Source organism: Salminus brasiliensis, chromosome 4 (genome assembly GCF_030463535.1).
Source record: "Salminus brasiliensis chromosome 4, fSalBra1.hap2, whole genome shotgun sequence".
Lineage (NCBI taxonomy): Eukaryota > Metazoa > Chordata > Actinopteri > Characiformes > Bryconidae > Salminus > Salminus brasiliensis.
In genome coordinates, this window is record NC_132881.1 from 10916330 (window position 1) to 10988418 (window position 72089).

General features: G+C 39.8%; 9 non-coding genes across 9 annotated transcripts; all 9 read right to left on the bottom strand.

The window, feature by feature from the left end:
* Positions 1–36409: 36409 nt before the first annotated feature.
* Positions 36410–36499, bottom strand: trnar-ucu (transfer RNA arginine (anticodon UCU)). Its single transcript is given in 2 exon segments — positions 36410–36445; positions 36463–36499. It is a non-coding gene; the product is annotated as a tRNA-Arg (tRNA).
* Positions 36500–36735: 236 nt separating this feature from the next.
* On the bottom strand, positions 36736–36810 carry trnas-acu (transfer RNA serine (anticodon ACU)). The gene has a single exon. It is a non-coding gene; the product is annotated as a tRNA-Ser (tRNA).
* A 522-nt stretch (positions 36811–37332) lies between these two features.
* Positions 37333–37422, bottom strand: trnar-ucu (transfer RNA arginine (anticodon UCU)). The gene is given in 2 exon segments: positions 37333–37368; positions 37386–37422. It is a non-coding gene; the product is annotated as a tRNA-Arg (tRNA).
* An 833-nt stretch (positions 37423–38255) lies between these two features.
* On the bottom strand, positions 38256–38345 carry trnar-ucu (transfer RNA arginine (anticodon UCU)). The gene is given in 2 exon segments: positions 38256–38291; positions 38309–38345. It is a non-coding gene; the product is annotated as a tRNA-Arg (tRNA).
* An 833-nt stretch (positions 38346–39178) lies between these two features.
* On the bottom strand, positions 39179–39268 carry trnar-ucu (transfer RNA arginine (anticodon UCU)). The gene is given in 2 exon segments: positions 39179–39214; positions 39232–39268. It is a non-coding gene; the product is annotated as a tRNA-Arg (tRNA).
* An 833-nt stretch (positions 39269–40101) lies between these two features.
* trnar-ucu (transfer RNA arginine (anticodon UCU)) lies at positions 40102–40191 on the bottom strand. The gene is given in 2 exon segments: positions 40102–40137; positions 40155–40191. It is a non-coding gene; the product is annotated as a tRNA-Arg (tRNA).
* Positions 40192–41024: 833 nt separating this feature from the next.
* On the bottom strand, positions 41025–41114 carry trnar-ucu (transfer RNA arginine (anticodon UCU)). The gene is given in 2 exon segments: positions 41025–41060; positions 41078–41114. It is a non-coding gene; the product is annotated as a tRNA-Arg (tRNA).
* An 833-nt stretch (positions 41115–41947) lies between these two features.
* Positions 41948–42037, bottom strand: trnar-ucu (transfer RNA arginine (anticodon UCU)). The gene is given in 2 exon segments: positions 41948–41983; positions 42001–42037. It is a non-coding gene; the product is annotated as a tRNA-Arg (tRNA).
* An 832-nt stretch (positions 42038–42869) lies between these two features.
* On the bottom strand, positions 42870–42959 carry trnar-ucu (transfer RNA arginine (anticodon UCU)). The gene is given in 2 exon segments: positions 42870–42905; positions 42923–42959. It is a non-coding gene; the product is annotated as a tRNA-Arg (tRNA).
* Positions 42960–72089: the final 29130 nt, after the last annotated feature.

Here is a 72089-nt window from a genome sequence, read left to right on the forward strand (position 1 = left end):
ACAACTCAGACTGCAAAGCCACTTCCAGCTCCACCAACATCATTAAGTTTGCTGACGACACAGTTGTGGTGGGCCTGATCTCAGGAAATAACGAGAAGGCCTACCTGGAAGAGATTAGAACCCTGGAGAACTGGTGCCAGGATAATAATCTCCAGCTAAATGCCAGCAAAACGAAGGAGCTGATTGTGGACTTTAGCAGGAAACAGCAGAGGAGCTACCAACCTGTCCACATCAGTGGAACGGCGGTGGATAGGGTAGGAAGCTTCAAATACCTTGGAGTGACCATCTCTCAGGACCTGTCATTGAGTTGCCACATCAACACCATAACGAAGAAGGCTCGTCAGCGCCTATACCACCTGAGACGACTGAGGGACTTCAGACTGCCCTTCAAGGTACTACGATCCTTCTACTCCTGCACCATCGAGAGCATCCTCACGGGGAACATCACAGTCTGGTTTGGGAACAGCACCAAGCAGGACAGGCAAGCGCTACAACGAGTGAGACGTTCAGCAGAGCGAATCACTAGGATGGAGTTTCCTGACCTGCAGTCCATCTACAAGAAGCGGTGTTGGACCAAGGCCAAGAAGATTGTGAAGGACCCCAGTCATCCTAACAATGGATTATTTTCTCTGTTGCCCTCGGGGAAACGCTTAATAACCCTGAAGGCTAACACAGAAAGAATGAGGAGGAGCTTCTTTCCACAAGCCATCCGTGCCTTGAATGGGGACAGGGACTAGGACACTAAATTAAAGTATCTACATGCACAAACTGGACCCTCACTCACTACAATACACAACCATGGCTCACGGAAAACACACTACTGACAATAACAAAAATATTTATTTTTCACTCACACATACACTCACATACAGATAAATATGTACATATGTAGACTATGTATGACTATGTATGTGACATAAATTTTGATTTGATTTGATTTGACATGTATTGACTTTCTTTTTTTTGTCTTACAGGTTTTTCAGACCTCATGAACCAAGGCTCTGTGCATCTGCAACTGTGTGTGACTTGCTACTCTCTGTCTGCAAATGTGTAACAGGTTGGTGATCATTCAGTTTCTATACATGTATTGACTTTCTTTTTTTGTCTTAAAGGTCTTTCAGACCTCATGAATCAAGGGTCTGGTCATCTGCAACTATGTGTGACTCGCTACTATCTGTCTGCAAGTGTGTAACAGGTAGGTGATCATTCAGTTTCTATACATGTATTGACTTTCTTTTTTTGTTTTACAGGTTTTTCGGACCACATGAACCAAGGGTCTGTGCATCTGCAACTGTGTGTGACTCGCTACTATCTGTCTGCAAGTGTGTAACAGGTAGGTGATTATTCAGTTTCTATACATGTTTTGACTTTCTCTTTTTGTCTTACAGGTTTTTCGGACCGCATGAACCAAGGGTCTTTCCATTGCCACTGTGTGTGTGGCTCGCTATCAATCTGTCTGCAAGTATGTAACAGGTTGGTGATCATTCAGTTTCTATACATGTATTGACTTTCTCTTTTTGTCTTACAGGTTTTTCGGACCGCATGAACCAAGGGTCTTTCCATTGCCACTGTGTGTGTGGCTCGCTATCAATCTGTCTGCAAGTATGTAACAGGTAGGTGATCATTCAGTTTGTGTACATATATTGCCTTTTTGATTTGACTTTCTTTTTTTCTCTTGAAGGTTTTTCGGACCACATGAACCAAGGGTCTGTGCATCTGCAACTATGTGTGACCTCTGTACTATCTGTCCGCAAGTGTGTAACAGGTAGGTGATCATTCAGTTTGTATACATATATTGCCTTTTTGTTTTGACTTTCTTTTTTTGTCTTAAAGGTCTTTTGGACCACATGAACCAAGGGTCTGTGCATCTGCAACTTTGTGTGACTCGCTACTATCTGTCTTCAAGTGTGTAACAGGTAGGTGATTATTCAGTTTCTATTCATGTGAACAACAAGTGGTGCGACAGTGCTAATGTTGTGACCCTCGTACACTCCTGCACACCAAACCTGGAGCTGCTCGCCCTAAAGTTTCGTCCCTTCTATCTTCCTCGGGAGTTCACCTCGGTCATCGTCTGTACAGTGTACATTCCACCCGATGTACAGAAGGACACCGCGCTGTGTGAGCTTCATGACACACTCACACAGCTCCAAACCCACCATAAGGACGCTGCACTCACTGTTGTTTGGGATTTCAACAACGCCAACCTCAAAAGTGTGGCAGCGAACTTTCACCAACACATCACCTGCCCCACCCGGGGCCACCGGACTTTAGATCACTGCTACACAACTCACAAAGACAGCTTCAAAGCGCAGTCAGTACCACCGTTTGGAAAGTCAGACCACGCCGCCATCTTTCTCCTACCAAAATATAAACAAAGGCTGAAGCAAGAGCTTCCGGTGGTGAGAGAGGTCGAGCGCTGGACGGACCAATCAGTGGCCGCGCTGCAGGACGCTCTTGATGACGCGGACTGGGACATGTTCCGGCGCAGCTCCGATGACGTCAACATGTTTACGGAAGCGGTCGTGGGTTTTATCGGGAAAGTAGCGGACGACATAGTCCAGAAATCTACAATCAAAACATTTCCCAATCAGAAGCCCTGGGTGGATAAAAGCATCCGGGAGGCTCTGAATGCCCGCACTGCTGCCTACAACACGGGACTGATCAGCGGAGATATGCAGGAATACAAGTCTGCGTCATATGGAGTAAGGAAGGCGGTAAAGGAGGCGAAGCAGCGCTACGGGAGAAAACTAGAGTCCCAGTTTCAGCAAAATGACTCTAGGAGCCTGTGGCAGGGACTGAGAACAATAACTGACTATAGGAGCCCACCCTGTGGACTGGGAAGTGCAGACTTATCTCTGGCGAACGAGCTAAACACCTTTTATGCTCGCTTTGATGCTGCAGCCGGCAACGTTAACTACAGTAACACTGGCACAGCTGATATAGTGGAGCACGTCAGAGAACAAAGAGCCTTCACCATCACAGAGAGAGATGTACGGCGGGTGTTCAGGAGAGTGAATACCAGGAAGGCTGCGGGACCCAATGGCATCTGTGGTCGAGTCCTAAAAGCCTGTGCAGATCAGCTAGCCCCGGTATTCACGGACATCTTCAATCTCTCACTGACGCAGGGGATTGTTCCATCGTGCTTCAAACAGTCCATCATCGTTCCTGTCCCGAAGAAACCACAGCCAGCCTGCCTCAACGACTACCGCCCAGTCGCCCTCACATCAGTCGTGATGAAGTGCTTCGAGAAGCTGGTGAGAGACTTCATCACATCTAGGCTGCCCGACACTCTGGACCCATTTCAGTTTGCATACCGTCCAAACCATTCCACAGATGATGCCATCGCTCACCTTCTCGACACATCTGGATGCTGGGAGGGGTAATTATGTTAAAATGCTGTTTGTGGACTACAGTTCAGCATTTAACACTATTATTCCCTCAAGACTCACCACAAAGCTGGAAGATCTAGGTCTCCACCCATCCATCTGTGACTGGATCTCCAACTTCCTGACTAACAGACCACAAGCTGTTCGGGTAGGCAAGCATGTCTCACCCACCCTCACCCTCAGTACCGGAGCCCCTCAGGGCTGTGTCCTTAGCCCTCTGCTGTACTCGCTGTACAACTCAGACTGCAAAGCCACTTCCAGCTCCACCAACATCATTAAGTTTGCTGACGACACAGTTGTGGTGGGCCTGATCTCAGGAAATAACGAGAAGGCCTACCTGGAAGAGATTAGAATCCTGGAGAACTGGTGCCAGGATAATAATCTCCAGCTAAATGCCAGCAAAACAAAGGAGCTGATTGTGGACTTTAGCAGGAAACAGCAGAGGAGCTACCAACCTGTCCACATCAGTGGAACGGCGGTGGATAGGGTAGGAAGCTTCAAATACCTTGGAGTGACCATCTCTCAGGACCTGTCATTGAGTTGCCACATCAACACCATAACGAAGAAGGCTCGTCAGCGCCTATACCACCTGAGACGACTGAGGGACTTCAGACTGCCCTTCAAGGTACTACGATCCTTCTACTCCTGCACCATCGAGAGCATCCTCACGGGGAACATCACAGTCTGGTTTGGGAACAGCACCAAGCAGGACAGGCAAGCGCTACGACGAGTGAGACGTTCAGCAGAGCGAATCACCAGGATGGAGTTTCCTGACCTGCAGTCCACCTACAAGAAGCGGTGTTGGACCAAGGCCAAGAAGATTGTGAAGGACCCCAGTCATCCCAACAATGGATTATTTTCTCTGTTGCCCTCGGGGAAACGCTTAAGAACCCTGAAGGCTAACACAGAGAGAATTAGGAGGAGCTTCTTTCTACAAGCCATCTGTGCCTTGAATGGGGACAGCGACTAGGGCACTAAATTAAAGTATCTACATACACAAACTGGACCCTCACTCACTACAATACACAACCATGGCTCACGGAAAACACACTACGGACAATAACGAAAATATTTATTTTTAACTCACACATACACTCACATACAGATAAATATGTACATATATATATATATATATATATATTATACAAACACACACACAGTATTTCATCTGTGTATATATATTTGTATATTTGTATTTGTTTTGCTTATATTTCTATATTTCTAGATTTTTATATTTACATGTATTGACTTTCTTTTTTTGTCTTACAGGTTTTTCGGACAGCATGAACCCCTCCCTCCCTGATGGTGGATCTATCCTTCAAGGGTCTGTGCATCTGCAACTGTGTGTGACTCGCTACTATCTGTCTGCAAGTGTATAACAGGTAGGTGATCATTCAGTTTCTATACATGTATTGACTTTCTTTTTTTTGTCTAACAGGTTTTTCGGACCACATGAACCAAGGGTCTGTGCATCTGCAACTGTGTGTGTCTCGCTTCTATCTGTCTGCAAGTGTGTTACAGGTAAGTGATCATTCACTTTCTATACATGTATTGCCTTTTTGTTGTCTTACAGGCTATCAGGGCCAATGGCTCCCCCCTTCCTGATAGTCCATACAGCCAACAAGGGTCTTTCCATTGGCACTGTGTGTGTGGCTCGCTATCAATCTGTCTGCAAGTGTGTAACAGGTAGGTGATCATTCAGTTTCTATACATGTATTGACTTTCTTTTTTTGTCTTAAAGGTTTTACGGACCGCATGAACCAAGGGTCTGTGCATCTGCAACTATGTGTGACTCGCTACTATCTGTCGGCAAGTGTGTAACAGGTAGGTGATCATTCAGTTTCTATACATGTTTTGACTTACTTTTTTTGTCTTACAGGTTTTTCGGACCACATGAACCAAGGGTCTGTGCATCTGCAACTGTGTGTTTTGCTTCTATCTGTCTGCAAGTGTGTTATAGGTAAGTGATCATTCACTTTCTATACATGTATTGCTTTTTCGTTGTCTTACAGGCTATCAGGGCCAATGGCTTCCCCCTTCCTGATAGTGCATACAGCCAACAAGGGTCTTTCCATTGGCACTGTGTGTGTGACTCGCTACTATCTATCTGCAAGTGTGTTATAGGTAGGTCATTATTCAGTTTCTGTGCATGTATTGACTTTCTTTTTTGTGTTACAGGTTCTTAAGAAGTCCATCAACCTCTTCTTCTCCCTGAAGGTGTATTCTTCTAAGAAATATATTTTAATCTGCAACTGTGTGTGACTCGCTACTCTCTGTCTGCAAGTGTGTTACAGGTAAGTGATCATTCAGTTTCTATACATGTATTGACTTTCTTATTTTGTCTTAAAGGTCTCTCGGACCACATGAACCAAGGGTCTGTGCATCTGCAACTGTGTGTGTCTCGCTTCTATCTGTCTGCAAGTGTGTTACAGGTAAGTGATCATTCACTTTCTATACATGTATTGCCTTTTTGTTGTCTTACAGGCTATCAGGGCCAATGGCTCCCCCCTTCCTGATAGTCCATACAGCCAACAAGGGTCTTTCCATTGGCACTGTGTGTGTGGCTCGCTATCAATCTGTCTGCAAGTGTGTAACAGGTAGGTGATCATTCAGTTTCTATACATGTATTGACTTTCTTTTTTTGTCTTAAAGGTTTTTCGGACCGCATGAACCAAGGGTCTGTGCATCTGCAACTATGTGTGACTCGCTACTATCTGTCGGCAAGTGTGTAACAGGTAGGTGATCATTCAGTTTCTATACATGTTTTGACTTTCTTTTTTTGTCTTACAGGTTTTTCGGACCACATGAACCAAGGGTCTGTGCATCTGCAACTGTGTGTTTTGCTTCTATCTGTCTGCAAGTGTGTTATAGGTAAGTGATCATTCACTTTCTATACATGTATTGCTTTTTCGTTGTCTTACAGGCTATCAGGGCCAATGGCTCCCCCCTTCCTGATAGTGCATACAGCCAACAAGGGTCTTTCCATTGGCACTGTGTGTGTGACTCGCTACTATCTATCTGCAAGTGTGTTATAGGTAGGTCATTATTCAGTTTCTATGCATGTATTGACTTTCTTTTTTGTGTTACAGGTTCTTAAGAAGTCCATCAACCTCTTCTTCTCCCTGAAGGTGTATCCTTCTAAGAAATATATTTTAATCTGCAACTGTGTGTGACTCGCTACTATCTGTCTGCAAGTGTGTTACAGGTAAGTGATGATTCAGTTTCTATACATGTATTGACTTTCTTTTTTTGGCTTACAGGTTTTTCGGACCTCATGAACCAAGGGTCTGTGCATCTGCAACTGTGTGTGACTCGCTACTATCTATCTGCAAGTGTGTTATAGGTAGGTGATTATTCAGTTTCTATGCATGTATTGACTTTCTTGTTTGTGTTACAGGTTCTTAAGAAGTCCATCAACCTCTTCTTCTCCCTAAAGGTGTAGCCTTCTAAGAAATATATTTTAATTGCAACTGTGTGTGACTCGCTACTATCTTTCTGCAAGTGTGTAACAGGTAGGTGATCATTCAGTTTGTATACATATATTGCCTTTTTGTTTTGACTTTCTTTTTTCGTCTTAAAGGTCTTTCGGACCACATTAACCAAGGGTCTGTGCATCTGCAACTGTGTGTGACTCGCTACTATCTCTCTGCAAGTGTGTAACAGGTAGGTGATCATTCAGTTTCTATACATGTATTGACTTTCTTTTTTTGTCTTACAGGTTTTTTGGACCACATGAACCAAGGGTCAATGCATCTGCAACAATGTGTGACACGCTACTATCTGTCTGCATGTGTGTAACAGGTAGGTGATCATTCAGTTTCTATACATGTATTGACTTTCTTTTTTTGTCTTAAAGGTCTTTCGGACCACATGAACCAAGGGTCAATGCATCTGCAACTGTGTGTGACTCGCTACTATCTGTCTGCAAATGTGTAACAGGTAGGTGATCATTCAGTTTCTATACATGTATTGACTTTCTTTTTTTGTCTTGAAGGTCTTTCGGACCACATGAACCAAGGTTCTTTCCATTGCCACTGTGTGTGTGGCTCGCTATCAATCTGTCTGCAAGTGTGTAACAGGTAGGTGATCATTCAGTTTCTATACATGTTTTGACTTTCTCTTTTTGTCTTACAGGTTTTTCGGACCACATGAACCAAGGGTCTGTGCATCTGCAATTGTGTGTGACTCGCTACTATCTGTCTGCAAGTGTGTAACAGGTAGGTGATCATTCAGTTTCTATACATGTATTGACTTTCTTTTTTTTTCTTACAGGTTTTTTGGACCGCATGAACCAAGGGTCTTTCCATTGCCACTGTGTGTGTGGCTCGCTATCAATCTGTCTGCAAGTGTGTAACAGGTAGGTGATCATTCAGTTCGTATACATATATTGCCTTTTTGTTTTGACTTTCTTTTTTTCTCTCAAAGGTCTTTCGGACCACATGATCCAAGGGTCTGTGCATCTGCAACTGTGTGTGACCTCGCTACTATCTGTGTGCAAGTGTGTAACAGGTTGGTGATCATTCAGTTTCTATACATGTATTGACTTTCTTTTTTGTCTTACAGGTTCTTAAGAAGTCCATCAACCTCTTCTTCTCCCTGAAGGTGTATCCTTCTAACAAATATATTTTCATCTGCAACTGTGTGTGGTTCGCTGTCCACCATTCTGCAACTCTGTAACAGGTAAGTGATCATTCAGTTTCTATACATGTATTGCCTTTTTGTTGTCTTACAGGCTTTCAGGACCCAATTCTCCCCCCTTCCTGATGGTGGATCTTTCCTTCAAGTCAACTGTATGTGGCTCGCTATCTATCTGTCTGCAAGTGTGTAAGAGGTAGGTGATCATTCAGTTTCTATACATGTATTTTCTTTTTTTGTCTTACAGGTTCATGACTCCATGAGCCCCTCCCTCCCTGACCGTAGTTCCATCCACCACAGTCTGTCCATCTGTAGCTGTCTTGCTCGCTGTCTATTGTTCTGCAACTGTGTTAAAGGTAAGTGATCTTTCAGTTTCAAGACCTGTATTGACTTTATTTGTTGTCTTACAGGTTCTGAGGATGTCATTATCCCCTCCCTCCCTGATGTTGGATCTGTCCATCAAGGCTCCATGTATCTACATCTGTGTATGGCTCACTGTCTATCTGTCTGCAAGTGTGTAACGGGTTGGTGATCATTCAGTTTCTATACATTAATTGACTTTTCTTTTTTTTTTTGTCCTACAGGTTCTGATGGTGGATCTGGTGGACAAGGGTCTGTCCATGTGCAACTGTGTGTGTGACTCGCTATCTATCTTTCTGCAAGTGTGAAAGGTTAGTGACCATTCCATTTCAAAAGTTGTTGGCTTTCCTTTTGTTTTTCCTTAGGTTTTCAGGACCCTTTCCTGATGGTAGATGTGGCCAACAAGGGTCTGTCCATCTGATTCTTCTTTTTGTGCTTCTTGATTCAGACTGTTGTCAGTCCACCCACTGCTCCTGACTGCTCCACTGGTAGAGAGACCTCACTGGTTCTGTGGTGGACCCTCTGCTCAGAACTCCATTAGTACATCTCCATCCCTACAGCCTGCAGCTAGGCCGAGAAATTAAGCAGCGCTTTTGGGGGGAGTGCCTCTGTCCTGCTCGGAGTATGGAGGTCCAGATCGCAGAGGTCTTCAGCTCACCAACTGGGACAAGCTTCGCCCCTCACTTTGAACTGGACACAAGCAGAGAGCCACTGCCTAAGCAGCCCAAGAGGAAAAGGAGGAGGCGAAGACACTGAGATCAGGAAAAGCAGCAAACATCCTTTTTACTATTTTAACTACTTTTCTTCTTCTTCTTCTTCTTCTTTTTCTCCTTTTTATTATTATTATTATTATTATTATTATTATTATTATTGTTACTAAAATGCATTTTTTTTTCTCTCATAACTGATGTACTGTCATGAACTTTGGCACAGAAATGTGCAATTGTAAAATATAAGCTTAATAATAGAATTGTAAATTTTACATGAGGGTTCACACCCTAATCTATAAACCTATTCTAAAGAAAAGTTCACTGAACCAAACTGGATTTAACTTCAACAATGTACGGATACAGAACATGCTTACCATTTGCACTATGATTATTTGCACAGCTGTACAGATGTTAAGTTTCTGTAGATATTTATATCATATCTGTACATAATAGTTTGTATATAGAGGTCTACTTGGGCTACATATTGATACATATTGAGTATTCATACCTGTACAAGTACAGATTTCTGATTACAGATTTTTTTTTTTTACAGTTTTGTTACTTTTTTTTAACTTATTATTTATTCGATTTATTGTTTTGTGTATTTTTCTCTTTTAGTATAATACTTGTTAATGGTCATGTCAATGTCATAATTGTGTTGCTCTCACCAAGTAAAATTGTAACATAATAATAAAGAGGTGGAATAAAGAGATTCTGAGATTTGGGACTTACTGTGTAAAGTGGTCTGTTTTCATCTATTTCCAGAGGTAAAAAGTAACATTCCCACTTCTTTCATTACAGTAGTTTTAATAAAGTATGAGGACATCACATATTTGGGCCTAGGTCATCTTCATTCATCTTTAATCAATTTCAAATGCATTAATAAAAGGCTATTAATCATCAGCTGACAACGATGCTGCCCAAAACTAAAAATCTCTACTTTTCCAAACTGCGCATTACATCTTCATCTAAAATGGTTTAAACTGGTTTATGCTGGTCTGGTTTGCTGGTGTTTTTCTAGAAGGGCAGTTTCTCAAAGGTTTATAGTCTTTGTGATGCTCTTATACTGTAACACCTGCTGGTGCGAGGTGCGTTCCACTGATGTGTCTGTGTGCATTTTTCACCACTTAAATAGTAAATAAGCCTGTTAAAGAATTGATTGTCCATAAAATACTCTTATGAATTATTCACACAGGATTATGAATTCTTTCTAGAAACCAATCAGTGCATTCTAATACACCAAATACAATAATAATTAATAAATACAATAAATGAAAGTCTAAATGAATTAAATTGACAATCACTTGTTAGTGTTACCTTTATGGGAATAGAAGGGAAGTGGTATTTTGAGGAACCAATATTCTGTAGACAACAGTAAACAATTATTTAAATATACTTTTGGTATTATATTATAAATGGATTATTCTAATATATATTTTCATTATGTAATATAACATAATTATAATATTATTTTTCATAAGCACAGTCTATACTTACCTGACATATCGAGAGTCTCTACACCCAACTGAATGACAGGTGGAAGAAGCGCTTGTAGCGATTATTATGTCAGTAACAGCTTCCTTGTATAAAGACTCTAGGTGTAAGTAGGTGAGACGGGCCACCTTTATCCCCCCCCCCTTGATTAATTGCCCATCTTCACACAGCTGTCATACTTATATGCCAGATTAACATTTATGGAAATATATTTATTGATCATTACTGAGATGTTTTTCTTTGAATAAAGTTTCCTTTTATCTTAATATAAATGTATCATTATTAATCAAATGTTAAACTAGCATGTTAAACTGATGTAATACTGTTGTTGCTACTCTGGCATTTCAAACTGATACTAACAGGTAAAGCTAGTGTGACCCATACTAAGGGTATTACAGTAGGAGAAGAGCAAGTACACCTTTCTAATTGTTTGCTCCAATTATCATTTGGTTCATTGCCAGGGACATGTGCAGGTAGCAGGAGGAGAGCTCTCCTTAAAGTTTAGCACAGCTTGGAATTCTTCATTCGGACGGTTTGGAGGATGTGGAGGAGTGAACTGCTGTACAGGTCAGGGAGTCCGGTATGCAGCATTGAAGCCAGATGCAGGTATTTGCTGTGTGTTGGTTTTAGTAGTTGATGCTGTAACGGAGTCACAGTATCTGCTGCTGTTCAGCTTGTGTGAAAGCAGGTGTCTGTTGGTTCTAGTGTGCGGCAGCTTGGACTGCAGTTTTAGTGAGGCTTTGAGGGCTGGGTCTGGGTTAGTGAGCAGAGAGCAGAGCTCTAAGGCAGATGCACTAAACCTTTGGTTACAGGTGTGTAAATGTATGTAATTGACTGGGGGTTTTGGTGGAAGCTGCAGAGCATTAATGTAGTGTGTTTCCCCTTACAGGAGTCGAATCCCCTGCTAGTTTAAATGAATCACTGCTCTTTCCTTCCCCTTTACATGCTTTTATAAATAAGAGTCTTAATCTCATTGTTTTATTGAGTGCCAATATTTTAGACCAGTGTTATCTTTAGATTAGTTGTTTCAATGTACAACAATTAGTAAATGAAAAGTAGTAACTCCTTTTTTTCTTTACTGTAACATCGTACATCGAAGTGAGTAACAAGCTTTGGGTCATTGTGGAATGTATAATTCACATGTATTTATAATTTGGTGGTTTTGTTGTGAAGTTTGTAGTGTTCACTTATTTATTGAATTAATTAATTTATTTTATTTTATTTGCGCTCTTTAAGTTCTTGTATCTCATTGTGTTTGTTTCATGGTTGTGCTCCTGACTTCCTATATATCCAGTTAAATGGATAATTGGTACTTGAGGTTGTAATACGACACTGTCTTATTTTTACTCATTTTTATGTGCAATAATTTTACACTAGTTATCGTGGACTTGCTATCCGCTATCGAGCTAACCTTGTGTAAGATCATCAGATAATTGGGATCCAAATAAAATAATAAAGCAATAAAAAAAAAAACAACTACCACTAGATAAAACACACTGTGAAAGGGGGGGGGGGGTCAACTCGGCTGGCTACGCAGTAGCATGCTAGCTAATACAATCCAAGAGAACTTGTAGTGACGAGAAATATCAGAGACCCCCCTACTGAGGACATTATATGACCTATACTATTAGACATTATTCTAAATGGATGAACCACTTGATTATGCCTTCCGTTTTGTTCGGACCCTAGAGGGCGCTCAACCACAAGTCCAAAATGAATGGGTCCATACAGAGCTTTTGTGCAAAAGTAATAATGATTTTGATATAGATAACTGCTCACATTCTCCACACAATACATCATAAAACAACTCAACACACATTTTAATCAATTATAAGACATCATTTAAGACGTCAGTGAGTCTGACCAGCCAATAAGCAGTTCAGTTCACCAGTCAATCAGCACTCAGCAGCCAGAATGGAAGCGGTTTCTGCTCTACATCTGTTTCCTGTAGGGCAGGACGTGTGTGCTGTTACATTTTTTTCTCATTAATTTATGTAAGGATTTCTTCTGCTTTAGTAATTAAAGATTAAAGATGATTCCTGCCTGAAAGACCAGAAAAACATTCAAACATTTTTAACCACTGAAACCACTGAAGTCTTATAATTGTTGATTAAAAGTGTGTTGAGTTGTTTTCCTCTGTTCTGTGTTACAGTGAGAGCTGTTATCTGTATAAAAATGATGAATCATTTATAAATGACAATTTTGGGTCTCTGGTAATTCTTGTTCCTCCAGCAGCAGCAGAGTCACTGGGTCAAACGAAACGAGCCTCGTCATTTCTTTTATAATTGATACAGTCAGTTACAGATTCTGGCCGCTAGACGGAGACAAAGCGCCAATTACACGGGTGTTACTCCAGTAAGGGCAGACATATGTTTGTCGTAGCATCTCTGTTTCTGGTAAACGTGTTATTTATAACTGTATATTCAGTGCCAGCATTTAATAATTTATCTGGCGCCCTGGTGGTGTCCAGCACTTTTCTGATACAATCAACAAAAAAATCCAATTTAATTAAATTAAATTAAATTTAATTATATTTAATTTAAAAACATCTGTTAAAAGCCACCACTGTTAATACATTTAAATTCATGTAAAATCATTGATTGAATAATTCAATATCAGTATAATTTAAAAATGTTAAAAATGATAAACGCTGTGAGGGGAAAATACAGCGCTGATGTAATGTGGTTAAGTGACCAGCAGATGGCAAATATCCAGTTTAATATCAGACTGAGTTAAACCTGTGTTAAAAGACCAGCAGCTGGAAAGCTCCAGTAGGAATCCTGATTTAATGATCATATAAATGATCAGGACAGATGAAGAGGTTCGTTAAGCAGGGTGACCAGACGCCCTCTTTTTACCGGACATGTTTTTGGGATGTGAAAAATGTGTGCGCATTTATTTCACATCTGTGTCTCTTTCTACAGTCACTACTCAGTCTGTGTGCGGATTTATACACTGGAGTTTAATATTAGAGAACAACACACAATTTCCTAAAGGTCAAGGTCAGGAGTGAGCAGTATTTTAAACATACTTCATGAGTTGCATATATTCTAATGCACAGAATAAAAAAAGTAAATGAGGTATTTGAAAAAGAACACTGATCAAAATTAGAGAACACTCTCAGACACCTGCAAATTGTTGGTGTTAATCTGGCACGTGGTGCTAATTTCTTTAATTATCTGACAAACCCTATTTAACTGGCAACATAACTTTCCTGTTTTCACTGACTTTGCAAAATGGAAAGCCGTTCCAAAGTGACTGAAACCCTCCGTCAGCAGGTTGTCAAGATGAAGGCCAAAAGGGTGACCCTATCAGCCATAGCAAGAGAAGTTGGTCGTATCCCAAGTCTGTGATTTCTAGAATACTGCATCTTTACAACACCACAAACTCATTCAAGTCCCCCAAGAAGGCTGGTCGTCCACGAAAGACAAATGCAAGAGAGGACAGGATAATGCGGAGAATCTCCATGGGCAATCGGTTCAACACTGCAGCTGGAATTGCTCACCAGTTCAACGTTTTCAAGCATTTGGACTGAAATCCCACTCTGCAGTGACCAAACCTCTCATTAGCAGAAAGAATCAAAAGGCTAGATTAACCTTTGCTGAGGAGCATGTTATGAAAGCAAGTTTCATTTATTTGGGTCTGATAGGAAACATTATGTTCGTCGACAAGCTGGGGAAAGACTGAACCCAAAGTGTGTAAAGAAGTCAGTAAAAGGTGGAGGAGGAAATGTCATGGGTTGGGGAATGTTTTCAGCAGCAGGAGTTGGGCCTCTCATACAGCAGAGTGAATGCAAGTGTGTATCAGAACCTTCTTCAACAACACGTGGTTCCTTCCTTGCATTTGTCACTCAGTCAGCCAGCAATTTTCATGCATGACAATGCCCCCTGTCACACAGCAAAACGGGTAAAGCAGTTCCTTGAAACTGAAAACATTGAAACAATGAAATGGCCAGCTCAGAATCCTGATCTAAACCCAATAGAAAACATCTGGAAAATCCTTGGTGATAAAGTTATGGCCAAGAAACCAAACTGTGGAAGAAACTGCATGAAGAGTGGACCAAAATCACACCAGAGCAGTGTGAGAGACTAGTGATGTCCTGTGGCCGCAGATGTGCTGAAGTCATATGAAGCACATGCCTGTACACTTCCTACTGACTGGTCACTGTTGTAACCTTCAGGAAATTTAGTTGTAATCTTTCTCTGTGCTACAGTCATTGCTGTTCTCTAATTTTGATTATTGTGTTTTTTGTGAAATAAAGATTTGTTGTTGAATACTTTGGTTATTTTGTTAAACGCTGTTTTGTTAAACACTCACAAGGATTTGAAATCCTTCAAATGTTGACCAATGAAGATTGCATTATTTCTGCAAAAATCAAGTGTTCATACATTGTTCTCTAATTTTGATTTCCAGTGTACAGCTTTAAACATGCCTGTTGAAGCCCCGCCTTCTCACCGACACGATTAGTCTACATGTACAGGGGTCTACAGCAACCATTGGTCAAACTGCTTCTCACCACAGTAGATTGGCCACAGCCTAAAACACAAATGTAAATAAACACAAATGAGCTTGTCTGTATCTGAGTTTTTTATTTTATTTAGGTGGTAAAAGTAAAACTTTGTTTTTAATTATTTTACTTGACACTCAAGTTGGACTGAAAGGAGATGATTTGGCCCTGTAAGCAGAGTAAGGCTATTTATTAATTTTGTTAAATGAGTAAATGTACGTGCTTTAATGTTCATAAACAAACTTGCTTGAGATATTAAACATTACATATTAATGTCCTTCTCTTACTAAAATGACACTCAGTGGAGTAATAGTCATACTGTTCAGTAATGACAAACACTTCAATTAAAATAAAACCTTTATTCATTTTTAAGCTTCTCAGGCTGCAGCAGATTAGGGCTATTTTTACAATCGAATAATCTGACAATTATTGAAATAAATAACTGATTTAGCTTGAGGTAGTTTAAGGTATTTGCTAAGTAACAATTAAGTTCATAAAAAATTTATAACTTAGTCAGAAATTCACTGTGTTAATGAATTACGCTGCTAATATAAAAGTTATATAATATAAAAGATTAATAAAACTCCAATACCTTTTCTCTTTTAAATTTTAAACCCAAGGATTAGTAATGTAGCAGCAATAAAATATAACAAAAATAGATCAGTTTTCCTTTAATCAGTTTTCATATACATTTTTGGATGAACAACAAAATAAAAGTGGAAGTGGGAATTAATATAAGACAGTAATTTTCTCAGTCAAAAAGTATTTTATGTTGCAGATTCGTTTGTATTAGTCACTTTTATTTTGTGGGGTCTGGCCAGAGCCACAAAGTAGTCGAGAGACTTTAGCTCGTTACCGGAGAGCGGGACTTAATCTGTAAGCAGCAACCTGATTGGTTGTTTTTGTTGAAGGGCGGGACATAAAGTAGCTGAAAGCATTGTTTAGAAGGGGTGTCCACAAATATTTGGACTTAGACACTGCTTAATTTACCAGCCTAGGACTGGAGGACTGGAGAGTGATCCATATTGAGGCCATGGAACAGCAGGGAGGCTCTCCACCAATGAAGCTCCTCTCTAGAACTGAATCAGGAGCAGTGGGTGTTCTGAAGGCAGTCTGAATCAAGAAGCACAACAAGAAAATTCAGAACCTAATTTCTGAACATCTTCAGTTGAGTCATGTATGATTGTTCCTGATCTGTTTCTTCAACTAGTTGTTTTTGGACCTAAATCTACATCTACAGAGGAGCTTCCATCTACTACCTCTGCTCTGAAGGAGGAGTATATTAAATGAGGGAGGATCATAGATGAAGGGTTTCTAGGTTGAGCTGGTGTGTGGTTTACCTGCTGAGGAGTACTGATAGACGTGGAGATGCAGACTAGGGCTGCAACTAACGATTATTTTAATAATCAATTAATCTGTCGAAAAAAAATACATTTCCATGTCTTTATTTAAAAATAGAACATTGAATAACAGAGCAAATAAGTGTGTACAATAATTCAATAATAATAGATTACATTATTAAATAAATTAAATAAATTAAAAATAAAATAAATTAAATAATAAAGAAAAATAAGTGCATTGCTGATGCAAACACTGCACTGTATTGGAGTGAGGAGTGAGACAGGATAAATTGCCTTTAGTTTGTATATTTTTTTTTTAAACTCAGACTTAAAACTTAACCTTAATCATTATTTACCACCATTGTGTTCAAGTTACATGTTTTTATAAAGCACATTTAAACACTGCTTAAGCGAATTACACAGATAATAAAAGTAACACACACACACACTTACACACTCTATCATTGTCATTGTCCCGTTAAGCAAAAAACAGCATGTGCCGTGTTACACCGGTTCACATAGTGTGAGTGCACCGTTATGTTTCCTCACTTCAAAACAGAACTAACTGGGGTTATTGTAGTGACTGTGCTCCCACATTGGTGAGGATTTAAGCTGAACTTCTGTTCTGCGTCATTCATGTTTAATTTTTTGGAATATTTTTACTTCTTGATGTTAAATTTATTTTAAAGATTACGCCTCCGCTCTGACTCGCTTTGCTCATCTCCCTCTTATTTATAATTTTTTTCCAGAGTAGACAAAGCGCCACAGGTAACGTAAGCGGAGATGAGCTGATATGACAAGGCGAGTAACACATACATCGTGCGACACAACAAATCCATAATGAAATTCGTTGCCAACACTTTTAATAATCGATTATTATCAATTTTATAGATTCAGTGTAGCAGCTCTAATGCAGACATTTCCTCCAAGTCAGCCGTTTTGTAGATACTAGTGTCCTTCTGAAGCCGTACTGGTCTTCAGAGGAATGATTCCTTGAATTCTGAAACTAAAATACGAATGTTTAATTATTATTATTAATTATTTTGCACAGTTTAAAATATTACTATTTTTTACATATAAATGTACCATTTCTGTACAAGATGTTAAGGTTGTATAGAGGCCAAACCTTAATCCACTGCATTCAACCGATACTCACTTCGTAATCAATGCTAAACGAGTCTGCTTTCACTAAAGCTTTCTCTTCTTTTAAGCATATCATGAGTTTTAACTCTTTAAACAGTTTAAGAACTAGAGCTCAAGCTGTACGCACCTCTCCTCTGCCGTGCTGCAGAAGACTGGTGTTCTGCCGATTTCTACCCATCCAAATGTGACCTGTGCAAGCGCGGACCCACAACCCACCAACAAATGCTTTCATGTGTTTTTTTTTTATGATAAATCTGTTTTTCTTACGTGCAAAATACAATCTCAGCAGACATGTAGAAAGTACTAGAGACCCAGACTTGAGTAAAAGTACAAGTTCTCTATCAAAAAAGTGACTTGAGTAGAAGTGTCTTTAAGCTCCAGACTTAAGTGGAAGTACTTAAGTATTGCATGTAGTTACTTAAGTACTGAAAGTAAAAGTACAGTATTGTGTTCTGTAGTTCTTACAGAAAGCAGTCAAAAGTCTGAGTATCAGTGTTTCTATTATTTCAAATGCTCAGACTTAAGTACTGTCACAGTTCCTCTGGCTGTAGTAGAAGGACAGAACTGTAGAAGACCAAGTTCATGAACATGAACCATTCGGCCACATACGAGTATTTGAAGGTGGGGAAGGTGGTGTTTCTTCTAGTGGTTCTTCCATCTCGGAATAAACTACAGAGCTCTAGCGTTAGTGTCCTCACAGCAGCTGCAGCACATAAACATCTAACGGAGTAAAAGTATTAAACTCATCCAAAATATGTAGTGAAGTAAAAGTGGAAGTAGGAGATAAAATAATCCTCCAGTAGATACAGATACAGTATTTTAGTACTTAAGTACAGTACTGAAGTAGTTCTACTTCATTACTATATATCTCTGAATCTGAGGATTTACTTGGGTGTTAATATATATAAATATATAAAAATGATTTCTTATTACCATTATTAGCTTATATTTACACTGACATGGTGATTTACACTCTCCTGCTGGGAGCGTTCTCTCATATAATGATTTTAGTCTATCATCATTTCCTATTTACTGGTGTATTTAGGCAGCTTTATCTGTAAATATACACTATGGTAACATTGACAGAAAACGTGATCCATGCACAAACCGTTCCTGGTTAGTGCGAGAAACATGAGTGATGACATCAACTAATTTTTTTTATTTAACTAAATTTAAAACTAATCTTAGTTGTTGCACCCAGACCTTGCAGAATAGTGTAAAATAGTGTGTATTTATGTGTATAGATTCTGGATTTGAATTTGTGTATCATATACTATATAATAAAAGTCACTTGACTTGATTTAGGTAAGCAGCCACTGAATCTGGATCATGATAATATTGTTAATGGTGATAATTCTGCAGATGATGCAGATCATTTGTCAGCCTGATAATGTCTCTGTCTGTCTGTCTGTCAGTCAGTACACACAGTGGCGGGGAAGGTGCAGGGACCCTGTCAACAGATCAGTGAAATGTGAGTACACACACACACACAGACTAGCTTTCATCGAGCGTACCATCATCACCATCTCAGTGTATGTTCAACAGGGTAAAGTTAGTTAAAGGTTTTGGATAGTAATTAGGTTTATGAGTAGTGTTATGCTTTATTTTATAGGTGTTTGAGGTGTAGGATAAGTGAGACTCATGCACTACATGGACAGATGTATTGGGACACCTGCTCATTCATTCTTGATGCTGTTTTATTGGATTGACTGTCTCTAGTGTCTAGGGAAGGCTGGAGACAGCTTACTAGATTTTGGAGCATTGCTGTGAGGATTTGATTGCATTCAGCAAGAAGAGCATTGGTAAGGTCAGGATGTTAAATAATCACCACCCCAACTTATTCCAAAAATATTGGATGAAACACCATTAATCACTCCAGAGAATGTGTTTGAGCTGTGGCGCAGTGGAACATTCCACAGTTCCACTGTGCCACAGCTCAATACTGGGGGGCTTTATACCCCTCTGCCCCACGACTGGCATTAGGCAGCATGGTGCCAATAGGTGAATGCTCCAGAGAGTCCTATTCTGTTGGCACTACTTCTCTACAAAGACTAAAGTGTGTGCATTTGCATATATGTGCAATGGGTGCAATTTAAAGTAGCTGAATGCATTTATTAGAAGGGGTGTCCACAAACATTTGGGCATATAGTGTGGGTTAAGTGAAAGGGTTTGCAAGTAGTTTTAGACAACCCAAATTTTACAAATATTTTTACAGTAAAATGTTACAATATCTGCAGTTTATTGAACAATTCTTCATGCAGCTCATGATTAAACATGAGAGAAAAAGTACATTTATTTACAAGAGAAGTGATCATTAAAGTGCAGTGGTTGAATGCAGCACCACAGTCTTCACCTCTTCTTCTTGTCCTGCTCAGGCATCCACTTGCGTGTTCCAGAGGGTGACCTGAAGACCTAAGTGATGCGGACCTAAATTTCCACACTTAATTAGTGTTGGACAGCGGACCTCCTCTTACAGACACTGCTAGATTTTTTTGGCCCAGCTGCAGACTGTAGGACTGGAGATGTCCTACCACATTCTGGTAGTCCCTCACACTGAGGTCATGGACCAGCCCGTCCGGGGGGCAGCCCGTCTCTGTGACTGAATCAGGAGCAGTAGGTGGTCGGCAGGCAGTCTGAATCAAGAAGCACAACAAGAAGATTCAGAACCTGATTATTGAACATCTTCAGTTGAGTCATGTATGATTTTTCCTGATCTGTTTCTTAAACTGGTTGCTTTTGGAAGTAAATCTACATCTACCTCTGAAGGAAGAGTCTGTTCATGAGGTCAGTATGGTCCAGCCTGGAGCTCAGCACCTGTATTGGAAACTAGGTACACCAGCACAACCTAGAAACCCTTCATCAATTCTCATTGATTTAATAGACTCCTCCTTCAGAGCAGAGGTAGTAAAGCTCCTCTGTAGATGTAGATTTAGGTCCTAAAACAACCTGTTTTTGTTGGATGTCTTTAGTGTCCAGGGAAAAAAGACTCTCTACTAGATTTTGAAGCATTCAGCCACAAGAGCATTAGTGAGGTCAGGATGTTGGATGATGAACACCCCACAGTTCCACAGTTTGCACATATGTGTCAAAAGTGTGTGCAACATAAAGTAGATGAATGCATTTCTAAGAAGGGGTCTCCACAAACATTTGGACATAAAGTGTAAGTTGACTGAAACGCTTGGTTTTAGGGGCAGCGGTGTCTCAGCGGTTAGAGCGTCTGGCTATCGATAACAGGGTTGTGGGTTCAATGTTGGGCCCTTGAGCAAGGCCCTTTAACCTCTCTGCTCCCTGGGTCGCTGGAGTTGGCTGCCCACCGCTCGGGGTGTGTGTGTACTCCCTGCCCCTAGATCACTAGTGTGTGTGTGTTCACTACCACAGATCGGTTAAATGCGGAGGACACATTTCGCTGTGCAGTGACAAATACATGCACCTTTACCTTTTTCTTTTTTGGTAGGTCTGAAAGTAGGTTAGTTTTAAACAACTGAAAAGGAGAAATTTGAAAAAGATCTTTTTACAATAAAATTTAACAATATCTGCATTTCATTGTACAATTCTTCATGCAGCTCATGATTAAACATCTGTTCTGAGAGAAAAAGTACATTTATTTACAAGAGAAGTGATCATTAAAGTGCAGTGGTTGAATGTTCTTCACCTCATCTACAGAGGAGCTTTACTACCTCTGATCTGAAGGAGGAGTCTATTAAATGAGGGAGGATCATGGTTGAAGGGGTTCTAGGTTGTGCTGGTGTGTGATTTACCTGCTGAGGAGTACTTACAGACTTGGAGATGCAGCTGTAAGTGTGGACCAGCCTGGAGCTGAACACCTGTATTGAGATCTCTGGAGCTTTGGCCTTAGAAAGTCTACTTTTTAGCTGCAAGTACTTCAGCCGTCTAGTAGGTACTAGTTTCCTCCTGAGGCCGTACTGACCTGCAGAGGAACGATTCCTCAAATCCTGAAACTAAAATATGTATATTTAATAATTACACACAGTAACAATAATTAGTCTAATTTAATAAAAATACACCTCAGAAGATAAATGTACCATTTCCGTAGGAAATAAATCTTGCTGTTGTTAAAACAACCCTTGAGGAGCAGATCTGTGATACTCATCACACTGGTTCCTACAACAGCTTGCACTGCTAATGACAGAAAGAACAGAAAAACCAGAGGAAGCTGAAGGTGTGGAAGGCGATGCCAAGGCCCAGCTCATTTGTGTGACTACTTGATTTCAGATCCCCTGAGGTGGTGTACTGAAGCTAAATTACACACATTCAGTCACTGTCCAATTACTTGTGACCCTGATTGTATTTAAATCAGCCCAACATTTTAAGCTCTAATGTTTATCTAATGTTGGTCTTGTCCATGGTTAGGTTTGGAGTCTGACTGTTTGAGGCTGTGGACAGGTGTCTTTTATACAGATAACAAGGTCAAACAGGTGGCATTAATACAGGTAACAGGTGGAGGACAGAATAGCTTCCTAAAGAAGAAGTTACAGGCCTGTGAGAGCCAGAAATCTTGCTTGTTTGTGGGTGACCAAATACTTATTTTCCAACATAATTTACAAATAAATTCTTTAAAAATTCTACCATCTGATTTCCTGGATTTGTTTTCCTCATTGTCCTCCCTTGTCTTTCATAGTTTCACACACCTCTTATTGTTCTAAGTAGGAGAACTTGCACAATCAGTGGCTGACTAAATACTTTTTTTTGTCTCACTATAAATGATTATTAAATACAACAAATGAAAATCAAAATAAATGAACTAAAATAAAGAATGACGTTCACCTGTTAATGTTATTGTCATGGCGTGTACGGCCAGACCTGAAGGGATGAACACTCGCAGAAATGGAAATCGAAGCAAGATACTTTATTAACCAAATACAAAACAATGGGATCCAAAAAGCAAAGTGCAGCAACATGGGCAAAACCATGAACAGAACCAAAACGCAACAAGTCAGATGGCAAACAAAACAAACCTGGGACTGGGAGGAGCAGGGAGCTAAACGAGAGTGAAACGAGGGGGAAAACTAAAGGGGTATAAACACAAAGCCACAAACCTCGCTTGGGCAGAGAGGGGAGATACTAAGGACAGAGCCGAGCTCTGTGTACAAACAAAGGTAGCGGGGGAACCAGCTGCCAGACCAGAAAGCAAGGCCGACCTAACCTGAACCTGTAGAGTACTGCCTAGAACTTGGTTCACCATGGAACCTGAGCAGGAAGCGAACGTACCTGGCTTGCCTCCGAGTCGGACAGAGAATCTCTCCTAAACATGGGCCGCAAAACTAGAGCTGACCTGAACACGGCGGTAACGTGTGAGGAATCCCAGAGCGTCACAGGGATTCCAGTAGAGTCAATTCACGGCAGTGAACAAAGGGAACTACGCTCCTTTAGTACTCCCAGTCCCAGGTGAAACACATGAACAATGAATCAACACAAATGAACAGAAACGAACAGGAAGTCCTTATTATTATTACTATTATTATTTAATATCTTTTAATTATAATAATATTATTTTTGAACATCAAGTGAACAGTTTAAACTCACCTGGCATATCGAGAATCTCTACACCCAACTGAATGACGTGTGGAAGAAACGCCATCTAGCGATCATTATATGTCAGTAACAGCTTCCTTGTATAAATATAAAGTGGTATGAGGAGTTTAATTGAACCCTACGCCACTGTTTCCTTAAACTAGAAGCTGAGTGAATATTTACTGCTGGAAGGTCTAATTTACACTGGAGAGTGATATCATTTTTCTTTATGCTTTAAAAATTAAATTCTTTAGAAATTTTTATTCAGTTTTTATTACACACTGTGCTGTAATGGCTCCCGCAAGCTTAAGACTCTCCACAGGGGGTGCCATTAGTGCACAACTAGCTCTGTTTGAGTCGATTCTGCGCATGCGTGGACCAATTATTTTTACAGTTTTCATGTGTTTTTCATGATAATTCTGTTTTTCTCGTTGCTTCATGCAATCTCTGCTTACCGTTAATATTTGCTAGAGTGAAAAAGTGTAAACTGTGATTAAAAAAATAAAAGTAATAAAAAACGATTTCTTATCACCTCTGTTACCTCATAATTATTACTCTCATATAGTCACTAACACTATATCTCTCATATACGTCTGCTGGGAGCATTCTCTGATATGATGCTTTTAGCCTGTAGAAATATCCCACCTACTGGTTCATTTAGGCACATTTACCTTCATAAAGAAACACATGGCTGCACAACTCGACCGGACCGCCATCGTCTGCATAGCAATTATCAAACAGGTACAAACTACATCCTCTCCTTATTAGAAGTACTTGAGCAGCTTTGGTGTAGAGATGGTTATTGAGAAGCTTTTCAGAGTATTAACACAGTTCAGTGCTGTTGAAGCATTTGACTCCTGACTCCATGCTGCCATCTAGCGTCTAGTTTCATTTCCTACAATGACTGTTTCTGTCCTTTAATACAACGTAAATGTCAATTTGATATTTTCTAAATTAAATTAATATACCACTGATATAATTCTCATTCTTATTAACAACCGATAAAGATAATAAAATAAACTTTATTTTACCTAAAAATGTCTCTCTCTTTTTTCTTTTTTTACACACTTTCACACACTCTGGAAAGTGGGCGTCAGAGTGACTGCATTCAACCCATATTCACTTCCTAATCAATGCTAAACGAGTCTGTGTGTGTCTGTTGGGATTGTTGGGCCCTCATCTGTTTAGACGCATGCTATCCTAATTGCTGCTGCCCTAACATTGCATTTAAACCACTCCCATTTGTTCAGAGGTGAAATTTCCAGTAGTGAAATATCTTCAATTAAGTAAAAGGTTACTATTAAATTTCCAAATTGAATTCAAAGGTGATTTACATTTGTTCCCAAGAGAGGAACAAGGTAACTGAACAGTGATCAGTTAAAGGAGATGCTGAAATTTCACAGCTTAAAATACTATCCGTCACATTGTGAGGGATTAACCAGTAGTGTAGCCTTGAACACTGACCTTTATTGGAAGCATTAAACCAGGTGTACTGTCTGGCATTGGGGTTTCCTGTCCTCCAACAGTCTGTCAGATTAGTATTGGAGACTAAGTTATTGAAAATATAATCAAAAAGATGATGCTGCCCTCTAGAGGGAAGACGGTCAACTGAGCCATCTGGAACTACATTAAAGTCTTCTCCTATAACAACCTGATCTGTTGAGTATTTTACCTTCCATTACTTTATCTTCCTACAAAGGTCTGCTTCAAATATTTGGTTAATCACAATACTGTTAATCGCATATACACAAACTAAAATGAATTTTGCTCCATCAGTATTCACAACTACCAATGACTAATAACATCTGTATCACATACATGGTCCAATAAATCTACACTATGGTAGCATGCTTTGACAAGTAAGTGAAACTCACCAGAACATGTGATCCATGTACAAACGGTCCGAGTTAGCACAAGAAATATGCGTGGTGACGTCAACAACTAATCGTCTATTAAATACTAATGAACTAATTGGGTCGTCGATTTTTGTAGACTAAGTTGATTAGCTGTTGCACCCCTTATCCTGTAATATAACCTTATTTTCTACTACAGACTCACTCACTATAAGAGCTTATATGTAAATATGTTTATTTGGAACAGATCGTGCATAATAGTGTAAAATAGTGTATATGTTTATATATTCTGTATTTGAATGTGAATATTGTATACTTGGTCACTATAAAAGATTTTTAAATATAAATATAAAAGACTATAAAAGATTTTAGGGAAGCACTCATTTGTTAGCCTGATAATGTCTCTGTCTGTCTGTCTCTCAGTAAAGGCTGAAGAGGCCATGGACCAGCACAGAGGTCCCTCCACCAGTGGAGCTTGTCTCGGACTGAGTCAGAAATAGTGGGTGGACTAACGTAAGTCTAAATCAAGTGTGATTCAGAACCTGATTTCTGAACATCTTCAGTTGAGTCATGTATGAATGCTGCTGATCTGTTTCTTAAACTGGTTGTTTTTGGAACTAAATCTACATCCACAGAGGAGCTTTACTACCTCTGATCTAAAGGAGAAGTGTATTCAATGAGGGAGGAGCATAGTAATGAGGCCGCCCTGACCTGCAGACAAACGATTTCTCAAACCCTGAAACTAAAATATGAATATTTAATCATTATGTACATTTAAAAATATTTATCTAAATTTCATAAAAATATACCTCAGAAGATAAATGTACCATTTCTGTAGGAGATGTTCCCAAATAAATCTTGCCGTTGGTAAAACAACCATTGAGGAGCAGATTGTGGTACTCATCATCCATAAGGAGCTGAAGGTCTGGACAGCGATGCCAAGGTTCCTATTTTCCTGTTATTTAAACAATTATTTTTTAAACCAGATATGAACCAATTATGGTTACCTGGTGGATTTGATTGCATTCTGCGACAACAGCTTTAGTGAGGTCAGTATATTGGTTGATCACCCCACCTAATCATCCCCAACTCTCCAACCCATCTCTAAAATTTTGTATGGAGCACCATCCATCATTTCAGAAAACACAGTTCCACTGCTCCACAGCTCAATCTAACCTACAGGGGCTAGACAAGCTGTGTGTGTGTGCATTTGCACATCTGTGTCAGCAATGGGTGCAACATAAAGTAGCTGAAAGCATTGTTTAGAAAGGTTGTCCACAAATATTTGGACTTATTGTGTAAGTTAAGTGAAACGCTTGGTAGGTTTGAAAGTAGGTTACTCTCAGACAACCCTGAAAAAACTGCAGTGGTTGAATGTTCTTCACCTCAGGCATCAGCTCTCCACTGGTGTCCAGTTCAATATGGAGGGTGAAGCTTGTTCCGGTGGCCTCAGTGATACAGACCAGAACTTCCACACTCTGTTGGACAGCGGATCTCCTCCCATAGACACTGCTTGATTTACCAGCCTAGGACCAGAGGACCGGAAAGTGATCCATACTGAGGCCATGGAACAGCAGGGATGTCTCTCCACCAATGAAGCTCGTCTCTGGGACTGAATCAGGAGCAGTGGGTGTTCTGAAGGCAGTCTGAATCAAGAAGCACAACAAGAAGATTCAGAACCTGATTTCTGAACATCTTCAGTTGAGTCATGTACAGGTGCTGGTCATAAAATTAGAATATTTTGAAAAAGATGATTTATTTCAATTCCATTCAAAAAGGTAAACTTGTATATTATATTAATTCATTACACACAGACTGATATATTTCAAGTGTTTATTTATTTTAATTTTGATGGTTATAACTGACAACTAATGAAACCCCAAATTCAATATTTATATTATATCTATCAATATATATATATAATATTGCCGTTAAGTAAATTCTACTCAGCTAATTTTATTATTAAAGCAACATTTGTGTTACATACAATTAATAAAAACATTAAAAAACTCGATTTGATTTTAAACTACATATATTCTTATTTTATTATGTGTTGGTAACTTTTAATTATTTAGTAAATATTAATGAACCCCAGTCCCACTTTTTACAGTGCATTGCTTCTTAGTAAGTCCGCTTCATGTCCACATCAGAAACAACTGAGTTTCCATTTAGTCTAGAAGGACAAGGCTTTACTCTATGAGGACAAATCTCTGTCATAAGCCTAGACTGATGATTCCCAACTCCACTCATTGAAGCAACCCTCCCTGCTTACTTTCCAGCTCTCTTTGCTTTAGCACAGCTGATCCAACTCATCAATGGTTTGAGGAGCAGCTGATCAGTCTGATCAGTTCTGCTAATGGAGAGAGAATGGATTTCTGATCACTGAACGGATGAGCTCAGTTAACTCATTACTGCCAGTGTACAACCTATAGAACAAAGCCCTTATTTAATGAACAGGGACATGTCCAGGACTTCTCAGTAATGCTCCTCTATAGTTTCTATAATTAATAAAAAGAATTCATTATTCACAGGACCCACAGCATACCTGCATCACAAGTACATGTTCAAATCTATACATGCACCACAGTTTAGCCTCACCAAAACAGATACAGGCTCACATCAGACATCCTGATGAAATTTGAGATCTGGATCTTCTGAGTGTGGCAGACCAAGCTAAGCTGCAGTTGTTCTACAGGATATTATCAGAGTTATTCACTGACATATTTCTCAGGGCAGTCCAAAATGCCTATGAGAGCCGGCTTCTCCTCATTCATGGCTGCTGCTTTGTTCACCTTCAGCAGTTTTTAGGACCAGACCATTAAGTAGTCTGATAAAAGAGCGGAAAAGGTCTGTGCTGATGACTCTTTTTAACCGTGTCCTAATCTGAGGAGACAAGGACAGACATTAAATAATAGCTACATACAGCACACTTGAATAGAATATATACAGTAAATCTGACATTTACATTTACATCTGACTTGTGTGACTGGTTAGCTGTCTCTCAGTGACCAGAGCTGACCATCTCTCTCCTTTTGGGTTCCTTTGTATGTTGTACAAATTCCACATGAGATTAAGATAAGCGAGTGCAGATCATTTAATTCCTGCAGTATTTTCAAGCCTGTCAAGCAGAATGGCATGATCTACGGTGTCAAAGGCAGCACTAAGGTCAAGCAGCACAAGAATAGTAGTGCAGCCTCTATCAAATGAAACGAGGAGGTCATTTGTGGCTCTTAGTAACGCTGTTTCAGTGCTGTGGTTGGGTCTAAATCCAGACTAAAAGACCTTGTAAATGCTACTGTTGTGCACAGCAGCAGAAACACTGCTTTTTCTAGGACCTTTTTCTAGGCCAGTACTGATTGTATAACCCTAGGCAGAACCTGTTTAAACAACTGTGTTGGAACAGGATCTAGTACACATGAGGATAACTTTAATAGGCTATTCAGAGTATTCAGAGTGTGCATTAAAGCTGGTGCACCATTCATCAACATTCACTGCAGTGGTCAGGGACTGACTATGAATTTTTAATGTTTTCAATTTTATCCTGCTAATGTCAGCAGGAATGGCTGAGTTAGTTTGTCTGTGACTGCTGGTGAGTTTATTCACAGTATTAAAAAGGAATCTGGGGATATTTTTGTTATTGTCTATTAGTGATGCGATTTATGAGGATTTGGCTTTAATTAAAGCTTTTTTGTATTCCGCATGACTATGATGCATTCAAGCCGTAGAGAGTACGCATATGGTCATTACACCAAGGCGCTAGCTTTCTCTCCCTAATTTGTTTGATCTTAATTGACGCAACATTGTCAAGATTAGAGCGGAGCACAGACAGCAGATCATCTGGTTCATGCTCAAGTTCTATATGATGAGATGGGCTGGAGATGGTTAAATCTGGAAGGTTATTAATGAATACACTAGCTGTAGACATTGTTATGGTACGTTTGCTCATAAAGCGAGGCATCAGGTGGATATCCTGGTTTAAGATTACAAACATGATTAGGTAATGGTCAGAAATGGAGTCAGGCTGAGAAATGCTTACTACATGTTCTGTTTCAATATGCAGGGTCAGAACTAGGTCTAGTGTATGGTTGGACCTATATCTAGGAGTTGGACCTATAACATTTTGAATGAATCCCAAAGCATCTAAGATTGATTTAAACCTAATTCTAAGGGGGTCCTAAGGACTCTTTTCAAAGTGAATACTGAAATCTCAAACAATAAAAGCCTTATCAGTTGTGGTGGAAATCTGTCAGAGAGTGATGAAGCAGACAAGGGAATATGCATTGAGTAGCAAGTTTAATGAATCTGCACGCAGCTCGTGACCACGATACAGACTGCCTCAATGGTATTCAACATACATACTTATAGGAATATCCCCCACCCACCCTCACATGTTGCATACGCATCCTGAAGTCATGACTTACGACACCTGGCACCTCCTAAGAAGGAGTGTATGTAATTAACACTAGTGGTGTGTGACCTCTGGCACACTTTTCTGCCTATTGTTGATAGATTTAAGACACTGTGCCCCTGAGTGTGAGGGTGAGTAAGGGGACAACATGATTAACTGCTCTGTTTCAGCTAATGCTTACCCATATATTTCTTATCTGGCCTCGGCTGGCGCCAGACATAGTATCAGAATGTACTGTACAACTGTGCAGTAGATTATATAGAACAGAACATGATTTACGAATACGAAATATTAAAGGGATACAAGATTAAATGGATACATTATGAATCAGCATGATTACAATATTTTTCATGACACAGTAGAGACAGCTACTTCTGAAAAGAAGTCAGCAATTTCACTAACAAGATCTGTATAAGGTCCAGGAGGACGATAGACTGTAATAAGCAGGAAAGAGAGCTGCTTTTTAGAAGCCGGAGAAAAGCCTGCCACTTTAAGAATAAGCACTTCAAACGATTTAGCTTCATAACCTGAGTTTAGGATTATGCCTAGAACTGAATCATAGATTGTGGCAACGCCGCCACCACGACCACACCTGAGTGGATAACTGCAGTAGTTAAAGCCTGGGGGAGTTGATTCATTCACAGCAATAATTCATTAGGTTTAACCCACGGTTCACAGAGACACAGTGAACTGAGGAGGTTTACAGTTAGAATTTCATTGACAATGACGGCTTTACGTGTTAGAGACCGTACGTTTAACAGCCCAAACTTAACGCAGGAGTTGCTAGTACTCGGACATCACGAAGCGCTGTTGATTCTGATTGGGTTGTTAAAATTGATTTTTGAACGTCTATGATTATCTGCAAGACTAAGCACACACCAAAGCTCTGCATACTGTTAGTCATAGTCTGACGCCAATAAAAAAGGGTTGATTTACTCATTGTAGCAGTTACTGATTAAAGATTACCCAAGGAAAATGCACTGCTGGGATTCAAACCCAGGTAAGGTAAGGTGAAAGGTAATCTATATCAATACAATATAGCTTCAGACAAATTCAAAAACATTCTCTTGCATACAAACTTCACACAGACAGAAAAAACAACTTCCCTGAATAGGAACCTCTGCATTTTCCAGAAACAAAAAACATCACATGTACATATACATGTACAGAGTAGGAGACCTGGTCACACAGAATGTACACACAAAAGCTTAGCATCTTTTGTTTACCCTTCAGGCTCCGTTTTAACATCTTTTAATGGATCAGCAAACATCATTCTGATTCAGAAAAGGCTAAAATCCAACATTTCAAACTGCTTCATCTCACTTTTCACAAATACATGCAGAATCTTCTGCAGCACAAATATGTTCCAATACCCCAACATCAAACAGAATATTTCTGAAAGTTTGAAATTGCTATTAATTAGGTAAAAAGACTGGAGAAAATCTTGCAAATAAAAGTACAAAAAGGTAGTAGACAGAGCTATAAAGAAGAGGAAACACTCTCGACTCTGGTGGGATTCGAACCCACAACCTTTGAATTGCTCCAGCTATGCAGCTAGAAGGCCAATGCGCTATCCATTGCACCCCAGAGCCCAGGTGAAGAAACTGGTTCCTTGGCCAACCTTCCTATAAAATAACAGTAGTGCTGCTAATATTTGAGGCAAATAATGAATTTACTATGCATATGTAAATCCCAGTGGTCTGATGATTATCTGCAGGTCTAAGCAAACACCAATGCTCTGCATACTGTTAGTCATAGTCTGACGTCAATAAAAAAAGGGTTGATTTACTCATTGTAGCAGTTACTGATTAAAGATTACCCAAGGAAAAAGCACTGCTGGGATTCAAACGCAGAACCTCCTGTTTACTAGACAGGCGCTATAACCAACTAAGCCACGGCGCCCTACCTGACAGGTCTTCTATATCAATACAATATAGCTTCAGGCAAACTCAAAAACATTCTCTTGCATACAAACCTCACACAGACAGCAAAAACAACTTCCCTGATTAGGAACCTCTGCATTTTCCAGAAACAAATAACATCAACTCTGAAGGCTTGTCTCAATTGCTTAAACCTATCATATACATGTACAGAGTACTAGACCTTGTCACGCAGAATGTACACACAAAACTTAGCATCTTTTGTTTACCCTTCAGGCTCCGTTTTAACATCTTTTAATGGATCAGCAAACATCATTCTGATTCAGAAAAGGCTAAAATCCAACATTTCAAACTGCTTCATCTCACTTTTCACAAATACATGCAGAATCTTCTGCAGCACAAATATGTTGCAATACCCCAACATCAAACAGAATATTTCTGAAAGTTTGAAATTGCTATTAATTAGGTAAAAAGACTGGAGAAAATCTTGCAAATAAAAGTACAAAAAGGTAGTAGACAGAGCTATAAAGAAGAGTAAACACTCTCGACTCTGGTGGGATTCGAACCCACAAGCTTTGAATTGCTCCAGCTATGCAGCTAGAAGGCCAATGCGCTATCCATTGCACCCCAGAGCCCAGGTGAAGAAACTGGTTCCTTGGCCAACCTTCCTATAAAATAACAGTAGTGCTGCTAATATTTGAGGCAAATAATGAATTTACTATGCATATGTAAATCCCAGTGGTCTGATGATTATCTGCAGGTCTAAGCAAACACCAATGCTCTGCATACTGTTAGTCATAGTCTGACGTCAATAAAAAAAGGGTTGATTTACTCATTGTAGCAGTTACTGATTAAAGATTACCCAAGGAAAAAGCACTGCTGGGATTCAAACGCAGAACCTCCTGTTTACTAGACAGGCGCTATAACCAACTAAGCCACGGCGCCCTACCTGACAGGTCTTCTATATCAATACAATATAGCTTCAGGCAAACTCAAAAACATTCTCTTGCATACAAACCTCACACAGACAGCAAAAACAACTTCCCTGATTAGGAACCTCTGCATTTTCCAGAAACAAATAACATCAACTCTGAAGGCTTATCTCAATTGCTTAAACCTATCATATACATGTACAGAGTACTAGACCTTGTCACGCAGAATGTACACACAAAACTTAGCATCTTTTGTTTACCCTTCAGGCTCCGTTTTAACATCTTTTAATGGATCAGCAAACATCATTCTGATTCAGAAAAGGCTAAAATCCAACATTTCAAACTGCTTCATCTCACTTTTCACAAATACATGCAGAATCTTCTGCAGCACAAATATGTTCCAATACCCCAACATCAAACAGAATATTTCTGAAAGTTTGAAATTGCTATTAATTAGGTAAAAAGACTGGAGAAAATCTTGCAAATAAAAGTACAAAAAGGTAGTAGACAGAGCTATAAAGAAGAGTAAACACTCTCGACTCTGGTGGGATTCGAACCCACAAGCTTTGAATTGCTCCAGCTATGCAGCTAGAAGGCCAATGCGCTATCCATTGCACCCCAGAGCCCAGGTGAAGAAACTGGTTCCTTGGCCAACCTTCCTATAAAATAACAGTAGTGCTGCTAATATTTGAGGCAAATAATGAATTTACTATGCATATGTAAATCCCAGTGGTCTGATGATTATCTGCAGGTCTAAGCAAACACCAATGCTCTGCATACTGTTAGTCATAGTCTGACGTCAATAAAAAAAGGGTTGATTTACTCATTGTAGCAGTTACTGATTAAAGATTACCCAAGGAAAAAGCACTGCTGGGATTCAAACGCAGAACCTCCTGTTTACTAGACAGGCGCTATAACCAACTAAGCCACGGCGCCCTACCTGACAGGTCTTCTATATCAATACAATATAGCTTCAGGCAAACTCAAAAACATTCTCTTGCATACAAACCTCACACAGACAGCAAAAACAACTTCCCTGATTAGGAACCTCTGCATTTTCCAGAAACAAATAACATCAACTCTGAAGGCTTGTCTCAATTGCTTAAACCTATCATATACATGTACAGAGTACTAGACCTTGTCACGCAGAATGTACACACAAAACTTAGCATCTTTTGTTTACCCTTCAGGCTCCGTTTTAACATCTTTTAATGGATCAGCAAACATCATTCTGATTCAGAAAAGGCTAAAATCCAACATTTCAAACTGCTTCATCTCACTTTTCACAAATACATGCAGAATCTTCTGCAGCACAAATATGTTGCAATACCCCAACATCAAACAGAATATTTCTGAAAGTTTGAAATTGCTATTAATTAGGTAAAAAGACTGGAGAAAATCTTGCAAATAAAAGTACAAAAAGGTAGTAGACAGAGCTATAAAGAAGAGTTAACACTCTCGACTCTGGTGGGATTCGAACCCACAACCTTTGAATTGCTCCAGCTATGTAGCTAGAAGTCCAATGCACTATCCATTGCACCACAGAGCACAGGTGAAGAAGTTGGTACCTTGGCCAACCTTCCTATAAAATAACAGTAGTGCTGCTAATATTTGAGGCAAATAATGAATTTACTTTGCATATGTAAATCCCAGTGGTCTGATGATTATCTGCAAGTCTAAGCACACACCAAAGCTCTGCATACTGTTAGTCATAGTCTGACGCCAATAAAAAAAGAGTTGATTTACTCATTGTAGCAGTTACTGATTAAAGATTACCCAAGGAAAAGGCACCGTTGGGATTCAAACCCAGGACCTCCCGTTTACTAGACAGGCGCGAAAACCAACTAAGCCACGGGGCCCTACCTGACTGGTCTTCTATATCAATACAATATAGCTTCAGGCAAACTCAAAAACATTCTCTTGCATACAAACTTCACACAGACAGCAAAAACAACTTCCCTGATTAGGAACGTCTGCATTTTCCAGAAACAAATAACATCAACTCTGAAAGCTTGTCTCAATTGCTTAAACCTAACATATACATGTACAGAGTACTAGACCTTGTCACGCAGAATGTACACACAAAACTTAGCATCTTTTGTTTACCCTTCAGGTTCCGTTTAAACATCTTTTAATGGATCAGCAAACATCATTCTGATTCAGAGAAGGCTAAAATCCTACATTTCAAACTGCTTCATCTCACTTTTCACAAATACATGCAGAATATTCTGCAGCACAAATATGTTCTAATACCCCAACATCAAACAGAATATTTCTGAAAGTTTGAAATTGCTATTAATTAGGTAAAAAGACTAGAGAAAATCTTGCAAATAAAAGTACAAAAAGGTTGTAGGCAGGGCTATAAAGAAGAGGAAACACTCTAGACTCTGGTGGGACTCAAACCCACAACCGTTGCATTGCTTCAACTATGCATCTAAAAGGCCAATGCGCTATCCATTGCGCCACAGAGGCCAAGTGAAGAAACTGGTTCCTTGGCCAACCTTCCTATAAAATAACAGTAGTGCTGCTAATATTTGAGGCAAATAATAAATTTACTATGCATATGTAAATCCCAGTGGTCTGATGATTATCTGCAAGTCTAAGCACACACCAAAGCTCTGCATACTGTTAGTCATAGTCTGACTCCAATAAAAAAAGGGTTGATTTACTCATTGTAGCAGTTACTGAATAAAGATTACCCAAGGAAAAGGCACCGCTGGGATTTGAACCCAGGATCTCCTCTTTACTAGACAGGCGCTATAACCAACTAAGCCACGGCACCCTACTCGACAGGTTTTCTATATCAATACAATATAGCTTCAGGCAAACTCAAAAACATTCTCTTGCATACAAACTTCACACAGACAGCAAAAACAACTTCCCTGATTAGGAACCTCTGCATTTTCCAGAAACAAATAACATCAACTCTGAAAGCTTGTCTCAATTGCTTAAACCTATCATATACATGTACAGAGTACTAGACCTTGTCACGCAGAATGTACACACAAAACTTAGCATCTTTTGTTTACCCTTCAGGTTCATTTTAAACATCTTTTAATGGATCAGCAAACATCATTCTGATTCAGAAAAGGCTAAAATCCTACATTTCAAACTGCTTCATCTCACTTTTCACAAATACATGCAGAATCTTCTGCAGCACAAATATGTTCCAAGACCCCAACATCAAACAGAATATTTCTGAAAGTTTGAAATTGCTATTAATTAGGTAAAAAAGACTAGAGAAAATCTTGCAAATAAAAGTACAAAAAGGTAGTAGACAGAGCTATAAAGAAGAGGAAACACTCCCGACTCTGGTGAGGCTCGAACACACAACCTTTGAATTGCTCCAGCTATTTATCTAGAAGTCCAATGCGCTATCCATTGCGCCACAGAGCCCAGGTGAAGAAACTGGTTCCTTGGCCAACCTTCCTATAAAATAACAGTAGTGCTGCTAATATTTGAGGCAAATAATAAATTTACTATGCATATGTAAATCCCAGTGGTCTGATGATTATCTGCAAGTCTAAGCACACACCAAAGCTCTGCATACTGTTAGTCATAGTCTGACGCCAATAAAAAAAGGGTTGATTTACTCATTGTAGCAGTTACTGGTTAAAGATTACCCAAGGAAAAGGCACAGCTGGGATGCGAACCCAGGATCTCCTAATTACTAGACAGGCGCTATAACCAACTAAGCCACGGCACCCTACCTGACTGGTTTGCTATATCAACACAATATAGCTTCAGGCAAACTCAAAAACATTCTCTTGCATACAAACTTCACACAGACAGCAAAAACAACTTCCCTGATTAGGAACCTCTGCATTTTCCAGAAACAAATAACATCAACTCTGAAAGCTTGTCTCAATTGCTTAAACCTATCATATACATGTACAGAGTACTAGACCTTGTCACGCAGAATGTACACACAAAACTTAGCATCTTTTGTTTACCCTTCAGGTTCCGTTTAAACATCTTTTAATGGATCAGTAAACATCATTCTGATTCAGAAAAGGCTAAAATCCTACATTTCAAACTGCTTCATCTCACTTTTCAAAAATACATGCAGAATCTTCTGCAGCACAAATATGTTCCAATACCCCAACATCAAACAGAATATTTCTGAAAGTTTGAAATTGCTATTAATTAGGTAAAAAGACTAGAGAAAACCTTGCAAATAAAAGTACAAAAAGGTAGTAGACAGAGCTATAAAGAAGAGGAAACACTCTCGACTCTGGTGGGACTCGAACCCACAACCTTTGAATTGCTCCAGCTATTTATCTAGAAGTCCAATGCGCTATCCATTGCGCCACAGAGCCCAGGTGAAGAAACTGGTTCCTTGGCCAACCTTCCTATAAAATAACAGTAGTGCTGCTAATATTTGAGGCAAATAATAAATTTACTAGGCATATGTAAATCCCAGTGGTCTGATGATTATCTGCAAGTCTAAGCACACACCAAAGCTCTGCATACTGTTAGTCATAGTCTGACGCCAATAAAAAAAGGGTTGATTTACTCATTGTAGCAGTTACTGATTAAAGATTACCCAAGGAAGAGGCACCGCTGGGATTCGAACCCAGGATCTCCTGTTTAGTAGACAGGCGCTATAACCAACTAAGCCACAGCGTCCTACCTGACTAGTCTTCTATATCAATACAATATAGCTTCAGGCAAACTCAAAAACATTCTCTTGCATACAAACTTCACACAGACAGCAAAAACAACTTCCCTGATTAGGAACCTCTGCATTTTCCAGAAACAAATAACATCAACTCTGAAAGCTTGTCTCAATTGCTTAAACCTATCATATACATGTACAGAGTACTAGACCTTGTCACGCAGAATGTACACACAAAACTTAGCATCTTTTGTTTACCCTTCAGGTTCCGTTTAAACATCTTTTAATGGATCAGTAAACATCATTCTGATTCAGAAAAGGCTAAAATCCTACATTTCAAACTGCTTCATCTCACTTTTCAAAAATACATGCAGAATCTTCTGCAGCACAAATATGTTCCAATACCCCAACATCAAACAGAATATTTCTGAAAGTTTGAAATTGCTATTAATTAGGTAAAAAGACTAGAGAAAATCTTGCAAATAAAAGTACAAAAAGGTAGTAGACAGAGCTATAAAGAAGAGGAAACACTCTCGACTCTGGTGGGACTCGAACCCACAACCTTTGAATTGCTCCAGCTATTTATCTAGAAGTCCAATGCGCTATCCATTGCGCCACAGAGCCCAGGTGAAGAAACTGGTTCCTTGGCCAACCTTCCTATAAAATAACAGTACTGCTGCTAATATTTGAGGCAAATAATAAATTTACTATGCATATGTAAATCACAGTGGTCTGATGATTATCTGCAAGTCTAAGCACACACCAAAGCTCTGCATACTGTTAGTCATAGTCTGACGCCAATAAAAAAAGGGTTGATTTACTCATTGTAGCAGTTACTGATTAAAGATTACCCAAGGAAAAGGCACAGCTGGGATGCGAACCCAGGATCTCCTGTTTACTAGACAGGCGCTATAACCAACTAAGCCACGGCGCCCTACCTTACTAGTTTTCTATATCAATACAATGTAGCTTCAGGCAAACTCAAAAACATTCTCTTGCATACAAACTTCACACAGACAGCAAAAACAACTTCCCTGATTAGGAACCTCTGCATTTTCCAGAAACAAATAACATCAACTCTGAAAGCTTGTCTCAATTGCTTAAACCTATCATATACATGTACAGAGTACTAGACCTTGTCACGCAGAATGTACACACAAAACTTAGCATCTTTTGTTTACCCTTCAGGTTCCGTTTAAACATCTTTTAATGGATCAGTAAACATCATTCTGATTCAGAAAAGGCTAAAATCCTACATTTCAAACTGCTTCATCTCACTTTTCAAAAATACATGCAGAATCTTCTGCAGCACAAATATGTTCCAATACCCCAACATCAAACAGAATATTTCTGAAAGTTTGAAATTGCTATTAATTAGGTAAAAAGACTAGAGAAAATCTTGCAAATAAAAGTACAAAAAGGTAGTAGACAGAGCTATAAAGAAGAGGAAACACTCTCGACTCTGGTGGGATTCGAACCCACAACCTTTGAATTGCTCCAGCTATTTATCTAGAAGTCCAATGCGCTATCCATTGCGCCACAGAGCCCAGACGAAGAAACTGGTTCCTTGGCCAACCTTCCTATAAAATAACAGTAGTGCTGCTAATATTTGAGGCAAATAATAAATTTACTATGCATATGTAAATCCCAGTGGTCTGATGATTATCTGCAAGTCTAAGCACACACCAAAGCTCTGCATACTGTTAGTCATAGTCTGACGCCAATAAAAAAAGGGTTGATTTACTCATTGTAGCAGTTACTGATTAAAGATTACCCAAGGAAAAGGCACCGCTGGGATGCGAACCCAGGATCTCCTGTTTACTAGACAGGCGCTATAACCAACTAAGCCACGGCACCCTACCTGACTGGTTTTCTATATCAACACAATATAGCTTCAGGCAAACTCAAAAACATTCTCTTGCATACAAACTTCACACAGACAGCAAAAACAACTTCCCTGATTAGGAACCTCTGCATTTTCCAGAAACAAATAACATCAACTCTGAAAGCTTGTCTCAATTGCTTAAACCTATCATATACATGTACAGAGTACTAGACCTTGTCACGCAGAATGTACACACAAAACTTAGCATCTTTTGTTTACCCTTCAGGTTCCGTTTAAACATCTTTTAATGGATCAGTAAACATCATTCTGATTCAGAAAAGGCTAAAATCCTACATTTCAAACTGCTTCATCTCACTTTTCAAAAATACATGCAGAATCTTCTGCAGCACAAATATGTTCCAATACCCCAACATCAAACAGAATATTTCTGAAAGTTTGAAATTGCTATTAATTAGGTAAAAAGACTAGAGAAAATCTTGCAAATAAAAGTACAAAAAGGTAGTAGACAGAGCTATAAAGAAGAGGAAACACTCTCGACTCTGGTGGGACTCGAACCCACAACCTTTGAATTGCTCCAGCTATTTATCTAGAAGTCCAATGCGCTATCCATTGCGCCACAGAGCCCAGGCGAAGAAACTGGTTCCTTGGCCAACCTTCCTATAAAATAACAGTACTGCTGCTAATATTTGAGGCAAATAATAAATTTACTATGCATATGTAAATCACAGTGGTCTGATGATTATCTGCAAGTCTAAGCACACACCAAAGCTCTGCATACTGTTAGTCATAGTCTGACGCCAATAAAAAAAGGGTTGATTTACTCATTGTAGCAGTTACTGATTAAAGATTACCCAAGGAAAAGGCACAGCTGGGATGCGAACCCAGAATCTCCTGTTTACTAGACAGGCGCTATAACCAACTAAGCCACGGCGCCCTACCTTACTAGTTTTCTATATCAATACAATGTAGCTTCAGGCAAACTCAAAAACATTCTCTTGCATACAAACTTCACACAGACAGCAAAAACAACTTCCCTGATTAGGAACCTCTGCATTTTCCAGAAACAAATAACATCAACTCTGAAAGCTTGTCTCAATTGCTTAAACCTATCATATACATGTACAGAGTACTAGACCTTGTCACGCAGAATGTACACACAAAACTTAGCATCTTTTGTTTACCCTTCAGGTTCCGTTTAAACATCTTTTAATGGATCAGTAAACATCATTCTGATTCAGAAAAGGCTAAAATCCTACATTTCAAACTGCTTCATCTCACTTTTCAAAAATACATGCAGAATCTTCTGCAGCACAAATATGTTCCAATACCCCAACATCAAACAGAATATTTCTGAAAGTTTGAAATTGCTATTAATTAGGTAAAAAGACTAGAGAAAATCTTGCAAATAAAAGTACAAAAAGGTAGTAGACAGAGCTATAAAGAAGAGGAAACACTCTCGACTCTGGTGGGACTCGAACCCACAACCTTTGAATTGCTCCAGCTATTTATCTAGAAGCCCAATGCGCTATCCATTGCGCCACAGAGCCCAGGTGAAGAAACTGGTTCCTTGGCCAACCTTCCTATAAAATAACAGTAGTGCTGCTAATATTTGAGGCAAATAATAAATTTACTATGCATATGTAAATCCCAGTGGTCTGATGATTATCTGCAAGTCTAAGCACACACCAAAGCTCTGCATACTGTTAGTCATAGTCTGACGCCAATAAAAAAAGGGTTGATTTACTCATTGTAGCAGTTACTGATTAAAGATTACCCAAGGAAAAGGCACCGCTGGGATGCGAACCCAGGATCTCCTGTTTACTAGACAGGCGCTATAACCAACTAAGCCACGGCACCCTACCTGACTGGTTTTCTATATCAACACAATATAGCTTCAGGCAAACTCAAAAACATTCTCTTGCATACAAACTTCACACAGACAGCAAAAACAACTTCCCTGATTAGGAACCTCTGCATTTTCCAGAAACAAATAACATCAACTCTGAAAGCTTGTCTCAATTGCTTAAACCTATCATATACATGTACAGAGTACTAGACCTTGTCACGCAGAATGTACACACAAAACTTAGCATCTTTTGTTTACCCTTCAGGTTCCGTTTAAACATCTTTTAATGGATCAGTAAACATCATTCTGATTCAGAAAAGGCTAAAATCCTACATTTCAAACTGCTTCATCTCACTTTTCAAAAATACATGCAGAATCTTCTGCAGCACAAATATGTTCCAATACCCCAACATCAAACAGAATATTTCTGAAAGTTTGAAATTGCTATTAATTAGGTAAAAAGACTAGAGAAAATCTTGCAAATAAAAGTACAAAAAGGTAGTAGACAGAGCTATAAAGAAGAGGAAACACTCTCGACTCTGGTGGGACTCGAACCCACAACCTTTGAATTGCTCCAGCTATTTATCTAGAAGTCCAATGCACTATCCATTGCGCCACAGAGCCCAGACGAAGAAACTGGTTCCTTGGCCAACCTTCCTATAAAATAACAGTACTGCTGCTAATATTTGAGGCAAATAATAAATTTACTATGCATATGTAAATCACAGTGGTCTGATGATTATCTGCAAGTCTAAGCACACACCAAAGCTCTGCATACTGTTAGTCATAGTCTGACGCCAATAAAAAAAGGGTTGATTTACTCATTGTAGCAGTTACTGATTAAAGATTACCCAAGGAAAAGGCACAGCTGGGATGCGAAACCAGAATCTCCTGTTTACTAGACAGGCGCTATAACCAACTAAGCCACGGCGCCCTACCTTACTAGTTTTCTATATCAATACAATGTAGCTTCAGGCAAACTCAAAAACATTCTCTTGCATACAAACTTCACACAGACAGCAAAAACAACTTCCCTGATTAGGAACCTCTGCATTTTCCAGAAACAAATAACATCAACTCTGAAAGCTTGTCTCAATTGCTTAAACCTATCATATACATGTACAGAGTACTAGACCTTGTCACGCAGAATGTACACACAAAACTTAGCATCTTTTGTTTACCCTTCAGGTTCCGTTTAAACATCTTTTAATGGATCAGTAAACATCATTCTGATTCAGAAAAGGCTAAAATCCTACATTTCAAACTGCTTCATCTCACTTTTCAAAAATACATGCAGAATCTTCTGCAGCACAAATATGTTCCAATACCCCAACATCAAACAGAATATTTCTGAAAGTTTGAAATTGCTATTAATTAGGTAAAAAGACTAGAGAAAATCTTGCAAATAAAAGTACAAAAAGGTAGTAGACAGAGCTATAAAGAAGAGGAAACACTCTCGACTCTGGTGGGACTCGAACCCACAACCTTTGAATTGCTCCAGCTACTTATCTAGAAGTCCAATGCGCTATTCATTGCGCCACAGAGCCCAGGCGAAGAAACTGGTTCCTTGGCCAACCTTCCTATAAAATAACAGTAGTGCTGCTAATATTTGAGGCAAATAATAAATTTACTATGCATATGTAAATCCCAGTGGTCTGATGATTATCTGCAAGTCTAAGCACACACCAAAGCTCTGCATACTGTTAGTCATAGTCTTACGCCAATAAAAAAGGGTTGATTTACTCATTGTAGCAGTTACTGATTAAAGATTACCCAAGGAAAAGGCACCGCTGGGATTCGAACCCAGGATCTCCTGTTTACTAGACAGGCGCTATAACCAACTAAGCCGCTGCACCCTACCTGACTGGTTTTCTATATCAACACAATATAGCTTCAGGCAAACTCAAAAACATTCTCTTGCATACAAACTTCACACAGACAGCAAAAACAACTTCCCTGATTAGGAACCTCTGCATTTTCCAGAAACAAATAACATCAACTCTGAAAGCTTTTCTCAATTACTTAAACCTAACATATACATGTACAGAGTACTAGACCTTGTCACGCAGAATGTACACACAAAACTTAGCATCTTTTGTTTACCCTTCAGGTTCTGTTTAAACATCTTTTAATGGATCAGCAAACATCATTCTGATTCAGAAAAGGCTAAAATCCTACATTTCAAACTGCTTCATCTCACTTTTCACAAATACATGCAGAATCTTCTGCAGCACAAATATGTTCCAATACCCCAACATCAAAGAGAATATTTCTGAAAGTTTGAAATTGCTATTAATTAGGTAAAAAGACTAGAGAAAATCTTGCAAATAAAAGTACAAAAAGGTAGTAGACAGAGCTATAAAGAAGAGGAAACACTCTAGACTCTGGTGGGACTCAAACCCACAACCTTTGAATTGCTCCAGCTATTTATCTAGAAGTCCAATGCGCTATCCATTGCGCCACAGAGCCCAGGTGAAGAAGTTGGTTCCTTGGTCAACCTTCCTATAAAATAACAGTAGTGCTGCTAATATTTGAGGCAAATAATAAATTTACTATGCATATGTAAATCCCAGTGGTCTGATGATTATCTGCAAGTCAAAGCACACACCAAAGCTCTGCATACTGTTAGTCATAGTCTGACACCAATAAAAAAGGGTTGATTTACTCATTGTAGCAGTTACTGATTAAAGATTACCAAAGGAAAAGGCACCGCTGGGATTCCAAGCCAGGATCTCCTGTTTACTAGATAGGCGCTTGTTGTGTTGACTTGTCGTTCAGAGTCAGACATTAACCACACACGATTATGGAACAGAGAGCTTACTATTTTGTTTATTCTTCCCCTCCTTTCCTCTCTTCTTTCTCTTACCTCAAACAGTCCACTAGTGCCCCCCAGTGTCCTAAATCCGTAACAACGAATTTGTTTAATATATGCATTAAACACATTGCATATGGACACAACATCTTCCCTCTTGAACAAAGAATACTTCTTGTAACTCAGAAGAACCTGACAGTATTATTAATGTAACAGTAACACTTTAACTAAAACCTGAATATTGTAAATCACATTTTATGATCATTCCATAACAAAATCTTTAGTCCAGCTAGGGGCATTTCTTATTCTGACAGGTCTGGACTGGCTAACCGAGTCAGAGTTAGTTATTTGGTCAGTCCCTGTATCAGTACAGTCCATTGCCCTATCAGAATCCACATCTGTGCTCAAGTTGGGAAGTACGGACAGATGTGAGGAGTTCCAGGTTCTTCCATCATCCAACAAGTATGTATCCGGTCCTTTCTTTGTCACGATAGTTCTAGGTTTAGAAAACTTCAGTTCTCCTTTCTTCACTTTCCATGGTTTCCTCACCCTCACTTTGTCACCAGGCCGGAAGTTGGAAGACTTGGCATGTCTTTGCTGATCGGTGTACGCTTTCATTTTCTGTTGTTTACTCCCCACTCTTTCTCGCATCGCTTTCTTCTCTGTTAGTGGGGCAGGCATATCGATCACCTGTAGCTTTGTTCTCATTCGCCGGCCATGGAGCAGTTCTGATGGGGATACTCCAGTGGTTGAATGAGGAGTTGCTCTGTAGTCCCTCAGGTAAGTTCTCAGGAATGACTTCCAGGGTTCTCCTTGAATGGATGCAGTCTGTAAGCAGTCCTTAACGCTTCTGTTGAATCTCTCAACTTCTCCATTAGCTCTTGGGTAGTACACTGAAGATCTCAGGTGTTGTATTCCACTCTCTTTGAGAAAGTCAGCAAACTCAGCAGAGAGAAATTGAGGACCATTGTCACTTATCAGCGTCTTTGGGATTCCTTCTCGAGAGAAAAGGGCAGTCAGGAACTGTATAATAGTAGCTGTGTCAACGCGGTGAGCAAGCGCTACTTCAGGCCATTTACTAAAGTAATCTACCAGTGATATGGCAAATCTACAATCAGGAGGAGCTTTCTCAAATGGGCCTATGATGTCTACGGACACCTTTTCCCAAGCAGCAGCTGGTAGGGGAACTGGTTGCAGTGGAGCATCATGGGTGACAGTTGTCTTGTCATTCTGTTGGCAGGTTGAGCAGTTCTTAATGCATATTTCTATCTGAGAGTCCATTTTGGGCCACCAGTACAACTCTCTAAGGCGTTGTTTGGTACGCACAATACCCTGGTGGGTTTCATGGGCTAGCACAATGAGTCTTTTCTGCAATGACTCTGGCACAAGTAATCTGTGAGACCCTCTGACTATGCATTCATTCATGACAGCAAGTTCATGGCGAATTGGAAAGTATGGCTGTATGTTAAGATCGAGTGTAGACTTCCGTGATGGCCAGCCTCTCTGTATCTGTGCACGGAGTTTAGTGAGCACTGGACAGTCATTACATTCTGAACGGAAGTCTTCCTCAGACACAGCACTCAGGTCAGTGAGTATGGCAGCCACTGACTCAATCTCTTCTGCGTATGCAGTGTCAGTTTCAGGCAGTGGGAGTCTCGACAGGCAGTCAGCAACATGGTTCAGGGACCCTGTTCTGTATTCAACGTCGTAGTCAAACTCTAGGAGACGAGCAGACCATCGGGTAATGCGGAGACCAGCACGGTTATTGCCTTTGGTAGTCAGCAGCGTGGTAAGTGCTTGGTGATCAGTGCGTAACAGGAATCTCCTTCCCCACAGCCATGTCCGCCATTTCTCGGCAGCCCAGACGCAAGCTAGCGCTTCCTTCTCGACTATAGAGTATTTCCTCTCTGCCTCAGAAAGACTGCGAGATGCAAAAGCAACAGTCTGCTCTGCCCCGTTACTGTCCATCTGAGTCAAGACTGCACCTACCCCATAGTCTGAGGCATCTGTTGAAACAATGGTTGACTTACTGGGGTCAAACATCACCAGTGCAGTGCTATGCACAATTAACTGCTTGACTTGCTTAAATGCTGCTTGAGCTGTCTTGTTCCAGTGAAATGAACAATCTTTTCAAAGAAGAGCTCTCATGGGCTCAACGACAGTTGCGTAATTTGGCACAAACTTGCTGTACCATGCACTCAGGCCAAGGAAAGAGCGCAAGGTTGCAGGATCGGAAGGGGACGGTGCATTCAGAATAGCAGCAACGTGAGAGTCATCTGGCAGCAGACCCTCTGGTCCAATCTTTTGACCAAGGAAGCTTAGTGTGGTTTGCCGGAGTTGGCATTTGTTAACATTGAGCTTCAGTCCAGCATCATTGATTTTGCACAACACCGCACTCAGGTTGGCGTCATGCTCCGCCTCTGACGATCCATATGTAATGACGTCATCAAGGTAGCATTGCACCCCCTTCATGCCACTGAGAATCTGCATCATCATCTTTTGGAAAGCTGCTGGGGCTGAACACAGTCCATATGGGACTCTGCAGTACCGGTACAGTCCTTCATGTGTAATGAAAGCAGTGAGCCCCCTACTCTCTTCATGCAGCGTCAGTTGATGGTAAGCAGATTTCAAATCCAGAGTTGAGAACATCACGGCGCCACGCAGTTCTGACAGAATGTCCTCAATCAGTGGCAATGGATGGCTATCCCTAATCACAGCCTTGTTAAGTTCCCTCAGGTCAACACACATGCGTATGCCACCAGTTCTCTTTTTTGGTGACCACAATTGGAGAGACCCATTCAGACGCATCAATTTTCTCAATTATGCCGTGTTTTTCCAGGTCCTTGAGTTCCTCGGAGACAGCATCGCGAACTGAGAGAGGTAAATGTCGGAGGTTCTGTCGTACAGGCTTCACATCAGGCCGGAGCTTCACTTTGTGCACGAAGTTTCTCGCACATCCGAACGTGGCAGGTGACCCACCATCATGTTCAAAGTGAGTAGATGGAGCTTTGGCTTGGTGGAGCGTTGCACAGATTTCCGACGCCTGTGTTAGTAACTGTCCTCCTTTAATCTGCAGCTGGAGAGCAGTAACCAGGTCCATGCCCAGTACAGGTGTCCCTGTCTTCACTATGTAAAAGTCAGTAGAGGCAGTACTACCATTGTGAGTAACGTCAGCTCTAAGACATCCTATCACATTCAGTTTTTCCTTAGAATACGTCACAAGCTGCACTTTTGGATTATGCAGTTTAACTGAGCTAAAATTAGCATTGTAAATACTATTAGGCAGTATAGAAACGCCAGATCCTGTATCAACTAGCAATTTTACATTACATGCAGCAGTAGTATTTGGTAGAGTGATGGTAACAGGGCACATTAGTTTAATTGCATCAACAGTGAAATTATTTTCAACACTTAAAACACACATTTCAGGCACAGTCACTTCATTAACTGGCTTTCGAGAGGACTTGCATACTCTTGAGAAGTGTCCCAATTTTCCACATGACTTGCATTTAGAGTTTGTTGCAGGGCACGACTTGTCATTTGCTTTGTGCTCAGCAGCACCACACCGGTAGCATGACGTAGCACCATCAGTTTTACGAGCAGGTTTTTTTTGGGGTTACGTGCCTTCTTTTGCACTTGCACAGCAGCAACGGGCTTTGTATCAGTCACAGAAATCGCTAACAGCTATAGCGGCTTCAGTACGCCTGGCTACATCCAGAGTTTTATCCAGTGTCAAACCTTCTTCCATTAAAAGTCTTTCACGGATGCGGGAACTGTTTGTTTTCTCTACAATTTGATCCCGAAGCATCTCATCCTCCATAGCTCCAAACTGACATTTTTTTACCAGTTCACGCAATGCTGCGACATAGTGATCAATTGACTCACCTACAGCTTGTGCTCTTTGCCTAAAGCGGTATCTTTCTGCGACAATGTTTAGTTTTGGACTGAAGTGCTTCTCCAAAGCCTTTACTGAGCCCTCATAGTCATCTTTTTCGAGTGGTAAGGTGCTGTAGATTCGGTTACCCTCCGTTCCCAAGCAGTGAATAAGCAAGGCTCTCTTCCTCTCGGCAGGAAACTCGCCTCCCCCGACAGCAAGCAGATAGTTATCGAATAGCATTTTCCAAGTAGCAAATGGAATTGTCGGGTTGCCTGGGCAGTCCAGGAACAGAGCAGGAGGTTGCAAGGAGAGCAGAGCCATGTCTGTATCTTCACTCCTTCTCTCGTCGCCACTTTGTTGTGTTGACTTGTCGTTCAGAGTCAGACATTAACCACACACGATTATGGAACAGAGAGCTTACTATTTTGTTTATTCTTCTCCTCCTTTCCTCTCTTCTTTCTCTTACCTCAAACAGTCCACTAGTGCCCGCCAGTGTCCTAAATCCGTAACAACGAATTTGTTTAATATATGCATTAAACACATTGCATATGGACACAACAAAGCTACAGCAGCTTCAAGAAAAATGACATTCACTGGCCTGATGGTGGCGTTACAACAAAGCATTAAGCGTTTTTATTCAATAGCATCTGGTCTGTAGCATCTGTGTCCTACACACAAAATTCATTTTTTTTTTTTTTTTTTGGGGGGGGGGGGGTAATTTCTTGATCCTTTCTACTTCAAGAATTTTTTTGCCAATCCTCACACATCTGGTAGCAAAATACCTGCAATATTTATAATTAATAATAATTATAATGAATAATGTCAACTTGTACCTTTTGAACACTTTGACTTTGAACAAGCCCATTTTAACAAAATCTGTTCAGCACATTATTTTGAGGGGGTATGTCAAGTTTGGTGGACATTTGTCACAAGAAAGCGAGGCCAATAGTACATAACTCTTAGAAACCATTCATCCAGTCAACCTGCAATTTTACATGCTGCATCTTTAGCCTATTCTATAATAGTCTGACCAGAGGACTTGATATGTCAATTATTGTGGTTGGTATTAGCCAATCACATTCAAGCATACATTTGACATGCTAAACATTCACCAATCAGGGTGCAACTTAAGGGGATTTATCAATGTAGGCATATTCTATTAACCAGTGAAGTTGCCAGAAATGCCTTACAATAATGCTGTCATATGTTGTTTCCTATATGTTACATTTACAGATACACCATACATAATCGATACCAATGCATGAACTTATTGATCGATACACAGTACCGATCCGATACCATTGTTAAATAAATAAACCGTATACCTCACCATGTGGGAGAGATTTAAAGCATCAGGATTGATGTAAACATTATCTCACTAACTTTGTAAAATAGTTATAAATGTAGTAAATTGCTATTTATTTGTCACTAAAATAAGAAACAATTGTGCAGGACCTTGGCACAGCATTCACCTTACAATGTGTTCATTTATTTATAAGTATTTATAGGACACAGTCACACATGCCAGATTTAGTTCTTTTCAAAGGATACAAAAGTCTTCATATGAGATGTCTATTAACAGAATGTTTTTTTTAGTTGAAAATGCAGTAATTTTGATGATTGGTTATGTGTATTGATTTGTAATGATCATTATCATTGGGCCTGTTGTGCTGGTTCTTTAGGTCTCATTGGGCCTGTTGTGGTTGGAACTTTAAGCCACTTGCCTATTGTCTATTTTCTATATTGGCACAAAAAAAATCCTAAAACTTAGGCCTACTTGAAGCCATAGCTGACACTCGTGTGACTCCAGTGTTGTGACTGCTTTTTTTCATGGTAATTCCTACTCCATCCACTATGTGGCAGTATATTGGAAGTAGGCCAGGTTACAAGCCAAAAGGGAGGGAACTATGAAGCAGCAAGGTGGTTTAGATGTGGCTCACTTCAGGCCTCACTGTAATGAAGATCCTTACTGGTGGAACTATAGGTTCTAACACTCACTGTAAGTTTGCTATCATTTAATTCTTTCTATATTCAGTCAAGCTTTGTGTATGTTTTATTCATGAGGTTTTGTGCTGTTCTGCTTTTGCAGAAAGCTTCACTTTTGTCTTGTTTTCTGTTTGTTTGTTTCTCTATTTGCAGTCCTTACAACTAACTTGCTCTTCTTATGGACACTGGGATAGACTTTACACACAGAAGACAAATGTATCACTCCTGAATTGACTCTCAGCAACTCAAACCAGGGATTTCCATGGTTCAGACTTTCCTTTCACAAGGAAACATCCAGGATTATAAACTGTTATCAGAAAGAAGGATGTCTGAAATACAAACCACTTTGTGAGAGCTTTCCAACTCCTATGTTTTGGATTGGTTCTATGGACTTCAAGTAAGTACCGTTAATAAGAGGGTGAGTACAGACAAAATTATACCTACCTTCAAGCACTAGTGAGCAGTCCACAAGAAATCTGCAGGCTCTCTTAAGTACTTGTTTTGTAAATTGTGATCTGGCTATTCTAAGGGTAGTAGTATATTTCAGATGTCTCTCTACACTACAGCTGATTTTGGATTTATATGCTTTATGGATGTTTAACTGGAACTATATTACATTAAAAATGGTTAAAATAGGCAGTGTCACAGTAGTGATTTATTCATTATGAAAATGCGCTACATGCATGTTTAGAACCTCTAAAGTGCAAAAAAAAATCTGTTTGTTGAAGAAGTTAAGGTTTGTCATTGATTTTAATTTCTTCTCTGTTCTTCAGTAGGTTTGTTTGTCTTTAAGTAACACCAGCAGCTCTTTATCTCTGAGAGTTTTTGATTTCCGCACATTTTGTCTTTTACCATCAACAGCACCTGTTGCAGGAATTCTGGCTATTCTGATTAAATATCCTCGTCCAAATGGAAAGACTGGAAATGTTGAGGAAATATAATGAGTGTAGTTTCTCTGTTCTCCATCGTTTTTTTTTAGTCATGTTTGAGGTTTTAAGGGATTTGTTTGTGAGTGAGAGGAGGGGCAAAGTGAATATCTAATGATACAATATCAAACTAAGTTGACTGAGCTTTCCAAACTCAAGGTTCTCAAACTCAAATGTGCTTGGATTTTAAGTGACTGTGTTTTTTAGCTCATTAGTAAGACAGCCCAATTAATTTCTGTGAAGTTTCATTTACTAGTGTTTGCAAATGCAGCTTCTCCTAGTCTGAGAAATATGTGGAAATAGTACCACCAGTTAAAGTGATGAAATTGGGTATGATGTCCGGTCCTCTATCACAGAGAAAGGCTTCTCCTCTGCTTCCTGGAATCTGTTGTGCTCTCCGGAAACATTGAGAAGGTGCTACACCAAGACCTTACCCAGTCACACCAGTCAGGTAAGTGATGGTTTACTTTATTCAAATCTTTATTCAGTCAAATGATTTTTAGTTGCTGGACCAGGGATAATGGAAAAATCAGCTGATCTAACATTAAGTCTAAATAAAAATAGTTTATTTCTAGTGTCTTTTGGACCTAAAAGGAGAAGTTTTGTTTTGTTACTGTTAAGAAGAAAGAAGTTATGTGACATCCAGAGTTTTATATCCTTTACACAGTCCTCCATTTTCTTTAATCTAAATGTATCAACATGTTGGGCTGATATATAGAGCTGTGTGTCATCTGCAATGGCAATGGAAATTATAACTGCCCAGTGGTAACATGTATAATGTAAATAATAGCAGTCCTAAAATAGAGTATTGTGGAACTCCATATCTTACTTGTGTAATTTGATGATAAATCTTTTATCTTTATAAACTGATGGTGTTCAGTTAGATATGATTTGAACCACGGTAGGGCTGTTCCTGTGATTCCAACCATTTTCTCTAATCTTTCTAGTAGAATAGTGTGACGTATTGTATCAAAGGCTGCACTGCGGTCTAGTAGGGCTAATAAAGAATACGTAGCCTTGATCAGAGGCAAGAAAGAGATCTTTGTAATCTTCACTAGGGCTGTCTCTGTGCTATGATGGGGTCTGAATCCAGATAGGAATTTCTTATTCATGGATGGACTAGGAGATTTGGTTTCTTAATGAAAGGTTTCATGACTGCTAATTTAAGGGTTTTGGGTACATACCCTAAGCTAAGGGATGAATTTACTATTGTTAAAAGAGGTCTGATTATAATTGGGAGTATTTCGTATAGTATTTTAGAGGGAATTGGGTCAAGTGTACAGGTTGTGCAATTTGCTGAGGAAATCTTTTTTTAGTTCTGGCTGTGGAAGTGGGTAGAAGGCTTCCAGCCTTTATTCTACAACCAAGTTATGTTCTAAAGCAGCTGTACCAGGCAATTTTGATTTAAGGTCAAATTTTTGATTTAATAAGGAGTGTTGGATTTGTTGTTTAATGTTTTCTATTTTATTATTAAAATAGTCCATAAAAACATTACTGGTTAAAGAAGCTGGAATCTTGGGACACTTGGGTCATCCGCCATTTTTGCTCTAGTTTCTGCGCTGTTTGTTTTAAGGTACGAGTTTGATCACTGTACCACTGTGCGGGCGGAGCCACCTTGTCTAAGGTTAATTGAAGGGTATTTTAAAGGCCGTTTGTTAATCTATCTAGCTATGTTTAATCTAACGGAGTGTAAGCAAAGGTCGGTAGGTCTGGAAGGTTTTCAGTAAACTGTACAGTGGTCATTGGGTTATTGCATGCTTTAAAAAGTGGCAAGGGGCCAAATTAACATTTTGCCTAAGATGTAGCTCATAGGAGATTAGATAATGGTCTGATGTTACTAAGCTTAATGCTAACACCCAGGGTCAGGACTAAATCTAGGGTATGATTACAGTAATGTGTGGGTCCAGTTACAGTTATCTAATATCGATGCAAGGGCATTTGTTAATGGATCGTCTGCTTTTTCAAAATGAATATTAAAGTCTCCTACTATTATAACTTTGTTGTTGCACACTGCCAAGTCTGCAGCAAAATCACTCAATTCTTTTAAAAATTCAGAGTGTGGTGCTGAAGGCCTACAAATAATAGTGTGAATCCATTTTTATTTGTGGCTGGATTTGATATATTAACGTAGAGAATCTCAGACAAAGTGAATTTGATAGTGTTTTTGAGTATCAAGCGTTTTCTGGTAGATTATGCATGCTCCACCTCCTCTGCCTGATAATCTAGGGCTATGTACATATTTATAACCTGCGGGGGTGGCTTCATTTAGTGCTAAATATTGATCAGGTCTAATACAGGTTTTCAGACATCTGTAGTAGAGATGTATTCATTCTCCATCTACCTCTTCTAAGCCTGTCTGAATGTATATTCACACAAAGCTAAACAGGTGCATGGTCCGACAGGGAAATAGCGTTGATAGTGCTATCAGTGATATTATTGGTTAGACTCTGGGAGATTAAAATCAAGGTTAAGTCTTGGGTAGGAATTATGGCAGTGGTAGTAAAATGTGCATTCCTGGTTTCTAGGATTGAATCAGGTCATTGTCCACCATCAGCATGTGAATGGCAGCTCTATCCTTTGGCGTTGAGGTACCTGATTATTTACTTTTATCTAATATCCCATTTAAGACCTAATTGAAGTCTCCTGCCAAAAGCATTTGTCCTTGGGCATTTCCCAATTTATTAACTCCATGAAAGAAAGATGGGTCCTCCATGTTAGGAGCATAGATATTACACAGTGTTATTTACCCCCCCCCCCCCCCCCCCAATTTATATTGGCTTCTATATAAATAACTCTACCATTACTATCCTTATACTCTCTCAGCAAAGTTCAACCTCCTATGGACCAAAATAAGAACTCCATAAGAACCATTAATATTCCAGGAACATTAACATTAGCACTATTTGCCATTCATATGATAAGATAACAAAACTGAAATAAAAGATTGGCATAGCAATCGTTCCATGCCATCTGACCCTCCTAATTTCAAAATATAGGCTACTGCTTTTGTACCAGTGAACATTATTAGGATACCTGTAATTCTAAATAGAACCAGCATAGCCAAACAGGCCAACAAAAATCTTTTCTCCACAGCAGAAGAGAGAACATGAACAGAAAAATGTCTCCAGTAGCCAGCTGAGGATTCTCTTCTTGTTAAATTCATGTCCACAAAACTAACAACAAAGAGAAAAAAGGAAGAAAAAAAAGAAGAGAACTTAACTTAGGTCAGTGGAATGTCTGAGACGTCTACTAGGTTATAGCCTAAACAGCTACACAAAGCTATCCAGACCAATCATACCTCTCAGTCTCCTTGTGCTAGTGGATGTTTTATAGTTTATTCTCTATCAGTAACTTGCTTCTTGATGAACTTGACAGCTTCTGTTGTGACGTCAAACTTTGTTTCTCCTCTTCCACGCAAACTGGAGCGCTGCAGGAAAGACTAAAGGAAACCTCACTTTCTTGTCACGCAGCAGCTGTTTCGCCAGTCAGAACGTTTTCCTCCTCTCAACCAGCTTCTTCAACATGTATGGAAACAAGGAAATGTTGCTTCCACTCCACACTACACCTCCTTTCTCCCTCACAGCTTTTAAGACATTATCTCACTAACTAACTTCTGTTTACTTTCGAGGAATATGGTGGCCATGGAGAGGCACTGGGAGCATCAGCATGACCAGGGCCAGCCCAAGACTTTATGGGGCCCTAAGCAGATTTTCATTTGGGGCCCCCATACCACTACCTTAGCACCAGATGCTTCATCATTCCGTATGCTGCACTGTGTGTATTGTACCCATTAGCATTATTTGTAATTAGCTTACATCGTACACAAAAATGTTCTAATTAATTTTTACTTTTAAATACAGAGTGATGTATACATGTTCAGTATCATTAGCAGACAAGACACTGCATTTACAGTAAACAAGTTAATGAGATTTTTCTTAATTTTTTCTTCAACAGATGTAGAAAAGTGTGAGAAAGGCACCCATTATTAATATCGGGCCCAAAGAGTAATGCTGCGGTACCTGTGGCCTGGAAGACCTCTAGTACACTAAATTCCAGACACCGTTTGGAAGAAAACAGACAACAGGATCGAGGAAGCAAGCCATTCAGCTGACTCTTCGCGCAGGTTTGACATTCTGTCCTCTACCACCGAGAAAGGCTACACCTGTGCTGCCTGAGATCTGTCAGGTAAGTGATTATTTACTATATTCAAACCATTTGTTCTTCCCTTTCTCTGCTTGTATTAAAAAAGTAATATTAGTATCACTTGCTCACATTTAAACAAACCCTGCAGTATCGAGCATATATTGAGAATAGAAAATTGGTTTTAACAGTCTTGGGGGAAAAAAGGAAACTTACATATCAATTCTTACCAGTACCAGTAACTTCCACAAATAAATTTAAATTTAGACTGTTAAATATACAACCTAAGTCAGGTATGCCATGCAGATTCTCAACCCCAGATCCCTACTACCTTAACCAGTAATATTTTTATAATAAATTTTTTATAATACAGCCTGTACACTTGACCCAATTCCCTTTAAAATACTGACAGAATTACTCCCAATTATAATCAGACCTCTTTTAACAATAGTAAATTCATCTCTTACCTAAGGCCATGTACCCAAATCCCTTTAATTTGCAGTTATAAAACCTTCAATTAAGAAACTAAATCTTGGTCCTGGTGTACTGTCAATTACAGACCCATCTCAAGCCTGACATTTCTGTTCAAGATATTAGAAAATGCTGTGCCTCAACAACTCTGCTTATACCAGAGTAAAAATGAAATGTATGAGAAATTCCAATCTGGATTCAGACAGCCCAAGTAAAGATTACAAACGATCTCTTTCTTGCCTCTGATCAAGGCTACGTAGCCCTACTCGCCCTCAGTTTAGCCTTTGACACTATAGATAACACTATTCTCTTTGAAAGATTAGAGAACATGGTTGGAATCACAGAAACAGCCCTATTGTGGTTCAAATCATATCTAAACGAACCCTATCAGTCCGTATTTCTAAATTACACAGAAGTCCGATATGGAGTTCCACAAAGCTCTATTTAAGGGTATCTATTATTTACATTATAGATGTTACCACAGGGCAGTTATAAGCAGACAGGATGTTAACTTACAGATGCAAATGACACTGCTCTATATATCAGCCAAACCTGATAGTAACTCTAGATTAAAGAAAATTTAGGACTGTGTGAAGGATGTACTCTGGATGCCACATGACTTCGTTCTCCTTAACAGTAACAAAACATAGGTTCTCTTTTTAGGTCCAAAAGACACTAGAAGTAAACTCAGACTAAATGTTAGACTTGGCTGTTTTTTTGCATTGTTCCGGGTCCAGCAGCTACAAATCTTGGTGTCTTATTTAATTCAGATCTATCATTTGAGCAACATATAGCTAAATAACTAGGACAGCCTACATTGCCAAACTAAGAAATTCCTTCTCTACAGGATGCAGAAAAGCTAGTACACACTGTCGTGGAATTCTGTCAAGAATCAATAAGGCAGACAAGAATATGCATTGAGTAGCAAAGTTTTATTGAGTCTGTTAGCAGTTTGAAACCACAGTGCAGACTGAGGTAAAAACAGTTAACGTACATATTTATAGTATAGATTAGGGAGTTGAGAAAAGGGAGGAGAAGAGGGTGTGCGTGCCACACCGACGTCTGAAGAGATACATTGTTCAGGTCGCTGTGACCCATAGATCAGAGTGCTGGCGCCTGAGAGGACACATTGTCCGGGTCGAAAGGTTACTAGCAGGTCAAGCTAGGCTGTAAATATGTCAGGTGCACTCTCAATGTAGCTGTAATCTATGCTAGGAAAAACAATAGTGTTTCCTGGAAAAAGAAGAGCGATTTAACATGCCGTACAGGCAGTTGCAAGGCCAACACATGATTATAGTTAGCACACACTATCACCAGGCTAAGCATGATTACAATAAATGAGTGGATTTTAAATGAGTCTATTATGAATCAACATAAAATTATAATGTGGTTATAATATAATTTTCCATAACAACACTTAACCTCACGGTTAGATTATTGCAACACACTTTTGTCAGGCTGTTCCAGCAGGTACCTCAATAAACTTTGTTGTGGTTCTTCTACTTCTTCTTCAGAGGACTTCTTTTGAATGGAGACTCGTGACCAGTGTCTTTCAGTTGTAACAATGAAACATTTTATTCCAAACAAAAGTACAGTGTGGAGGGAGTCTGCCAATTCTGGGTGCCCCTCTTCTCTCTCTCCCAGACAAAGGAATACCTTATGTTTTATATCCTTCTATACGTCATATGTTGTTGGACTGTTCTCATATGCAGGATGTCTGCATTTCATCCATAAGGAATCATCATTAGCCCCCACCATCTTCTTTCCAAGACTACCCCATGGGCCTCACTATATTCAGTTTCTATACATGTATTGACTTTCTTTTTTGTGTTACAGGTTCTCAGGAACCCCATCAACCCAACAAATGTATTTTCATCGGCAACTGTGTGTGGTTCGCTGTCCATCATTCTGCAACGCCGTAACAGGTAAGTGATCATTCAGTTCGTATTCATGTATTGCCTTTTTGTTGTCTTACAGGCTTTCCCCCCTTCCTGATGGTGCATACAGCCAACAAGGGTCTGTCCATTGCAACTGTTTGTGTGGCTTGCTATCTATCTGTCTGCAAGTGTGTAACAGGTAGGTGATCATTCAGTTTCTATACATGTTTTGACTTTCTTTTTTTGTCTTTCAGGTTTTTCGGACCGCATGAACCAAGGGTATGTGCATTTGCAACTGTGTGTGACTCGCTACTATCTGTCTGCAAGTGTGTAAAAGGTAGGTGATCATTCAGTTTGTATACATGTATTGCCTTTTCGTTGTCTTACAGGCTTTCAGGACCAATGGCTCCCCCCTTTCTGATAGTATATACAGCCAACAAGGGTCTTTCTATTTCCACTGTGTGTGGCTCGCTATCAATCTGTCTGCAAGTGTGTAACAGGTAGGTGATCATTCAGTTTCTATACATGTATTGACTTTCTTTTTTTTGTCTTAAAGGTCATTCGGACCACATGAACCAAGGGTCTGTTCATCTGCAACTGTGATTGACTCGCTACTATCTGTTTGCAAGTGTGTAACAGGTAGGTGATCATTCAGTTTCTATACATGTATTGACTTTCTTTTTTTGTCTTGCAGGTTTTTCGGACCGCATGAACCAAGGGTCTGTGCATCTGCAACTGTGTGACTCGCTACTATCTGTCTGCAAGTGTGTAACAGGTTGGTGATCATTCATTTTCTATACATGTATTGACATTCTTTTTTTGTCTTACAGGTTTTTCGGACCTCATGAACCAAGGGTCTGTGCATCTGCAACTGTGTGTGGTTCGCTACTATCTGTCTTCAAGTGTGTAACAGGTAGGTGATTATTCAGTTTCTATACATGTATTGACTTTCTTTTTTTGTCTTACAGGTTTTTTGGACCGCACGAACCAAGGGTCTGTGCATCTGCAACTGTGTTTGACTCGCTACTATCTTCTGCATGTGTGTAATAGGTAGGTGATCCTTCAGTTTCTATACATGTATTGACTTTCTTTCTTGTCTTACAGGTTTCATGAACCAAGGGTCTTTCCATTGCCACTGTTTGTGTGACTCGCTATCAATCTGTCTGCAAGTGTGTAACAGGTTTTGACTTTCTTTTTTTGTCTTACAGGTTTTTCGGACCACATGAACCAAGGGTCTGTGCATCTGCAACTGTGTGTGACTCGCTACTATCTGTCTGCAACTGTGTAACAGGTAGGTGATCATTCAGTTTCTATACATTCATTGACTTTCTTTTTTTGTCTTGCAGGTTTTTTGGACCACATGAACCAAGGGTCTGTGCATCAGCAACTGTGTGTGACTTGCTACTATCTGTCTGCAAGGGTGTAACAGGTAGGTGATCATTCAGTTTCTATACATTTATTGATTTTCTTTTTTTTTGTCTTACAGGTTTTTTGGACCGCATGAACCAAGGGTCTGTGCATCTGCAACTGTGTTTGACTCTCTACTATCTGTCTGCAAGTGTGTAATAGGTAGGTGATCATTCAGTTTCTATACATGTTTTGACTTTCTTTTTTTGTCTTACAGTTTTTCGGACCGCATGAACCAAGGGTCTGTGCATCTGCAACTGTGTGTGACTCACTACTATCTGTCTGTAAGTGTGTAACAGGTTGGTGATCATTCAGTTTCTATACATGTATTGACTTTCACTTTTTGTCTTAAAGGTCTTTCGGACCACATGAACCAAGGGTCTGTGCATCTGCAACTGTGTTTGACTCGCTACTATCCTTCTGCAAGTGTGTAACAGGTAGGTGATCATTCAGTTTCTATACATGTTTTGACTTTCTTTTTTTGTCTTACAGGTTTTTCGGACCGCATGAACCAATGGTCTGTGCATCTGCAACTGTATGTGACAATCTACTATCTGTTTGCAAGTGTGTAAAAGGTAGGTGATCATTCAGTTTCTATATATGTTTTGACTTTCTTTTTTTGTCTTAAAGGTTTTTCGGACCACATGAACCAAGGGTCTGTGCATCTGCAACTGTGTTTGACTCGCTACTATCTGTCTGCATGTGTGTAATAGGTAGGTGATCCTTCAGTTTCTATACATGTTTTGACTTTCTTTTTTTGTCGTACAGGTTTTTCGGACCACATGAACCAAGGGTCTGTGCATCTGCAACTGTGTGACTCGTTACTATCTGTTTGCAAGTGTGTAACAGGTAGGTGATCATTCAGTTTCTATACATGTATTGACTTTCTTTTTTGTCTTAAAGGTCTTTCAGACCGCATGAACCAAGAGTCTGTGCATCTGCAACTGTGTGTGACTCGCTACTATCTGTCTGCGAGTGTGTAACAGGTAGGTGATCATTCAGTTTCTATACATGTATTGACTTTCTTTTTTGTCTTACAGGTTTTTCGGACCGCATGAACCAAGGGTCTTTCCATTGCCACTGTTTTTTTGGCTTGCTATCAATCTGTCTGCAAGTGTGTAACAGGTAGGTGATCATTCAATTTCTATACATGTATTGACTTTCTTTTTTTTGTCGTAAAGGTTTTTTGGACCGCATGAACCAAGGGTCTGTGCATCTGCAACTGTGTTTGACTCTCTACTATCTGTCTGCAAGTGTGTAATAGGTAGGTGATCATTCAGTTTCTATACATGTTTTGACTTTCTTTTTTTGTCTTACAGTTTTTCGGACCGCATGAACCAAGGGTCTGTGCATCTGCAACTGTGTGTGACTCGCTACTATCTGTCTGCAAGTGTGTAACAGGTAGGTGATTATTCAGTTTCTATACATGTATTGACTTTCTTTTTTTGTCTTACAGGTTTTTCGGACCGCATGAACCAAGGGTCTGTGCATCTGCAACTGTGTTTGACTCGCTACTCTCTGTCTGCATGTGTGTAATAGGTAGGTGATCATTCAGTTTCTATACATGTTTTGACTTTCTTTTTTTGTCTTACAGGTTTTTCGGACCGCATGAACCAAGGGTCTGTGCATCTGCAACTGTGTTTGACTCGCTACTATCCTTCTGCAAGTGTGTAACAGGTAGGTGATCCTTCAGTTTCTATACATGTATTGACTTTCTTTCTTGTCTTACAGGTTTTTCGGACCGCATGAACCAAGGGTCTTTCCATTGCCACTGTTTGTGTGACTCGCTATCAATCTGTCTGCAAGTGTGTAACAGGTTTTGACTTTCTTTTTTTGTCTTACAGGTTTTTCGGACCACATGAACCAAGGGTCTGTGCATCTGCAACTGTGTGTGACTCGCTACTATCTGTCTGCAACTGTGTAACAGGTAGGTGATCATTCAGTTTCTATACATTCATTGACTTTCTTTTTTTGTCTTACAGGTTTTTTGGACCACATGAACCAAGGGTCTGTGCATCTGCAACTGTGTGTGACTCGCTACTATCTGTCTGCAACTGTGTAACAGGTAGGTGATCATTCAGTTTCTATACATTCATTGACTTTCTTTTTTTGTCTTACAGGTTTTTTGGACCACATGAACCAAGGGTCTGTGCATCAGCAACTGTGTGTGACTTGCTACTATCTGTCTGCAAGGGTGTAACAGGTAGGTGATCATTCAGTTTCTATACATTTATTGATTTTCTTTTTTTTGTCTTACAGGTTTTTTGGACCGCATGAACCAAGGGTCTGTGCATCTGCAACTATGTTTGACTCTCTACTATCTGTCTGCAAGTGTGTAATAGGTAGGTGATCATTCAGTTTCTATACATGTATTGACTTTCTTGTTTTGTCTTACAGTTTTTCGGACCGCATGAACCAAGGGTCTGTGCATCTGCAACTGTGTGTGACTGACTCGCTACTATCTGTCTGCAAGTGTGTAACAGGTATGTGATTATTCAGTTTCTATACATGTATTGACTTTCTTTTTTTGTGTTACAGGTTTTTCAGACCGCATGAACCAAGGGTCTGTGCATCTGCAACTGTGTTTGACTCGCTACTATCCTTCTGCAAGTGTGTAACAGGTAGGTGATCATTCAGTTTCTATACATGTTTTGACTTTCTTTTTTTGTCTTACAGGTTTTTCGGACCGCATGAACCAATGGTCTGTGCATCTGCAACTGTATGTGACAATCTACTATCTGTTTGCAAGTGTGTAAAAGGTAGGTGATCATTCAGTTTCTATATATGTTTTGACTTTCTTTTTTTGTCTTAAAGGTTTTTCGGACCACATGAACCAAGGGTCTGTGCATCTGCAACTGTGTTTGACTCGCTACTATCTGTCTGCATGTGTGTAATAGGTAGGTGATCCTTCAGTTTCTATACATGTTTTGACTTTCTTTTTTTGTCGTACAGGTTTTTCGGACCACATGAACCAAGGGTCTGTGCATCTGCAACTGTGTGACTCGTTACTATCTGTTTGCAAGTGTGTAACAGGTAGGTGATCATTCAGTTTCTATACATGTATTGACTTTCTTTTTTTGTCTTACAGGTTTTTCGGACCGCATGAACCAAGGGTCTGTGCATCTGCAACTGTGTGTGACTCGCTACTATCTGTCTGCAAGTGTGTAACAGGTTGGTGATCATTCAGTTTCTATACATGTATTGACTTTCTTTTTTGTCTTAAAGGTCTTTCGGACCACATGAACCAAGGGTCTGTGCATCTGCAACTGTGTGTGACTCGCTACTATCTGTTTGCAAGTGTGTAACAGGTAGGTGATCATTCAGTTTCTATACATGTATTGACTTTCTTTTTTGTCTTACAGGTTTTTCGGACCGCATGAACCAAGGGTCTGTGCATCTGCAACTGTGTTTGACTCGCTACTCTCTGTCTGCATGTGTGTAATAGGTAGGTGATCATTCAGTTTCTATACATGTTTTGACTTTCTTTTTTTGTCTTACAGGTTTTTCGGACCGCATGAACCAAGGGTCTGTGCATCTGCAACTGTGTTTGACTCGCTACTATCCTTCTTCAAGTGTGTAACAGGTAGGTGATCCTTCAGTTTCTATACATGTATTGACTTTCTTTCTTGTCTTACAGGTTTTTCGGACCGCATGAACCAAGGGTCTTTCCATTGCCACTGTTTGTGTGACTCGCTATCAATCTGTCTGCAAGTGTGTAACAGGTTTTGACTTTCTTTTTTTGTCTTACAGGTTTTTCGGACCACATGAACCAAGGGTCTGTGCATCTGCAACTGTGTGTGACTCGCTACTATCTGTCTGCAACTGTGTAACAGGTAGGTGATCATTCAGTTTCTATACATTCATTGACTTTCTTTTTTTGTCTTACAGGTTTTTTGGACCACATGAACCAAGGGTCTGTGCATCTGCAACTGTGTGTGACTCGCTACTATCTGTTTGCAACTGTGTAACAGGTAGGTGATCATTCAGTTTCTATACATTCATTGACTTTCTTTTTTTGTCTTACAGGTTTTTTGGACCACATGAACCAAGGGTCTGTGCATCAGCAACTGTGTGTGACTTGCTACTATCTGTCTGCAAGGGTGTAACAGGTAGGTGATCATTCAGTTTCTATACATTTATTGATTTTCTTTTTTTTGTCTTACAGGTTTTTTGGACCGCATGAACCAAGGGTCTGTGCATCTGCAACTATGTTTGACTCTCTACTATCTGTCTGCAAGTGTGTAATAGGTAGGTGATCATTCAGTTTCTATACATGTTTTGACTTTCTTGTTTTGTCTTACAGTTTTTCGGACCGCATGAACCAAGGGTCTGTGCATCTGCAACTGTGTGTGACTGACTCGCTACTATCTGTCTGCAAGTGTGTAACAGGTAGGTGATTATTCAGTTTCTATACATGTATTGACTTTCTTTTTTTGTGTTACAGGTTTTTCAGACCGCATGAACCAAGGGTCTGTGCATCTGCAACTGTGTTTGACTCGCTACTATCCTTCTGCAAGTGTGTAACAGGTAGGTGATCATTCAGTTTCTATACATGTTTTGACTTTCTTTTTTTGTCTTACAGGTTTTTCGGACCGCATGAACCAATGGTCTGTGCATCTGCAACTGTATGTGACAATCTACTATCTGTTTGCAAGTGTGTAAAAGGTAGGTGATCATTCAGTTTCTATATATGTTTTGACTTTCTTTTTTTGTCTTAAAGGTTTTTCGGACCACATGAACCAAGGGTCTGTGCATCTGCAACTGTGTTTGACTCGCTACTATCTGTCTGCATGTGTGTAATAGGTAGGTGATCCTTCAGTTTCTATACATGTTTTGACTTTCTTTTTTTGTCGTACAGGTTTTTCGGACCACATGAACCAAGGGTCTGTGCATCTGCAACTGTGTGACTCTTTACTATCTGTTTGCAAGTGTGTAACAGGTAGGTGATCATTCAGTTTCTATACATGTATTGACTTTCTTTTTTTGTCTTACAGGTTTTTCGGACCGCATGAACCAAGGGTCTGTGCATCTGCAACTGTGTGTGACTCGCTACTATCTGTCTGCAAGTGTGTAACAGGTTGGTGATCATTCAGTTTCTATACATGTATTGACTTTCTTTTTTGTCTTAAAGGTCTTTCGGACCACATGAACCAAGGGTCTGTGCATCTGCAACTGTGTGTGACTCGCTATCAATCTGTCTGCAAGTCTGTAACAGGTTGGTGATCATTCAGTTTCTATACATGTATTGACTTTCTTTTTTGTCTTAAAGGTCTTTCAGACCGCATTAACCAAGAGTCTGTGCATCTGCAACTGTGTGTGACTCGCTACTATCTGTCTGCGAGTGTATAACAGGTAGGTGATCATTCAGTTTCTATACATGTATTGACTTTCTTTTTTTGTGTTACAGGTTTTTCAGACCGCATGAACCAAGGGTCTGTGCATCTGCAACTGTGTTTGACTCGCTACTATCCTTCTGCAAGTGTGTAACAGGTAGGTGATCATTCAGTTTCTATACATGTTTTGACTTTCTTTTTTTGTCTTACAGGTTTTTCGGACCGCATGAACCAATGGTCTGTGCATCTGCAACTGTATGTGACAATCTACTATCTGTTTGCAAGTGTGTAAAAGGTAGGTGATCATTCAGTTTCTATATATGTTTTGACTTTCTTTTTTTGTCTTAAAGGTTTTTCGGACCACATGAACCAAGGGTCTGTGCATCTGCAACTGTGTTTGACTCGCTACTATCTGTCTGCATGTGTGTAATAGGTAGGTGATCCTTCAGTTTCTATACATGTTTTGACTTTCTTTTTTTGTCGTACAGGTTTTTCGGACCACATGAACCAAGGGTCTGTGCATCTGCAACTGTGTGACTCTTTACTATCTGTTTGCAAGTGTGTAACAGGTAGGTGATCATTCAGTTTCTATACATGTATTGACTTTCTTTTTTTGTCTTACAGGTTTTTCGGACCGCATGAACCAAGGGTCTGTGCATCTGCAACTGTGTGTGACTCGCTACTATCTGTCTGCAAGTGTGTAACAGGTTGGTGATCATTCAGTTTCTATACATGTATTGACTTTCTTTTTTGTCTTAAAGGTCTTTCGGACCACATGAACCAAGGGTCTGTGCATCTGCAACTGTGTGTGACTCGCTATCAATCTGTCTGCAAGTCTGTAACAGGTTGGTGATCATTCAGTTTCTATACATGTATTGACTTTCTTTTTTGTCTTAAAGGTCTTTCAGACCGCATTAACCAAGAGTCTGTGCATCTGCAACTGTGTGTGACTCGCTACTATCTGTCTGCGAGTGTATAACAGGTAGGTGATCATTCAGTTTCTATACATGTATTGACTTTCTTTTTTTGTGTTACAGGTTTTTCGGACCGCATGAACCAATGGTCTGTGCATCTGCAACTGTATGTGACAATCTACTATCTGTTTGCAAGTGTGTAAAAGGTAGGTGATCATTCAGTTTCTATATATGTTTTGACTTTCTTTTTTTGTCTTAAAGGTTTTTCGGACCACATGAACCAAGGGTCTGTGCATCTGCAACTGTGTTTGACTCGCTACTATCTGTCTGCATGTGTGTAATAGGTAGGTGATCCTTCAGTTTCTATACATGTTTTGACTTTCTTTTTTTGTCGTACAGGTTTTTCGGACCACATGAACCAAGGGTCTGTGCATCTGCAACTGTGTGACTCTTTACTATCTGTTTGCAAGTGTGTAACAGGTAGGTGATCATTCAGTTTCTATACATGTATTGACTTTCTTTTTTTGTCTTACAGGTTTTTCGGACCGCATGAACCAAGGGTCTGTGCATCTGCAACTGTGTGTGACTCGCTACTATCTGTCTGCAAGTGTGTAACAGGTTGGTGATCATTCAGTTTCTATACATGTATTGACTTTCTTTTTTGTCTTAAAGGTCTTTCGGACCACATGAACCAAGGGTCTGTGCATCTGCAACTGTGTGTGACTCGCTACTATCTGTCTGCGAGTGTGTAACAGGTAGGTGATCATTCAGTTTCTATACATGTATTGACTTTCTTTTTTGTCTTAAAGGTCTTTCGGACCACATGAACCAAGGGTCTGTGCATCTGCAACTTTGTGTGACTCGCTACTATCTGTTTGCAAGTGTGTAACAGGTAGGTGATCATTCAGTTTCTATACATGTATTGACTTTCTATTTTTGTCTTACAGGTTTTTCGGACCGCATGAACCAAGGGTCTGTGCATCTGCAACTGTGTTTGACTCGCTACTCTCTGTCTGCATGTGTGTAATAGGTAGGTGATCATTCAGTTTCTATACATGTTTTGACTTTCTTTTTTTGTCTTACAGGTTTTTCGGACCGCATGAACCAATGGTCTGTGCATCTGCAACTGTGTTTGACTCGCTACTATCCTTCTTCAAGTGTGTAACAGGTAGGTGATCCTTCAGTTTCTATACATGTATTGACTTTCTTTCTTGTCTTACAGGTTTTTCGGACCGCATGAACCAAGGGTCTTTCCATTGCCACTGTTTGTGTGACTCGCTATCAATCTGTCTGCAAGTGTGTAACAGGTTTTGACTTTCTTTTTTTGTCTTACAGGTTTTTCGGACCACATGAACCAAGGGTCTGTGCATCTGCAACTGTGTGTGACTCGCTACTATCTGTCTGCAACTGTGTAACAGGTAGGTGATCATTCAGTTTCTATACATGTTTTGACTTTCTTGTTTTGTCTTACAGTTTTTCGGACCGCATGAACCAAGGGTCTGTGCATCTGCAACTGTGTGTGACTGACTCGCTACTATCTGTCTGCAAGTGTGTAACAGGTAGGTGATTATTCAGTTTCTATACATGTATTGACTTTCTTTTTTTGTGTTACAGGTTTTTCAGACCGCATGAACCAAGGGTCTGTGCATCTGCAGCTGTGTTTGACTCGCTACTATCTGTCTGCATGTGTGTAATAGGTAGGTGATCCTTCAGTTTCTATACATGTTTTGACTTTCTTTTTTTGTCGTACAGGTTTTTCGGACCACATGAACCAAGGGTCTGTGCATCTGCAACTGTGTGACTCTTTACTATCTGTTTGCAAGTGTGTAACAGGTAGGTGATCATTCAGTTTCTATACATGTATTGACTTTCTTTTTTTGTCTTACAGGTTTTTCGGACCGCATGAACCAAGGGTCTGTGCATCTGCAACTGTGTGTGACTCGCTACTATCTGTCTGCAAGTGTGTAACAGGTTGGTGATCATTCAGTTTCTATACATGTATTGACTTTCTTTTTTGTCTTAAAGGTCTTTCGGACCACATGAACCAAGGGTCTGTGCATCTGCAACTGTGTGTGACTCGCTATCAATCTGTCTGCAAGTCTGTAACAGGTTGGTGATCATTCAGTTTCTATACATGTATTGACTTTCTTTTTTGTCTTAAAGGTCTTTCAGACCGCATGAACCAAGAGTCTGTGCATCTGCAACTGTGTGTGACTCGCTACTATCTGTCTGCGAGTGTGTAACAGGTTGGTGATCATTCAGTTTCTATACATGTATTGACTTTCTTTTTTTGTCTTAAAGGTCTTTCATACCACATGAACCAAGGGTCTGTGCATCTGCAACTGTGTTTGACTCGCTACTATCTTCTGCATGTGTGTAATAGGTAGGTGATCCTTCAGTTTCTATACATGTATTGACTTTCTTTCTTGTCTTACAGGTTTTTCGGACCGCATGAACCAAGGGTCTTTCCATTGCCACTGTTTGTGTGACTCGCTATCAATCTGTCTGCAAGTGTGTAACAGGTTTTGACTTTCTTTTTTTGTCTTACAGGTTTTTCGGACCACATGAACCAAGGGTCTGTGCATCTGCAACTGTGTGTGACTCGCTACTATCTGTCTGCCACTGTGTAACAGGTAGGTGATCATTCAGTTTCTATACATTCATTGACTTTCTTTTTTTGTCTTACAGGTTTTTTGGACCGCATGAACCAAGGGTCTGTGCATCAGCAACTGTGTGTGACTTGCTACTATCTGTCTGCAAGTGTGTAACAGGTAGGTGATTATTCAATTTCTATACATGTATTGACTTTCTTTTTTTTGTCGTAAAGGTTTTTTGGACCGCATGAACCAAGGGTCTGTGCATCTGCAACTGTGTTTGACTCGCTACTATCTGTCTGCAAGTGTGTAACAAATTGGTGATCATTCAGTTTCTATACATGTTTTGACTTTCTTTTTTTGTCTTACAGGTTTTTCGGAACACATGAACCAAGGGTCTGTACATCTGCAACTGTGTGTGTGATGCGCTACTATCTGTTTGCAAGTGTGTAACAGGTAGGTGATCATTCAGTTTCTATACATGTTTTGACTTTTTTTTTTTTTGTCTTACAGGTTTTTCGGACCATATGAAAACAAGGGTTTGTGCATCTGCAACTGTGTGTGACTCACTACTATCTGTCTGCAACTGTGTAACAGGTAAGTGATCATTCATTTTCTATACATGTATTGACTTTTTTTTTTTTGTCTTACAGGTTTTTCGGACCGCATGAACCAAGGGTCTTTCCATTGCCACTGTGTGTGTGGCTCGCTATCAATCTGTCTGCAAGTGTGTAACAGGTAGGTGATCATTCAGTTTCTATACATTTCTTGACTTTCTTTTTTTTGTCTTACAGGTTTTTCGGACCGCATTAACCAAGGGTCTGTGCATCTGCAACTGTGTGTGACTCGCTACTCTCTGTCTGCAAGTGTGTAATAGGTTGGTGATCATTCAGTTTCTATACATGTATTGACTTTCTTTTTTTGTCTTACAGGTTTTTTGGACCGCATGAACCAAGGGTCTGTGCATCTGCAACTGTGTGTGACTCGCTACTCTCTGTCTGCAAGTGTGTAATAGGTTGGTGATCATTCAGTTTCTATACATGTATTGACTTTCTTTTTTTGTCTTACAGGTTTTTCGGACCGCATGAACCAAGGGTCTTTCCATTGCCACTGTTTTTTTGGCTTGCTATCAATCTGTCTGCAAGTGTGTTACAGGTAGGTGATTATTCAATTTCTATACATGTATTGACTTTCTTTTTTTTGTCGTAAAGGTTTTTTGGACCGCATGAACCAAGGGTCTGTGCATCTGCAACTGTGTGTGACTCGCTATCAATCTGTCTGCAAGTCTGTAACAGGTTGGTGATCATTCAGTTTCTATACATGTATTGACTTTCTTTTTTTGTCTTAAAGGTCTTTCATACCACATGAACCAAGGGTCTGTGCATCTGCAACTGTGTTTGCCTCGCTACTATCTTCTGCATGTGTGTAATAGGTAGGTGATCCTTCAGTTTCTATACATGTATTGACTTTCTTTCTTGTCTTACAGGTTTTTCGGACCGCATGAACCAAGGGTCTTTCCATTGCCACTGTTTGTGTGACTCGCTATCAATCTGTCTGCAAGTGTGTAACAGGTTTTGACTTTCTTTTTTTGTCTTACAGGTTTTTCGGACCACATGAACCAAGGGTCTGTGCATCTGCAACTGTGTGTGACTCGCTACTATCTGTCTGCAACTGTGTAATAGGTAGGTGATCATTCAGTTTCTATACATTCATTGACTTTCTTTTTTTGTCTTACAGGTTTTTTGGACCACATGAACCAAGGGTCTGTGCATCAGCAACTGTGTGTGACTTGCTACTATCTGTCTGCAAGGGTGTAACAGGTAGGTGATCATTCAGTTTCTATACATTTATTGATTTTCTTTTTTTTGTCTTACAGGTTTTTTGGACTGCATGAACCAAGGGTCTGTGCATCTGCAACTGTGTGTGACTCGCTACTATCTGTCTGCAAGTGTGTAACAGGTTTTGACTTTCTTTTTTTGTCTTACAGGTTTTTCGGACCACATGAACCAAGGGTCTGTGCATCTGCAACTGTGTGTGACTCGCTACTATCTGTCTGCATGTGTGTAATAGGTAGGTGATCCTTCAGTTTCTATACATGTTTTGACTTTCTTTTTTTGTCGTACAGGTTTTTCGGACCGCATGAACCAAGGGTCTGTGCATCTGCAACTGTGTGACTCTTTACTATCTGTTTGCAAGTGTGTAACAGGTAGGTGATCATTCAGTTTCTATACATGTATTGACTTTCTTTTTTTGTCTTACAGGTTTTTCGGACCGCATGAACCAAGGGTCTGTGCATCTGCAACTGTGTGTGACTCGCTACTATCTGTCTGCAAGTGTGTAACAGGTTGGTGATCATTCAGTTTCTATACATGTATTGACTTTCTTTTTTGTCTTAAAGGTCTTTCGGACCACATGAACCAAGGGTCTGTGCATCTGCAACTGTGTGTGACTCGCTATCAATCTATCTGCAAGTCTGTAACAGGTTGGTGATCATTCAGTTTCTATACATGTATTGACTTTCTTTTTTGTCTTAAAGGTCTTTCAGACCGCATTAACCAAGAGTCTGTGCATCTGCAACTGTGTGTGACTCGCTACTATCTGTCTGCGAGTGTGTAACAGGTAGGTGATCATTCAGTTTCTATACATGTATTGACTTTCTTTTTTGTCTTAAAGGTCTTTCGGACCACATGAACCAAGGGTCTGTGCATCTGCAACTGTGTGTGACTGACTCGCTACTATCTGTCTGCAAGTGTGTAACAGGTAGGTGATTATTCAGTTTCTATACATGTATTGACTTTCTTTTTTTGTGTTACAGGTTTTTCAGACCGCATGAACCAAGGGTCTGTGCATCTGCAACTGTGTGTGACTCACTACTATCTGTCTGTAAGTGTGTAACAGGTTGGTGATCATTCAGTTTCTATACATGTATTGACTTTCACTTTTTGTCTTAAAGGTCTTTCGGACCACATGAACCAAGGGTCTGTGCATCTGCAACTGTGTTTGACTCGCTACTATCCTTCTGCAAGTGTGTAACAGGTAGGTGATCATTCAGTTTCTATACATGTTTTGACTTTCTTTTTTTGTCTTACAGGTTTTTCGGACCGCATGAACCAATGGTCTGTGCATCTGCAACTGTATGTGACAATCTACTATCTGTTTGCAAGTGTGTAAAAGGTAGGTGATCATTCAGTTTCTATATATGTTTTGACTTTCTTTTTTTGTCTTAAAGGTTTTCGGACCACATGAACCAAGGGTCTGTGCATCTGCAACTGTGTTTGACTCGCTACTATCTGTCTGCATGTGTGTAATAGGTAGGTGATCCTTCAGTTTCTATACATGTATTGACTTTCTTTTTTTGTCGTACAGGTTTTTCGGACCACATGAACCAAGGGTCTGTGCATCTGCAACTGTGTGACTCGTTACTATCTGTTTGCAAGTGTGTAACAGGTAGGTGATCATTCAGTTTCTATACATGTATTGACTTTCTTTTTTTGTCTTACAGGTTTTTCGGACCGCATGAACCAAGGGTCTGTGCATCTGCAACTGTGTGTGACTCGCTACTATCTGTCTGCAAGTGTGTAACAGGTTGGTGATCATTCAGTTTCTATACATGTATTGACTTTCTTTTTTGTCTTAAAGGTCTTTCGGACCACATGAACCAAGAGTCTGTGCATCTGCAACTGTGTGTGACTCGCTATCAATCTGTCTGCAAGTCTGTAACAGGTTGGTGATCATTCAGTTTCTATACATGTATTGACTTTCTTTTTTTGTCTTGCAGGTTTTTTGGACCGCATGAACCAAGGGTCTGTGCATCTGCAACTGTGTTTGACTCGCTACTATCTGTCTGCAAGTGTGTAACAGGTAGGTGATCATTCAGTTTCTATACATGTATTGACTTTCTTTTTTGTCTTAAAGGTCTTTCGGACCACATGAACCAAGGGTCTGTGCATCTGCAACTTTGTGTGACTCGCTACTCTCTGTCTGCAAGTGTGTAACAGGTAGGTGATCATTCAGTTTCTATACATGTATTGACTTTCTTTTTTGTCTTACAGGTTTTTCGGACCGCATGAACCAAGGGTCTTTCCATTGCCACTGATTTTTTGGCTTGCTATCAATCTGTCTGCAAGTGTGTAACAGGTAGGTGATTATTCAATTTCTATACATGTATTGACTTTCTTTTTTTTGTCGTAAAGGTTTTTTGGACCGCATGAACCAAGGGTCTGTGCATCTGCAACTGTGTTTGACTCGCTACTATCTGTCTGCAAGTGTGTAACAAATTGGTGATCATTCAGTTTCTATACATGTTTTGACTTTCTTTTTTTGTCTTACAGGTTTTTCGGAACACATGAACCAAGGGTCTGTACATCTGCAACTGTGTGTGACTCGCTACTATCTGTCTGCAATTGTGCAACAGGTAGGTGATCATTCAGTTTCTATACATGTTTTGACTTTTTTTTTTTTTTGTCTTACAGGTTTTTCGGACCATATGAAAACAAGGGTTTGTGCATCTGCAACTGTGTGTGACTCACTACTATCTGTCTGCAAGTGTGTAACAGGTAAGTGATCATTCATTTTCTATACATGTATTGACTTTTTTTTTTTGTCTTACAGGTTTTTCGGACCGCATGAACCAAGGGTCTTTCCATTGCCACTGTGTGTGTGGCTCGCTATCAATCTGTCTGCAAGTGTGTAACAGGTAGGTGATCATTCAGTTTCTATACATTTCTTGACTTTCTTTTTTTTGTCTTACAGGTTTTTCGGACCGCATTAACCAAGGGTCTGTGCATCTGCAACTGTGTGTGTCTCGCTACTATCTGTCTGCAAGTGTGTAAGAGGTAAGTGATCATTGAGGTTGTATACATGTATTGCCTTTTTGTTGTCTTACAGGCTTTCAGGACCAATGGCTCCCCCCTTCCTGATGGTGAATACAGCCAACAAGGGACTATCTATTGCAACTTTGTGTGTGGCTCGCTATCTATCTGTCTGCAAGTGTGTAACAGGTAGGTGATCATTCAGTTTCTATACATGTATTGAGTTTCTTTTTTTGTCTTACAGATTTTTCGGACCACATGAACCAAGGGTCTTTCCTTTGCCACTGTGTGTGTGGCTTGCTATCAATCTGTCTGCAAGTGTGTAACAGGTAGGTGATCATTCAGTTTCTATACATGTATTGACCTTCTTTTTTTGTCTTAAAGGTCTTTCGGACCACATGAACCAAGGGTCTGTGCATCTGCAACTGTGTGTGACTCGCTACTATCTGTC